The 72,089-nt window shown below is 35.1% G+C and overlaps 1 protein-coding gene across 2 annotated transcripts; it reads right to left on the reverse strand.

Moving 5' to 3' along the window:
- Nucleotides 1-35,421: 35,421 nt before the first annotated feature.
- On the reverse strand, nucleotides 35,422-37,804 carry LOC131069127 (probable pectinesterase 8). 2 transcript variants are annotated; one of them, XM_058004461.2, is made up of 7 exons: nucleotides 37,762-37,804; nucleotides 37,621-37,662; nucleotides 37,094-37,445; nucleotides 36,741-36,912; nucleotides 36,452-36,658; nucleotides 36,028-36,287; nucleotides 35,422-35,933 (listed from the first exon to the last, which is right to left on the reverse strand). In XM_058004461.2, the coding sequence occupies exons 3-7, from the start codon at nucleotides 37,303-37,305 to the stop codon at nucleotides 35,699-35,701; spliced, it is 1,086 nt and encodes a 361-aa protein (XP_057860444.2). In that variant the 5' UTR covers nucleotides 37,306-37,445; nucleotides 37,621-37,662; nucleotides 37,762-37,804; the 3' UTR covers nucleotides 35,422-35,698. The 2 variants fall into 2 exon arrangements, with proteins under 2 accessions (XP_057860444.2, XP_057860441.2); XM_058004458.2 differs by lacking the exons at nucleotides 37,621-37,662; nucleotides 37,762-37,804 and having other exon boundaries at nucleotides 37,094-37,547.
- Between the last annotated feature and the right edge of the window lie 34,285 nt (nucleotides 37,805-72,089).

Below are 72,089 nucleotides of genomic sequence, written 5' to 3' on the forward strand. Positions count from 1 at the left end.
TTACAATTCCCTAGAGATTTAATTAGAAATGAATTCAGTTTGGATGAGCAAGAACTAAGGAAAGAGAAGTGGGTTGCATATAAGAGGGCTCTTGATTTCATTCATCAATTTGATACCAGTTATGACCCTCTCTCTAGTTTCAATCGCTTTGAGGAGAGAATCAAATTCTTGGTTCTTTATTTTGAAAACCTCATGCAAACCTTGAAAGAAAAAAGGGAGGCTATAATGCAAAATGATCCTGACAAGGTTAAATTGGTCCTAGCTAAGACTTCCTTTGCTAAGGCTATCCCACTTGGTGATTATGTGATGCATAGGAAATCAAAGTACAGTGTGATGATGCCAGTGATAGGTGAGCCTTCCACTTCAAAATGGAAAAGAGTAATTGAGGATGTCATTAGCATCCAAGAATCCCCTAAAAGGAAAAGGGTAGGAAAGGAAGTACAAACCAATGAGCCTTTGTATTCTCCATCTCAGACCCCTATCCACACAGGAAATGAGCAGGTAGTGGCTGAACAATTGTTGTAGTTAGGGAGTCTTGGGGAGATTGCCTACACATATGAAGAAAGCCAAGAGGGGATGCCAGAAATGCCACCTAGTGCTGAAATGAACTTGACTGATGGTGAGCTAAGGGGAAAAGAATTAGACCTTACTGTTAAGAAATCCAGTGAGGAGTTCCTGATTGACAGTAATTTTGTTACAAAAGGGGCTTTCATGCAATTTGTCTAGAAGCAAAATATGGAACAATTCAAAGCCATATGTGAGCAAAGGAAGAGTGAATAGCCTCACAGGGATGTCACTCAGGTGGAAGAAGAGGTTAAGAAAGAAATGATTGAAGAGTTTAAGGCTATTACTCATGAGAAGGGAAGAGAGATGGTGGCTAAGGCTGGTGTTGTAATCCTCCTTGAATGGGATATAGTTGATGCTCTGGTTCTTGAAGTAGGGAGAAAGGAAACCAAACCCATGGAAGGAGAAACCTTCCGCAAGGATAATGTTACTCTAGTCATGTGGTCACTAAAGAAAGATGAGAATAAACAGAGGAAAGGAGTATCAGATTCCAGCCTCTTAGGAGGCATGGTTGTAAAAATATTCCAAGATACAAGAGTGGTGGAAGCTGCAAGCATAGTCTTGGAGACTGCAAAGTTTTGTGTGGTAGTAGCAAAAAAGGAGGCAAAAGAAAAGGCTAATCTCCAATTAAAATTGGAAACCATCTTAAAGGCTTACAACAAGGCCAAAGAAGGATTAGCCAACAAAGACAATATTATTGCTAGACTTCAGAGTCAGTTGGCAAGTCAGCACCATCCAGGTGAATCCTCTACTCTCCTGATAGCCTCCTCTCCAACAAGACCTCCACCTACCAGTCCCATTATAGAATATCCCCCTTCTCCTATGCCTTCTAGTTTTGAGTCAACTAAAACTATCCAACATGAGTTGGAAAAGTTGAAACAAGCTCAAGTCTTGTTTGCAAGCAAGTATGAAGAAAAGGTAAAAGCCACAATTTTGAAGTTTGCTGATTTTGTCAAGGCCTCTATTGTACATATTTCTATGAAAAGGATCCTGAATATCCTAATTGAATTAAGAGAGGATGAAACCACCTTGAAACCAATCCTTAATAAGTGGATGCCTAGAGGTAAGGAGTTAGAGCTTGTGTGCTCATCCCATGTAGATGTGGAGGAAAATGACAATCTTAGGTCCACTAGTGAGTTTATAAAAGAAATGAATATACTCTCAGAGGAAAGGGCGGGTGTAAGAAGAAAAGCTCAACTGTATAGAAAAGAATATTCAGATCAGAATATGAATTGTTTACAGGTGGTTTTGTCGGTCCAATTTAGTTAAAAGAGGAGAAGGTATGGCTAGAAGAGCTGGACAACAAATTGTCCCAAAGGGTTAGTGAAATCATTAACATTGATGACACATCCTTGTTTGTCCAGACAATTGAAGAAATTGAAAAAGTGAAATCACATTATGGTTTCATAGAAACAGAAATTGGGTAGTTAGGGGTCACTTGGAAAGGGCTAGAAGGAATGAAATAGAAGATTATCAGCTTTGCTTGGCCAAGTGATGATGTGTTCCAGGAGTGGAAGGATAAATATATCGGACAACATGAAGATACTCTAGAACAAATAGAAAAGGTTGCAACAGAACAACAAACGGAAGATGTCGTTGATGTTGAAAAAGACTTGTAACTATTTCTTGGAGAGTATTGCGGTTTGTAACAAAATTTTTAAGAATGTCCAAAACTTGTATGCATCCATAATGTTATAAATGGATACTAGGACTAGTGTAAAAAGGGTCACAAGAATTTTGTAAGGAACCTGTGGCAAAATATATTTAGGACCTTTTCTGGTTTTAAAGAGATTACTCCAAGTTATGTAATATTTTTTAGTAATGAATATGAATATACAGATCAAAGTTTCAGGCCTAAATTTCCTTTGTCTTTTGGTATGCATTCTTTAGTTTGGTGGTTTAATTTGGATAATCTAGAGTTGTTCGAATGAACATGGATTGTAAGGAAATCTTGTAGATGTTATTTCAGGCTTTTCTCTTCAGGAGAGAGATTAAATGTGCATGAAATATTTCTGTCAGCAAGTCTATTGTTTGTTTCTATGAATCTGATGAAGTGTTTTAGTTGAATGGGAGAGGATCTATATATATGTTAGGCATGTATGGGATTCATAAAAGCCAAAATGATGAGATGTATATGAGTATTCCATTTTTGAGAATTATTGTTTGATTTAGGTGACACTGTAGCCCGGATAAGGCACTGGTATTAGATTGAGGGTTTTCTTTCTATCTTTCTTGAAGATCAATACTAAAATGAATACAAGTTTTCCTTTTAGTGTCATTGAGGTGATGAAGTCCATAGGTTTTTTAGCACTAGTTTACTGTGGATTTCAATTTTAAAGTGTGAAAGTATTCACAAAATGTATACCCACCTGAACTTTGGACAAGTTCAAAGTGTAGAAGGTCTCCAAACCTTGTTATATGTTACTCTTGAGTTCCATGTCCCTGATCTTTCATATGCAGACAAAGTTGACTTATTTCTTATAGGAAGGATAGAAGGGAAATCAAAATTTGAGACTAACAAAAGTGGTGACTTTGCTAGGGAGAGTCATAGTGTGTCTATGTTGTAGATTGGTGCCTAAATTGGTTCAGAATTTGTTGGAATATCTATGTTGTGAAAAATCGCCTGATCTCTGATTTGTGTTATCTATCTCTTTGAAAATCTTTGTGATTCTTATTTTAAAAATTGGCAAGTTTTTTGTCTAAAGCTTGTTTTCTTATTTCCCACAGTCTTTGTGGTTGGCGACTCTGACAAGTATAGCCAGTCCTTTTAAATAAGTGAAATTCTCTTAAGAAAATGAGCATAATGTAGAGAGGAAGGAACACCAAGTCTTTCATGAAGAAGCATCCTCGTGAGACATTGCAAGAGGGGTTACCTGAATAGTCCTAGAGAGTCCAGAAAAGATCAGTTGTACATGAGCCATCTATTGCTGCTTCAGTATAGAAGAGCATCAATACAGGTAATTCATCTGAGAGACCCGTCTATGCAAATTCAAATTCTTCTTCCCACAAATCTGAGCATGATATTTTAGGTTTCCATTCTGGTTTGTTTGGGAATATTGAAGATGTCCAAGTTTCAAATCAGGGGATCTCCCATGCTAGTTTTTCTAGGAAAGATAGAATTAGTTCAAACATTAAGAGAGATTCTGTACCTAGGACAATTGATGGAAACATCAGTTTAATTGATATTGACCAAGTCAATATATCAGACTCTGAAGAAATCTCCCCTGAGGATGATAAGGTATCCCAAGAAATTGAAGTCCTGAATAGAAGAGTCCATCATTTAATTTCCTTAAGAACACAAAAGGAAGCAGATAAAGAGAGAGGGGTGAAAGAAAAATTGATGGAGAGAGACAGGCTTCTAAGACAAATTGCTGACCTTGAGCTATTTACCCAAGAAAAGGCCAAGAGTGAGGATGAAGGTCTAGTGAATAAAGAAATCCTAGTTCCTAAGACCAAACCTGCATACAAGTCAGTAGTGCAACCAAATAGGGAAGTCCTTAGTGACCCACAACTTGTTAGAGATAATGTTGACAAAGGAAAGGATAAATGCATGGAAGGTGGGTTTGGATCTAAGACTACAATGGAGATCTCTCACATGCTATCAGCACATGAAAGAGAAATGGAAAGGATGAGGAAAGAGAAACAAGATTTGCAAATGGAGTTAGAGAAAGTTGAATTAGAAGCAGCCAACCAAGAAGTTAAGAGAAAGATTAGCTATATGAAGGCTCCTCCTATCATGTTTCCCTCAGTAGACCTAAACAAACTTGCTCCTCACCAAGCTTCACTCCCCCCAGTTAAAATTTAGCCAACCTTGCCTATTAGAACTGCTATAGCAAATCAAGCCCCTGTTACTAACCAAGGTAACTGGATCTCTCTGACTCAAAGCCCCAATGTAAGAATGAATATGGGAGACAACCTTGCTGCTAACCAATTCTAGAGAAGACTTATAAATCTAGAACTTTATAGGTAGCTCTTTTTTTTATGGAATCCTGGGGTACCCTAACCATGTTCCTACCGAATTGAGGGATAGACTTCACAAATTTGCTAGGAATAATGCAATCAGTGTGGAAGAACACTTGAAATATTTTGGTGATTTAATAAATGACTATGAAATTGTAGATGAAGATGTCATCATGAAGTTGTCTATACAGTCCTTAGTAGCTAATGCAAGGGACTGGTATAGAGGTCTTCCTATGAATAGCATTGGGTCTTGGGAAGATTTTAAAAATTGCTTTTAGGAACAATATGGTGACAAGACTAATGTGAGTTTCATGCTCAATGAGTTCAACAATATCAGAAAGTCTGACAATCAAATTGTCACAGTTTTTAATGCCAGATTTCAGAAAGCAATGCATAGGCTATATCAGGTAATGAGATTAGATGATAATATGTGCCTGAACACTTATTACAATGCCTTTGATTCTAAAATGGCCTATATTTTGAGGGACAAAAATCCGCATAGTTTGAGAGATGCATTTAGAATTGCCATTAATGTGGAGAGTAATAGGAAAGCATCTGGGAAAATAGGGAGAAGAACTGATGGTAGGCTATGGCAAGAATCAAAACAACAACCTAATAAAGTTGCTAAAGAAGAAGACAGAATAGAGAACACTCCTTGGTGCATGGAGAATACTCCTTGGTGCATGGCTTGTGATGGACCACATTCTCCTCATCAGTGTATTGTAGCTCAAGCCCTTGAAGAATCCATGAGACAAGAGGCTGAGCCTGACATAAATATGTTTGAAACTATTATAGAAAGTGATGATGAGTCATTACAAAGTGAACTTAGTGAATGTGATGTGCTAAATAGTAAAAGGTCTTACCAAGGACAGTTGTCACTTGATTGGCATCCCACTTTGAATGTGGTAACAATTGAAGATGAAGAAGTTCATCTTAGAAGACCCAGTGATGAAGAAGTAAGAAATCTCACTAAGGCTGCCATAGCCAAAGCCAAGCACAACTACAATTTGAGAAGTACTAAGAAGGATGAGAACCAAGGTGAACCTGGTTCAATATTTATAAAAGAGATATCTCAAAAGAAAGCAGCAAGTACAAGTACCTTGCCCCAAGATAGTCAAAAAGGGAATGGCAAATTAAAAGATACAACTAAAACTATGGATGATAAAGCTACTAGTGATATACAAGGAACTGCCACAATGAAGAAGGCAAGTCATCCTAAGACAGAGAAAGCTAAAGCTACTACTGATTTGATTAATAATTCCACATTTGATATGACTTGGGCTCTCACCCAGATGAAGGTTATTGTCCCATTGATAAAATTATTGAAAATAAAGGAACATAGGGAAGTTGCTCTATCTTTGTTTTCTAAAATATCTGACAGTAACACAACTTCACCTACCGGTTCAACTAAGGATGAAAAGGATCGAGAGCTGAAAACCCCAGAGGTATATGTTGGAACAACTATTACACAAGAACCCTCACAGGTTGATCCTTTCTATGTTATTTTGTTAGTAAATAACCGATTAATTAAAAACTGTATGATAGATTCTGGTGCAGCTGCAAATGTAATGCCTTATGGTGTCATGAAAGAATTAGGATTGTCAGTGAGTACGGTGTATGGGAAATGTTATGCTATCCAAATAATAGAGAAGTGCCAATGATAGGTACAATGAAAGATGTTGAATTAAAAATAGCAGCCTTCCTTGAAGCAACATACAAGATGGATGTCATTGTAACTGACACTAAACCTCACTATGGCATGTTGTTGTCTAGACAGTGGGTTGTAGCTATGGGTGGAAATGTTCAATTGGATCTGTCATATGCTATTATCCCTATTAATGGAAGCCATGTTAAATTGTATGCTGAATTGTATGATTGATGTGGATCTGGACAATTTTAGAATACAACCAATCTTGCCTCAATTGAAGAATACTGATTCTATTGTGACTGAATTGGAATCCCAAAAGCATAATTTGTGGCACATGTATTTTGATGGTACTTGTTCAAAAGAAGGATCTAGAGAAGGAGTTATCTTTGTATCCCCATCAGGTATAACTTTCAAGTATTCCTTCTTGTTAGCCTTTCAGTGTACAAATAATATTGCTGAATATGAAGCCTTGCTATTGGGGCTTGAAGTTGCAAAAAGGAATGGGATTCAATTATTAAAAGTGTTAGGAGACTCAGAATTGGTTGTTTCTCAAGTTAGAGCCAAGTATGCATCTAAGAATGATAGACTGAAAAGATACAAGCATGCAGTATGGGATGTGATTGAGAATTTTAGTGCATTCTCTATAAATTGGATAGAAAGATCTAAGAATATTATGGCAGATTTCTTAGCAAATGTTGCATTAAAGAATGATGATGCAACACTAACCGGTATATCCACAGTTGAGGTAAAAGCTAGGCTTGCCATTCCTGACAATGTATATAATTGGCAAGTGTTTGCTAATGACGAAGATATTCTTAGGTTTATACAATGCATTGATGACTATGATGGACAAAAAATTGATTGCAATGCCTTGGTGGAAGTGGTTCAAAACAGAGAAATTGTGTTTAGAAATGACTTAGTTCAGTTAGAAACTAATGAAATACCTAAAGGGTTGGTAAAACTGGAAGGTATGTTTAGATACAGTGACAGTCATCTACACCAGCAATCAACCACTAAGTTAGAGGAACTAGAGGAAGTAAACTTGGGGACAGAATCATCCCCTAAGTTGGTGTATATTTGAAAAAATTTGCCTCCTCATGTTAGAATAAATCTTATTAATTTATTAAAGAAATATAAGCATGTCTTTGCTTGGTCTTATGAAGATCTGAAGGCGTGTAGATAGGATCTGTTTCAGCATGAAGTCCCTCTACTTCCAGATGCTAAGACTTTTAGATAAAAACAAAGACCTATTAACCCCCTATTGGAATCTAAAATGCATCAAGAATTGACCAAGTTAAGGGAAGGGGGAATTATTAAGCCTATAAGGCATTCATCATGGGTCTCAAATTTGGTCCCAGTTAGAAAGAAGAATGGGGACATTAGACTCTGTGTTGATTTTAGGAACCTAAATATTGCTTCCTTGAAAGATAATTACTCTTCTCCTAATATGGAGGTGATGTTGTAAAGGGTAACTAGTTGTGACCTATTGTCTATGATGGATGGGTTTTCAGGGTATAACCAGGTGTTAGTAAAAGAATATGAACAATTCAAAACTACTTTCACCATCCCTTGGGGAACATACATATATGTCAGAATGCCTTTTGGTTTGAAGAATATCAAAGCTACTTTTCAGAGGGCAATGGATGTAGCTTTCAAGTAATTCATCAATATTATCATGGTAGTATATCAAGATGATTTGACATGCTTCTCCAAAAGGGTGGATGACCATTGTGGACACTTAGAACAGGTTTTCAATAAAGCTCTGGAATTTGGAGTATCCTTGAATCCTTAAAAATGTCATTTTGTTGTTACTGAAGGGAAGCTACTAGGGCATATTGTCTCTAAAGAAGGGGTAAGAATAGACCCTAAAAGAATTGAGGCTATAAACAATGTGCCTGAGCCAAAAAATGTTAAAGGTATCCAATCTTTCTTGGGCAAAGTAAATTTTGTTAGAAGATTTATTGCAAATTTTGCAGAGATAGTCAAGCCCATTGTTAAACTGCTTAAGAAGGATACAAAGTTCTACTGGAATGAAGAAGCTTCAAAGGCTTTTGATGAAATCAAAAGGGCTATTCAGGAGGCACCAGTGTTGAAGTCCCCTGACTACAGTAAGCCTTTCTCTCTATTCTCTTTTGCTTCATATCATACAGTGGTTGCAGTTCTTTTACAAAAGGATAGTGAAGGATATGAACATCCCATAGCTTTTTATAGCAAATCTTTGCAAGCTGCAGAATTAAAATATGAAATCATGGAGAAGAAAGCATATGCTTTGGTTAAGGATGTTAAAGCATTTAGGCCCTATCTTGTAAATGCACAAGTAACTGCTTATGTCCCACATGCGGCTGTCAAAGACATTTTGTCTCAATCCGAAGTCACTGGTAAAAGATGCAAATGGATAACTAGGATTCAAGAGTTTGATCTGGAGATCAAAATTACTAAATTGGTGAGAGGCTTAGGTCTTGCTAAGATAATGGTTGAATCAAACCTTCTTGATGTTGAAGTGAATAATGTTGAAGTTGAGAACATCCTAGTCACCAGTATTGAGACACAGCCCTGGTACTCAGAAATAGTACATTTTTTAAGAGATGCAACATTTTCAAAAGGAATGACCCATAACCAGAGAAGAACTCTGAAGTTGAAGTCTGAGAAATATGTCCTCATTCAGGGTGATCTATTTTGGTGGAATAGAGATGGGGAATTGCTAATGTGTTTGGATAAATCCCAGGCTAAGAGAGTGTTAACTAAAATGCATGATGGAGTGTGTGGAGGTCATTACTTTGCCAAGACAACTGCTGGTAAGATAGTTCGGGTTGGATATTATTGGCCTACTTTGTTTAAAGATGCTCATGAACATGTCCAGAGATGTGACCCATGCCAAAAATTTTCATCAAAATTGAAGTATGAGGGAGCTTTACCCCTCAACCCAGTCACAGTGGAAGCCCCTTTTGTCCAATGGGGCATTGATTTTATTGGAGAAATCGTTGATAAATCAGGAAGAGGTCATAGGTGGATTATAGTAGCAACTGATTATTTTACCAAATGGATTGAAGCTATACCCACTAGAAGAGCCACAAGGAAGTTTGTTATTGACTTCCTGATGGATAATGTCATAACCAGATCAAAGTCCCTGTAAAACTAGTGATGGACAATTCCATGAGCTTCAGGTCAGAAGAGTTTGTTGAATTTTGCACCAGCCATGGAACAATTATGTCCTACTCTTCACCTTACCATCCTTAGGGTAATGGGCAAGTTGAATCAATTAATAAGAGCCTCTTGAGAATTATTAAGAAAATATTGGAGGAAAATAAAAGATCTTGGGACCAGAAGTTGAAATTAGCCCTTTGGGCAGATAGGGTTACTGTTAAGAGAGCAATTGGTGTCTCACCTTTTGAGTTGGTCTATGGTATGCAATCTAGGGTGCGAGTTAATAATCTTCTTCCAGTGTATAAGTTCCTACAAGCTAGGGTGCGAGTTAATAATCTTCTTCCAGTGTATAAGTTCCTACAAGCTGAAGACATGGAGTTGTCTGAACCTATGGAAGACCGGATGATTCAGATGGTGGAGATAGAAGAAATTAGAACTTTGGCTCACAAGAGGAATTTGAAGATCCAATTGCAGTCAAAATATCTATTTGACAAAAGGACCTCATTGAGAAAGTTTAAGATTGGTGATGTGGTTCTTCAATGGAATGCGAAAGGACAAGATAAGGGAAAACACAAAAAAATTGAGTCACTATGGATAGGCCCCTCTGTGGTTTGTGATCTTAATGGAAAGGATTCATATTTTTTGCAGAATATGAATGATGAGGTATAGGAATTTCTAGTGCATGGACAATTCCTGAAGCATTACTTCTCTTAATGTCAATGCACAGTAGGTTTTAGTCTGTACATATTTAGGTTTGCTTTGTTGTTATTTTCTAGGCTTGTGTTTGGTCTGTTCTCCAGAGAGTTTATGAATTCTTGTGTTGGCCTTGCAATCAACCATCCCAAGTCAGAGCCACTATTATCATTGTTTAAAATTGGATATTCTTATTCCATAATTGGCTAGAAGTCTGCAAAAAATGTGTCTAGTATGGTCTTGTTGCCTCTCATTTTCTTGGGTCAGAAGAGGGTTTAAGGTTTTCAAGTTTTAACTTGTCCTATGTTTAAAAAAACCCTTATGTTCTATTTCTGAGTTACTTTTACCATTTAAAGAAGGGTCGGTTTATCGTGAAAAATGTCCCTCCATTAGTTATTTTCCTAGATGGTTCCTTAATATTTTAAATATGTGCACCTTTACCTTTAGCATGTTTTAATGTTTGTCGGGGCCCTTAATTAGTATGCAACTCATTGTTAATCTTATGGTTGTCATTGTTTCGCTAGGCAAAGATGCTAGCAGGTTAATGTTCACGAAATAGCGAAAAGGCTAGGCAGGCCCAACCAGAGGATCGACCGTCAGAGTAAAGAACTACATCTTTCTTTAAATCCAACGGCTAGCATTTATTCGCTAGCCCAGGATGCATATGAAATAAGTTCTGCGAAACAGCGAAAACACGTGGTGAGTCCTAGAGGCGGGCAACTTCTTTGGTTAAAGGATGATTGGTTTAGAAAAGATCAACGGCTCATGTTGATTCGCTGCCAAAAGATGTACGTGTTCTACCTTTCACGAAATAGCGAAAGGGTGGTGGGCCCGGGCGAGGTGGTCGTAGCAAGGGTAACCGACGAGCGAGTTCCTGAGATCCAATGGATATCGCTGCTTCACGAAGATAAGTAACCTGAGTTTTAAGCTCTGTGAAATGGCGAAAGGAGCTAGTGGGCCTGAAGGACGAGCATGTTATAAAGTTAAAGACCAATTAAGTATGATTTAATCGGATGGTTGTCATGGATTCGTGGCCTAAAGTAAAGCAGAGATTAGTGATCGCGAAATGGTGAAAGACAAGAGGCGGGTCCAGTAGCGTTTAGCTGGCAGTCTAGTGGTAAGTTCGGGTGGCGGACACGAAGGCATGACATGGCAGGACAGATGGTTTGTTCCGTGGAAGTGTAAGAGTGACCTGTTAAGTGTGTGTGGCTCTAAAGGGTAATTAAGGGCCCGCCTTGGTTCAACCGACAGTTATGTGGGAAATAGTAAACTAAAGCATGTGGCGGTTTCAGAATGGAACCCAATGGAACTTCATGAGCGAATGACCAATTGCCATGTGGCGTTTGTTAACCGATGGTGATATAAAGCAAGTGGTCTCTAAGTTAAAGGGCCCACACTTGAGGTTTTGAGCATGTTAAAAGGTATGCATCTCGATAGTGATCTAATGGCTCACGTTGTTTCGTAGCCCTAAGATGCCTGCAGCTTAGTCTCTGCAAAATGGCAAAAACCACTAGCCATCAAGCTAATGCGTGGTTAGTTAGTAAGACTAGCGGTTGTTGTTGGAGATAAACACTGGGCAGGTGAATCATGATCTAATGACCGGCATTCCTTCATGAAAGAAAATTGCACAAGGTTTAAGGTCCGTGAAGTAGCGAAAAGAAGGTAGGCCCGTCACTAACACAGATAGACCAGATGGAGTAAAAGCAGTGCAAGTTTCCATGATCCAACGGTTTTTGTTGTTTCACAAAAGAAAGGTGCAAAGATTTTAAGGCCCGCAAAATAGCGAAACAATGAAATAAAGGAACTACTCAGAGAATGTATGATCTGTTGGAGCCCGTTTTTGAATTTGGTTAGTGAATTAATTTCTAAGGTGATGGCCAAAGCATGCGGGATTAATTTCTAAAATTCAATGCCAACTTTCCATATTAGAGTCCGCATCAACTTGAATGTTGGCATCATTTCAATGAGTCTATTGCAGAGCAGTTTTTTTCAAGCGAATATCAGGTTTTTGTGTTTTTTCTTGCTAATTCTGGTCTGAATGCGGTGATTGTTGTGTGAATTGTTTCATTAGAAGTCTGTGCATGTCTTAATTGATATAGTTGCATTATCAAAGATGGCACCAAGAAGGGAGTTGACAGGAAAAGTGAATTACCAGGAAAGGAACATTTGTGATGATTTTTTGGAACAGTTAACTATATCGACCAATGTTGGGGCTAAAGCTAAAGAATTAGTACCAAAGAACCCTCGTCTAAGAATTGGGGATGGCTTATATGATAAAGGTAATTGGTTAAGGGATCCAGAAATAGGGATTCCAGGTTTAGGATTGTTCAAAGTAGATTTTGGCTAGAGACATTCCCTTGCCCCTTTAAATAGCATATGGGAATTGGATGTGGGGAAGCTTGTGGTCCTTGGTGTATTCATCGATGTAGATTTGTTGACCCTGTTTGCACAAAATGATGACCCTATACCTAGATGTATCAGGAATGTGAAGGGATCAGCCCTGATTGAAATAAATGATGATGAATTCAGAAATGTATTTAAGCTCAATGAAACTTCAAATCTATTGGAACCTATTGATTTTGAGTCATTAGCCAGGTCTATAATGCTCAAAGGGATCATCTTAGGAGTGGCCCATTGAAAAAGTTATTTGTTAAGATAGGAGGGTTAATAGTTTTAGGCCCCAATACAATGTAACCTTAATCCTTGAATCTATTTACTCTAAGAGCTAAGGGTATGTATTGGGCACTGTGTCAGATTTTCGGAGAAGATGCTGAGAAAAACATGCCAACCCATTACATGTTGATGATTGCACAAATTCTAAACCCCTCCCTGGCAATAACATTTGATTATGCGCCATACCTTACTGATGCAATTAATGCAAGGCTAGTAGGGATAAAAAAGGGTAAGGTGGACAGGCCGTTTGGATGGTATTCCCTTTTAATGCATATGTTTTTGTTCAAGGGTGCTGAATATTTTGCAAAGCAAATGGATTTGGTTAAGGTAAAAGATAAGGAAGAGATGCATGTTCAACTTTGGAGCACTATTTTATCCTGGGACAGAGAGGATGCTAGCTATTTGAAGTTTGATAGATGCTTTGCATCTAAGTTTAGATTTCTTTTGTGCATAGAAAACCCTAGGATTCCTAAGGCTTTCTTGGAATTCCTCAAGCCAAAAGAATTTGCTAAGGGTATTAAAATTGTTCACAATTGGGGAGATATGTATTTGTACCCTATTTCTACCATTTTCAGTGTATGGTTTCAGAGGTACTCCCTATCTATTTCCCTATCAGGTCCCATTGAAGATAGGGATTGTAGAAGTCTTGAGGCAGATTGGAGGTGTACAAGAGGCAGAGTTGACAAATAGGGGTAAAGGGACCATTTTCCCAACCATTACTGTTACCCATCATTTTGTAATCACTAAAGGTGGCTGGAAATATTTTGAAGAATTCTTTAAGCCATATAGATTGTCAACTGTAGTTTCAAGTTGTGCAGACCTTGAGGATTTTTTCTACGACATGTTTAGAAAGAGGGCAGTGTGTAAAGGTAGGCCTCACTAATTATAGTTCCCTGGAGATTTAATTAGAAATGAATTCAGTTTGGATGAGCAAGAACTAAGGAAAGAGAAGTGGGTTGCATATAAGAGGGCTCTTGATTTCATTCATCAATTTGATACCAGTTATGACCCTCTCTCTAGTTTCAATCGCTTTGAGGAGAGAATCAAATTCTTGGTTCTTTATTTTGAAAACCCCATGCAAACCTTGAAAGAAAAAAGGGAGGCTATAATGCAAAATGATCATGACAAGGTTAAATTGGTCCTAGCTAAGCCTGCCTTTGCTAAGGCTATCCCACCTAGTGATTATGTGATGCATAGGAAATCAAAGTACACTGTGATGATGTCAGTGATAGGTGAGCCTTCCACTTCAAAAGGGAAAAGAGAAATTGAGGATGTCATTGACATCCAAGACTCTCGTAAAAGGCAAAGGGTAGGAAAGGAAGTGCAAACCAATGAGCCTTTGTATTCTCTATCTCTGTCGCCTATCCACATAGGAGATGAGCATACGGTGGCTGAACAATTGTTGCAGTTAGGGAGTCTCAGGGAGATTGCCTACACATGTGAAGAAACCCAAGAGGGGATGCCAGAAGAGCCACCTAGTGCTGAAATGAACTTGACTGATGGTGAGCTAAAGGGCAAAGAATTAGACCTTACTGTTAAGCAAGCCAGTGAGGAGTTCTTGGCTGACAGTAATTTTGTTTCAAATGGGGCTTTCATGCAATTTATGTGGAAGCAAAATATGGAACAATTCAAAGCAATATGTGAGCAAAGGAAGAGTGAACAGCCTCACAGGGATGTCACTCAGGTGGAAGAAGAGGTAAAGCAAGAAATGATTGAAGAGTTTAAGGCTATTACTCCTGACAAGGGAAGAGAGATGGTGGCTAAGGCTGATGTTGTAATCCTCCCTGAATGGTATATAGTTGATGCTCTAGTTCTTGAAGCAGTAAGAAAAGAAACCAAACCAACGGAAGGAGTAACCTTCAGCAAGGATAATGCTGCTCTAGTCATGTGGTCACTGAATAAAGATGAGAATAAAAAGGAGGAAAGGAGTATTAGATTCCAGCCTCTTAGGAGGCATGATTGTAAAAAGAGTCCAAGATACAGGAGTGGTGGAAGCTGCAAGCACAGTCTTGGAGACTGCAAAGTTCGGTGTGGCAGTAGCAGATAAGGAGGCAAAAGAAAAGGCTAATCTCCAATTAAAATTGGAAACCATCTTAAAGGCTTACAATGAGGCCAAAGAAGGATTAGCCAACAGAGACAATATTATTGCTAGACTTCAGTGTCAGTTGGCAAGTCAGTACCATCCAGGTGAATCCTCTACTCTCATGATAGCCTCCTCTCCAGCTACTAGTCCCATTATAGAATATCCCCCTTCTCCTATGCCTTCTGGTTTCTAGTCAGCTGAAACTATCCAACATGAGTTGGAAACGTTTAAACAAGCTCAAGTCTTGTTTGCAAGCAAGTATGAAGAAAAGGTAAAAGCCACAATTTTGAAGTTTGTTGATTCGGTCAAGGCCTCTATTGTACACATTTCTATGATAAGGATCCTGAATATCCTCATTAAATTAAGAGAGGATGAAACCACCTTGGAACAAGAATTTAATAAGTGGATGCCTAGAGGCAAGGAGTTAGAGCTTATGTGCTTAGCCCATGCAGATGTAGAGGAAAATGACAATCTTAGGTCCACTAGTGAGTTTATAAAAGAAATGAATATACTCTCAGAGGAAAGGGCAGTGTAAGAAGAAAAGCCCAACTATATAGAAAAGAATATTCAGATCACAAATATGAATTGTTTCCAGGTGGTTTTGTTGGTCCGATTCAGTTAAAAGAGGAGAAGGTATGGCTAGAAGAGCTAGACAACAAATTGTCCCAAAGCGTTAATGAAATCATTAACACTAATGACACATCCTTGTTTGTCCAAACAATTGAAGAAATTGAAAAAGTGAAATCACATTATGGTTTCATAGAAATAGAAATTGGGTAGTTAAGGGTCACTTGGAAAGGGCTAGAAGGAATGAAATAGAAGATTATCAGCTTTGCTTGGCCAAGTGATGACATGTTCTAGGAGTGGAAGGATAAATATATCGGACAACAAGAAGATACTCCAGAATAGATAGAAAAGGTTTTCAGCAGAACAACAAACAGAAGAGGTCGTTGATATTAAAAAAGACTTATAACTTTTTCTTGGAGAGTATTGTGGTTTGTAACAAACTTTTTAGGAATGTCTGAAACTTGTATGCATCCATAATGTTATAAATGGATACCAGGACTAGTGTAAAAAGGATCAGAAGAATTTTGTAAGGAATCTCTAGCAAAATATATTTAGGACCTTTTCTGGTTTTAAAGAGATTGCTCCGAGTTATGTAATATTTTTCCGGAATGAATATGAATATATAGATCAAAGTTCCAGGCCTAAAATTCCTTTTTCTTCTGGTATGCATTCTTTAGTTTGTTGGTTTCATTTGGATAATCTAGGGTTGTTCGAATGAACATGGATTGTAAGGCAATCTTGTAGATGTTATTTCAAGATTTTTTCTTCAGGAGAGAGATTAAATGTGCATGAAATATTTTTTTCAGCAAGTCTATTGTTTGTTGCTATGAATTTGATGAATTGTTTTAGTTGAATGGGAGAGGATCTATATATATGTTAGGCATGTATGGGATTCATAAAAGCCAAAATGATGAGATGTATATGGGTATTCTATTTTTTAGAATTATTGTTTGATTTAGGTGACTCTGTAGCCCGAATAAGGCACTGGTATTAGATTGAGGGTTTTCTTTCTATCTTTCTTGAAGATCAATACTAAAATGAATACAAGTTTTCCTTTTAGTGTTTCAGTTTCATTGAGGTGATGAAGTCGATAGGTTTTTTAGCATTGGTTTACTATGGATTTCAATTTTAAAGTGTGAAAGTATTCACAAAAGGTATACCCTCCTGAACTTTGGACAAGTTCAAAGTGTAGAAGGTCTCCAAACCTTGTTATATGTTACTCTTGAGTTCCATGTCCCTGATCTTTCATATGCAAACAGAGTTGACTTATTTCTTACAGGAAGGATAGAAGGGAAATCAGAATTTGAGACTAACAGGGAGGTATAGGGACAAGGTGTTATGTGATGTCCTACCCATGGATGCATGTCATCTTCTCTTAGGAAGACCATGGAAATTTGATAGACAAGCTATCCATGATGGAGCCAAGAATGCATATTCATTCAAGAAGGATTGAGTCACTTTCAAGATTTAGTCTATCCTTGAGGAAGGTGAAAAAAAGGCAGCAGGTCCTAATGTTCTTTTGGTGAGCAAAAAGCAATTCTTGAAGACACTTCAGGAAGGTGAAGGCATAGGGTTTGCACTTGTGATGAAGCCCAAAGAAGAGGACAAGAAAGAATAGCAAGATTTACCAATAGAGGTGCAAGAATTGTTGAAGAAATTCAGGGGTATAGTAAGTGAAGGACAACCAACCACCTTACCTCCTAAAAGGACCATAAGCCATCAAATAGATTTCATTCCCAAAGCATCCTTGCCTAATAAGGCAGCCTATAAAATGACTCCTCAACAAAATGTTGAAATTTCCAAGCAAATCTAAGAGCTCTTAGACCAAGGGCTAATTAGGAAGAGTATTAGCCCTTGTGCTATCCCTACTGTGTTGGCACCAAAAAAAGGTGGTACTTGGAGGTTATGTACTGATTCTAGAACCATAAATAGGATCACCATCAAATATAGGTTCCCTATTCCTAGAATAGAAGACCTAATGGATTGTTTAGGGGAAGCCAAGTACTTTACCAAGATTGACCTTAAGAGTGTCTATCATCAAATAAGAATCAAGGAGGGTGATGAATGGAAGACTACATTTAAGACTACTAGAGGTCTTTATGAGTGGCTTGTAATGCCATTTGTCTTATCCAATGCTCCAAGCACCTTCATAAGACTCATGAATGAGGTGATGAAGGCCTTCATAGGTAAATCTATGGTAGTATATCTTGATGATATTCTCATTTTCAGTAAGGATGGAGCAGCACATATGAGTCATTTGCAAGATGTATTACAAAGATTATATGATGAAAAGCTAATCATGAATTTGGAGAAATATGAGTTTTTTAAGTAGTAATTGGTTTACCTTGGGTTTTTGTTATCTCAAGGAAACCTCAAGATGGACCCAAGCAAAGTTGAAGCCATTGTAAATTGGCCCACTCCTTGATCAACAACAGAGGTGAGAAGCTTCCATGGATTAGCCCAATACTATAGGAAGTTTATTAGGCAGTTCAGTGCAATATGTGTCCCAATGCTAGAAACCATTACAGGTGGTATGAAGGTCAAGTTTCAATGGAATGAAGCAGCAAACAAAGGTTTTGAAACCTTGAAGGAGAAAATAGCTACCCAACCGGTACTAGTATTACCTAGTTTTGAGAAACTATTTATTGTAGAGTGTGATGCAAGCAATGTTGCAGTAGGTGTTATCCTAAGTCAAGAGGGAAGACCGGTATCCTTCCATAGTGAGAAACTAAGTGATGCCAAGAGGAAATAGTCCTCTTGTGATCTTGAGTTGTATGCTTTGGTGCAAGCATTGAGAAAATGGAGACACTATCTCCTACCTAAAGAATTTGTGGTGTACACAGATAACCAAGCATTGAGTTTTCTAAATTCCCAAGACAAACTTAGTCACAAACACATGAAGTGGGTGGAGTATATGCAAGCCTATACTTTCACCATTAAGCACAAGAAAGGGCAGCAAAACCGGGTAGCTGATGCACTCAGTAGGAGTCTCTTGACAGTCCAAGAAATTCAGTTGAGAAGCATAGGTGTGGAAAATTTTAAGGATTTGTATGCAGAGGATGAAGACTTCTTAAGTGCCTACCAAGTATGCAAGGAGTATCAAAATCATTTCCATAGTGAATACTCAAATTTCACTTTGCAAAATGGGCTATTATTCAAAGGTGGACAACTTTGTGTGCCTAGAGGCTCAATGAGGGAAAATCTAATACAAGAGAAACACAATGGCAGCCTTAGTGGTCATTTTGGAGTCAATAAGACTCAAGAATTGGTTCAGAGATTCTATTATTGGCAAAGGATGAATCAAGATGTGAAGAGGTATGTGGAGACTTGCATAGTTTGTCAAAAAGCTAAGGGTACTTCAACAAATGCTAGTTTGTATCAACCTCTTCCCATTCCAAGTAGACCTTGGGAATGCATTAGTATGGATTTTGTGGTAGGTTTGCCAAATACTAAGCAAGGATATGACAGTATTTATGTCATTGTGGACAAATTTAGCAAAATGGCACACTTTTTGCCTTGTAAGACCACTCATGATGCATGCCACATAGCTCAGTTGTTCTTTAAGGAAATAGTATGGATACATGGTTTACCATTGAGTATAGTTTCAAATAGGGACTCCAAATTTATGAGTCATTTTTGGAAAACATTATGGCAAAAGCTTGGCATAAACCTCTCTTTTGGATCAGCCTACCATCCTCAAACAGATGGGCAGACTGAGGTGGTAAATAAAAGTTTAGGAAACTTATTGAGGTGCCTTACCAAGGAGTATGGGCAGACATGGGATCAAGTACTTGCTCAATCTAAATATGTATACAATGACACCATAAATAGGACTACCGGTAAGAGCCCTTTTGAAAGAGTCTATGGAGTGCACCCAAGAGGAATTTTTGAGTTGAGAGATTTAGGAAGTGCAACAATCAGAAGTGGATATGCAGAGGACTTTTCTCAGTCCATGAAGGAGGTCCATGAATCAGTTAGGCAAGCTTTGAAGGAGAACACAAGCAAAATCAAACAAAAAGTTGATGAAAAGAGGAGAAATATACAATTTCAAGTGGGGGATCTTGTTATGGTGCACTTGAACAAAGAAAGTCTACAGAAAGGTGTGCCAAAAAAGTTGCAGATGAGGAGGATAGGTCCATGTGCCATTTTAGCTAAGTATGGTGAAAATGCATATAAGGTGGATCTTCCTAGTGACATAGGCTTGTCACCAGTTTTTATTATAGAAGACTTGGTAGCATACAAGGGGCTAGTCCAAGGTGTGAAATTCAGCCCTACAGAGGTTTTAGATGATATAGATAACCTTTAGTTACCGGCCAATCCTAACCCTAAGGCCGAGAAGGTGTTAAGTTCAAGAATTGCTAAGAAGACTAGGCATCAAGCCTATTGGGAGCACCTCATTAAGTGGCAAGGAATGGATGAAGTTGAGGCTACATGGGTGATGGATTCAGATTTCTAGAAGCTTGAAATTGATCCAACATTGATTCCTCAAGAGGTGACATGATCTCTTTTTGTTAGGGAGAATGGTGCAGGAGCACCTAGGTCCTAATTTCCTTGTTTTTGCAAATTTTGGCTTGTACTGACCTTAGCCAAGTCAGTGGTGAATAAGGACTCCAGGAGGGTCCAAGAGTGATTATTTTGGCAATGTGGGTCTAGGTTGAGTTCATTTTATCTAGGTTTGCATTTTTGTGTAGTTAGTGTGTTTTGAGTAGTTTTGACCTTTTTGGTTGGTCAAAAGTGTCAAAAATTGACAAAAGCCTTAGAGGGGGTTAAGTAAGCCTTAGAAATGTTTAAGATGTCATATGTGATGATTGGGTATAGGTCTCTTAGGTTGGAGAGATCTAAAGTGTCAAAAACACAAAGTTGCAAAAGTTGCAAAAAATTGTCATGACAACTTTTGAAAGTTGTCATGACAATTTTTGTCCTGAAGTTGGCTAGCAGTGGATTTAGGGATTGCTCAATACCATGGAAGGATTCCACACGTGGAAAAACTATATAAACCTCCTCCTACATGTTTTTCAAGGTTGGTGTACTTGGATTTTGAAAGCAATAATCAAAATACAAGATTTTGGACTGCACTTTTACATTGTTTTTGTCAATTTTGCATTCTTGTGAAAGTTTAATGGATTGAATCCATGAATGGGGATTCATGGATTGAGATTCAATAGTGTGTTGTAGATTATTCTTTTCATTTTCAAGCATTGTAATTATTTTTTACTACTGTTGAAGTGATTTGATTCACAAATAGCCAGTTTTGGCTTGTAAATAGTCTTTTCTTTGTAAATATGGTTGCCCCATGAATCCCAAACGTGCTGCCATCAGAGCTAGTTGGGGTATGGTTGGCAACCTTCTGTATAGTGTAAATATTTAGGTTCAAGTCTTGGACAAGTGTTTGATCATGACTGACACCTCTTCCTAGGCGAGTCCAGGAGCAACCCGGTTAGAGGAGAAGAGGTGAAGAAGTGTTGAATAATGCAGAGGTGAAAGCAAAAGCACCATTTCTAAATTTGAAGGAGTTCATGGGGTTGGGAAATAATTCTATGAATAAGGAGGAGCCTTGAAGAGTCCATGTCATAGAAAAACCCCGAATTGCCTACTCACTGCTGGTGTAAGCCCTTGAAAACCCTGCAAACCCTCAATTTTAGGGTTCATACCTTGTACGATTAGACTAGAGCCTAAAACCACAAAAATCTATTGGACATGGGTATATCATTGAGGGAAAGAAAAACTTGGTTGGGGGTTCTTTGAGTCATTTTCCTCCAAGCCCTAAAAAAATGGTCTAGGAGGCCTAATTAGGCCCAATTCCTTGTAGCCCTATTCCATGCAAGATTGTGAAACCGGTAGGAAATCTAAAGATTGCAAACTACCAAAGGAATCCTTATGCATCAAAAACATGTTGAAATACCCTAATACACCTCTGCAACATCTCATATTAATTGGGGGTCAATATGACAAGTTGAGGCTAAGAGGCTAAAATTGAGCACTAAGAGGCACAGTGAATTGATAGGGTTCCTAACCAAAACACCTAAAGAAAACACCCTAGAAGGGACAAGAACCAAGCCCTAGAAGAGAGTGAGAGGGACTTGGAGGCCTAGAGAGCAACTAGGTTTGGTGAGTTGGTGGAATTGAGCAACATCAACTAAGGAAGTGTTGAGCGGGCTAGGTAAACCCCATCATATATATATATAATAGAAAAGATATAAAAATAAAAAATAAATATCAGAATATACAAAACAAAATATATGTACATATGAGTATAAAAAAGATAAATGAAAAGATGAATAAATATAATATAATAAAGCAATATAAACCGATCAATAAAGATTTTATGTTCTCTATTTTATTTTACATTCTCTCAAAATATTTTATTTTATTTTTTGTGGCATAAGATTTTAATGAGAGGATATATTTTTAAGCATAATTGAAGTTTAATATTATACATTAGCCTAAAATTATACATTGGATGTTGATTTGAAGGCCTTAGTAACCTTCGATAAACTAGAAACTAATGATAAGAAGGTGACTACTCTAAGGGGATATAATTCAATTAATTTAAAACATTTAAATTAATTTTTATTTAATTATATATTTATAAAATCAATTTTTAAATATTTAGATTATTTTTTGTTAATTTATATATTTATTAAATTATTTTAAAAAATAAACTTTAAAAACCACCTTAATAAATTAAATATAAACGATTTTAGGGGATGTTATGACATCTATATGAATTGTTAACTCCCAAAATAAAACTCTTAAAATGTATTAAAAAAAATATTTTAACTATGTGAATTCTATTTTAAATTAACACTTTGAATTATATTCAACAGGACTGTAAATACATGTCCATGTACCTAGTTAGTTGGACTTTTTTTTTAATATTGAAATTATGCTGAAAAAATTACAAGTTAGTTGGACTTTTAATTCACTAGTTTTTTGCAAGATAAACATCTTTTTTTTATATTTATAATCAATGTACAAATAATTATTGAAATGAACTCAATTATTTTATTTTTATATTCAATATAAAGGAAGAAACATTACATAAAAAAGATCATAGTATTAAATTTATTTCTATTGTTTAACAAAAAATTGAAATAACGTAGCTCATAGACAAAAAAAACGTAGCTCATAGACATTGCGATCCTTATTGGGTGCTATCACTTGAAGCCAATCCTTGACATTATGTTTTTTCAAATGCTTCTTTGTCAAGCATTTCAAATATCTTTTAGAAAAGGTCATCTTAGAAGTGACACTGAGTTTGTTCTTTAACTTTAGAGAAGAAATTAGAATCGACCTGCTATTTTTTATGGTGAAAAATAAATCTTATATCCACACAAATTAATAACTACTTAAGCTATTTCAAAACATAATGATTATACTAAGTATCCTGCCATGGCATGATGGTAGAAACAAATAATAAAATGAAATAGAAAGAATTTTTTATATCCACAAGAGGCAAACTGAAACAAAGTGGAATTTGCAAAATTATCATTAATATATATGTTTCGCAAATTTATAATTTTTATATGTCGGAATCCCTCAAAAAGTTTAAAGCCAAAATGAGTGAGGTTACGAGGAAATAGCCAAAAAAACAAAATTACTAAGGGGTCAAGGCTAGGGCATAGGCAATGGACACATTCATGATTTACCCTAAGAATTTTGACCTCCCTCTATGTAGAATTCTTTAGATATTATAAGTTGTGAGAATTCTTCACTGCCATCTATAGTCTAGAATGTCATCTAGGAGAAACCATTTCTAGAGAAAGTCCCTACCAATCCGCGCCCATATCCTATGACGCGTCAACTTCTCCGCATTCAAGTTCAAAAGAAAAGGTTGCCTGGCCACTGTTTGGTCAGGGAGGAGAAGCTTGGTTAATTCATTCGCCCAAGGGATCCCCACCCCTACTTCTGCAAAGATGACAACAGTAACATCGTCTCTAAGGAAGTCTTCTTTAAACACCTTCCTTAACAACAACATATCCACCTTGTCTCCTTTGAGGTCCAGAAGAAACACCAAGAACCAAGATGTAGCATTCGTGTTAACACTATATCTATTTTCATTTCGCAAAAACTCTCTGCCTAGCACCATCCTCACAACCTCATTAGTGAACATCCCAACCTCCTTAAAGACTTATTGGAGGGTTGGGTCTCTAATGGAGCCCAAAAAGACCCTCTGGTCCTCCGCAGACATGCTTCTCAAGTGGATAGGAGTGTCCATCTTGAGAAATTAGAATACCAAATTATATAGCCTGAGCCTATAGACCTAAACCAAAGGTAGAATTTAACTATCGTGAGCTCCGACGATTTGTCTACCAAAGGCTAATTGAAGATGAAAGAAGCATAGATCGTCTATAAATAGTTGAAGCTCTTGATTGTAATGATTCCTTCTCTAACCATATTAATTCCTTTAAATTATTTTAAATCTTTCGTATATCTTTACAAATATTTCTCATAATTGCACTAGTGTGCGAAATTGGAAACAACTCTAAACTAGTATCAAATACCATATTGGAAGTCATGCTGAAGTCGTGGGGGCAGAGTGGATTGCAATTAGTGACAAGACATATATTAAATGACCAACATTATCAACAGTGACATTTGATATGTGTCTATTGAATCCAATTCCATTCCGAGCACTTTTTGGAGATCTATGTTCTCTTCTGAAATTTGGGCCGAAATAAATCTTCAATCATTGATCTATGATCATCAAGAATGGTTTAAAATCATTGATGGATTTTAGGTACGTGTGATGTGTCAATGAGGTTGCGCTTATTGATACATCATGCAGAGTCCAGACTCAATGTGATGTGATGTGATGTGCCTTGTCTATTAATGGCAATGAATTCATGAAATTGGCAATAAAATATATATTTTTCCATAAATAATGAAATATTAGCCAATACACTTAAATAATTTTTCCTTTGGAGTAAATTTTTTTGCCCATACACTTATATATTTGTTCATTTAAACGAAAAACATTCGCCTCCTACAATATATATTTTCCCCACAGAACAAGATATTATTCGCAAGAATTTTATGGAATTTTCCATACCCTAGAAAAAAATCGTTAATACAAATTAAATTTTTTTCCTACTTTGAAATTTTTTTTGCCATCAATATGAAAATTTCCCCCCCAAAATAATGCCTGATTCGCCAGGGTTTTACACTTTTGTCTGGGGGGTGCTTTCTTAAAGTTATCCCTGATCCCAATTTCTTCTTTCATTTTCAAACCTTAGCAAAATATTCCACTTCTTTATTCTTTGTAAGGTTGCACCAATGTTAGGGCAATTTCTGACCACATCTTCTTCATAGAATACATCATGATGATAGGATCTTCTCTTTATTCTTAGGCTCTTCTCTTCATTCTTATAACTCTCAGATAGTGCATATACCCTTCTGGATCAAAGTTCCTCAATTTCCCACTCTACAAATAATACACATCCTTCATAAACTCTTGAACTCTTTCCAAAGTATCAGACCCAATTGTGAAATCATAAAACTTGGTATGCCTTGGCATATGTGTTTCCTTTTTCTCCGATTTCTTATATTGTTGCTCCATCCACATCAACTGCCACATGAACTCCAAAAAGAAAAGTCTAGGGGGGACAACTCTTGGTAGCCAATGTGGTGCTTGGGGGAACCCATATACTTTGATCATACTTATATTCTATAAAATAAAACTAGTCACCAAAATTATGGATGAATGCACCATCAATCAACTCCTTAAGGATTTGCTTCAAGTCCTTTGCTCTCAAAAGTTGCACAATTGTTGGTGCCAATCTCTGGTATGACAACCCACAATATCCTAGAAATTTCATTAGAAAGTGGTCATGAAATACCACATAATTTGAGTACTTGGACCTTCGGTCCCAAATCCAAGTCCATCTTTTCATAGGCCATGGTTCTCCTTGTTGATCAAACATGGTGATCCGCATGCTTGGACTCCATATTGCTCTTTTTTTATAAATAATGAGGTGGCACAAGAGTGAGTAGTGTATGAAATTCATGTCCATTTGATCCCTCTGTATTCTGATCATTCCCTCATACAATTGATGATGAATGTATGTAGCAAAGTAATATTCATCATTAACATTGTGGTGTTGTATCCGCATTCCCATCATCATCACGTTGATAGGAATTCTCTCCTTATCTGTATCCCTTCTCAAAATCTAGCATAGAGCATAGTAAGTTTTTTACAAAATAATGTTCAAACTTATCAGCTCAAAAGGCTCCTATTCTTAGGATGAAATATCATTCTTCCCACCCTTGAACATCTTTTTCCTGTCTTGGAATCTCATCAATTCTTAAGGCCCTTCTCTTTGCCTTATACTCTTCTTCAAGCTTGACTAGGTTTGTTTGTTTCAAGACATCCCTGTTTAGATCAAATAAAGCAACTATGGAATCCCTACTCAAGTCTATCATGATTAGGCCATTCATGGTTCTGAGTGTATATGTTTTAGGATGGTACCTCTTGGCCAAAAATATAATCAATTCTAGTTCAATGAAAACATCTGGCACCACAAGCTTTCCTACATCTAATGTCATGGATTTGATACTTGTATATCCTTATCTCTATTTCCACAAAACAACCAGAATATATCCCAAACTTTTTTTCCTCTGTCTACATCTTTAAACCTTGATCATTATTCGGTAAATGTTTTTCTCAGACTTTCCTCCATTCCTAACCAAGGTAAAATGTCACAAATGTCTTGGTGCAACCCCTTGACCTCTCTCTAGGATTTCTTTTCAACCTTTGGCTTTTCACGTTGCTAAGTAGTGGGTTCTAATATTTGTGGGGTGGGGTTGTAGCTTGTGCAGATAGAGTAGTTTTCCTCTTCTTAGTCTTAGGGCTTTCTCCTTGTGTAGGAGTTTTTTCAGCTACAGGTTGCTTCTTAGGGGCCATTTGTATCGTAGCTAACTAAGGTCTTCTTAATTTAACACATTTGAATTACCCTACTTGCATTTTACAAATTCAGAAAAATGAAAATTTACTTGAAAACAAACCAAGTTGGTAATGGTGACTTGTTGTTTTTTTTGGCGCTTGAAACCCTAGCTCATTGCTACAAATTGTTCCTCTTCACTTGAGAGCTTTGTTCATCAAGTTCTTGAATGCAGAATAATACAATGCATTGTAAATTCTAAATGTATTCCTTTCATTTTCATTGTGTCTCATGTGAATGCCTTGAGGTGGTAGACACATCAAATTCAAACTTTAGCGTTGATTTTTTATCGAATGACTGCAATTGATTTGACCCATGTTGACTTGATGATGTGGTAGACACTTGTCTCTTCCATATATTTAATCTTCTTCTGCAAATATCTCATAGGCCCGCATCAACCTTTAAGCTTTTTCATACCTCTCGCAGGCCAATGGAGAATCTATTTTTACTGTCACCTAGCATTCCTGCTAGCATGCAGTGCTCATTCCTGTTCATTTATTTTTTCGTGGGGAGGTGGGGTTCACCTTTCCTTTCTTCCATTACCCTACTACCCTATGGCCCTTTTTTTGACCACAGTTAAGCTCTGTGGGGGGCTGTGGGGTAAGTCTTTCATATTTGGCATTACATCCTGCCAACCTGTAGATTCCTTCCTCACTTTATTTTATCTCTGCAGAAGCGCAGGGTCATAATCTTCACCGCTAGCTACTCGATGTAAACCTTTCCCTGCCACCCCATAGTCTTCTCCTAACATTTAATGTTGGAGCATGGGCATATGGGGTTTTCTTTACCTTTGAATCTCCTTAGCTGTTTATCTCATAGTTGTTACATGGATGATGTCATATAGCCTGCGAGACCGTGAGATCTTGGGCATTACTTGCTTTTTATTGATCCCACCACCCCACATTCAAAAAATTGACAAAAGTTAAACAGTATGGGACCGCGGGGAGACCTAACTGAAGTGAGGACTTTTACGAAGTGGGCATTTCCTAGAGGAATAAAGGATTGTGGAGTCATAAAAAAAAATTAAGGCCTTAAAAGATAGAAGACCATATATAAGGGGTCATTTTCCACACGATTGAAAGGATTTTGAATACAACTTAAAACTTTAGGTGACCTAGAAACCCAGTCAACAAAGCATTAGAACAAAAAGTGGAAGACAACCAATTAGGGCTTAGGGGCTCCCATACATAGCTATTTTTTTTTTTTTTTGCAACCCTAATAGCTCTTAGAGGAAATCTTGAACACATTCTCAAGAAAATTTTGACTTACCGAACAAGAGGTAAAGAAGTCCTCTTGAATTTTGGGAGACATGTCTCCAAGAAAACAATTATCTTAATGTTGCATTGAAATGTCTTGATCGATAAAGTAGTCTCTAGGAGAAGAATAGGCCTCTAATTCATGTTCCTCTTTAACCAAAGTATTCTCATGGAGGAGGTTATGTTTGGGAGGAGATTAATCATTCTTCAATGCTTCATCTCCAAGAGGGAGTTCATTGAAGGAAATGATAACATGGTATCCTCTTCTTGTACACAAACTTCCTTATGCATAAGAGAGACTTTAGGAGAGGGATAAATATAATTCATTAGGGCCTTATTTCTATAAGGGAAGGCATAGGAATGAATAGAATGCAAAGACTCATAAAGAGGATTGTCAACCATAAAAACTTCTTGTATGACAAATTATTCTTCATGCATAGGATTGATTTTAAATTTAATGGAAGGGAAAGTCACTTCTTCATGAATACGATTGATTTTGGATTGGATAGAAGGGAAAGCTTCATAAATGGGATTGTCAATCACTTCTTCATGAATAGGATTGATTTTAGATTGAATGAGAGGGAGATCTTCATAAAAGGGATTGTCAATCACCTCTTCATGAATTGGTTTGATGTTGGATTGGATAAAAGGGAAAGCTTCATAAATGGGATTGTCAATCATCACAATTTCCTTATGAGGAATGATTTTTGAGAGATGTAGAGGTCAATTTAATGGAGATGAAGTCATCAAGGACTTCGTCTAACATAACAAAGTCATCACTACTAAATGGTTGTTATTTAGATTGAATAGAAGATAAAGGTTCATAAAATGGTTTGTCATTCACAATATTCTTATGAGTTTTTGGAGATTTAGAGGATATTTTTGAGGTAGGAGTGAAGTCATCAAGAGTTTCATCCAACATCTCAAGATCATCTCTACTAAATCACATACGTATTATGTTGATTAACCTTTGGCAAAAGGATGGTTTAGAAGATGAGGGCTTAGGATAGAGGAAATCATCAAGAGCCTTATCAAGTTCATCAATAGTAAATTTATCATCGAAGGTATAGATATCATAATCAAATGGGTTATCAAGGGCATGAAAATACTCCGACATTGTTGAAAATAAATGCTAACTATTGCAATGAATTAAAATGATCTAATGTAACATTATAATTTTAAACATGCACATAATGTATAAACAAGATTATTTTGTATTTTTCTTATTATTTGAAGGGAAAATGAACATGCAAATGAAACTATGAGTGCATAAGCTATATGATTATAAATATGAATCAATGCAATGCATACAACTTAGATATTAAAAATGAAAATCAAAAGTAAGCATAGGATATATCGGGTTCAAAATGTAATGGATGAAAAATTAGGATAGAGGAAATCATCAAGAGCCTCATCAAGTTCATCACTAGTAATTTTCTCATCGAAGGTATAGTCATCATAATCAAATGGGTTATCAAGGGCATGAAAATAATTTGACATTGTTGGAAAGAAATGCTAACTATTGCAATTAATTAAAATGATCTAATGTAACATTGTAATTTTAAATGTGCACACAATGCATAAAAAAGATTATTTTGTATTTTTATTATTATTTGAAGGGAAAATGAACATGCAAATGAGACTATGAAATGAATGTAACTATGAGTGCATAAGCTATATGATTACAAATATGAATCAATGCAATGCATACAACTTAGATCTTAAAAATCAAAACCAGAAGTAAGCATAAGATACATCGGGTTCAAAATGTAATGGATGAAAAATTAGGGTTTCCAAGTTAAGCCTTGTAAATTGGGAGATGACCTAACTTTCCAAACAAAACATGAAAGGAAGGGAGAACTCAATTGATCCAATGCAAGAGAGTTAAATGCAGATCAAGTTCTTTTTCCTTTGTCAATTGATTTGAATGTATTTGAATGCTAGATCTAGGGTGAATGATGAAAAACTATTGTGTTGGTCATTTTCTTTATAGAAGTGTGACACAATTATGAACTTTCATCTAGTAGCTTTGAAATCTATTTATGTGGCCTTGAGACAAAACATATAGCTGAGTCTTTTATACTAAATAGAGTGAATGGTTCCACCATTATTTGCCATTTGAAAACACTCTTCAATACCATTTTTAAATGTCACTTTTAGGTGGTCCAAGTTGAAAAACTATTGTGCTGGTCATTTTCTTTATAAAAGTGTGATACAATTATAATGTTCATCTAGTAGCTTTTAAATCTATTTATGTGGCCTTGATACAAAATAAATAGTTGAATCTTTTAATAAATAGAATGAATGGTTCCACCTTTATTTGTCGTTTGAAAACACTCTTCAATACACCATTTTCTCCTTATTGTATCAGCTCAAGTAAATAATTCATGTATACACAATGAAATTACGACACCTAATGCCAAGTATTATGTAAACCTTTTTTTTTACCATATATGGATTAACCCAAGGTGAAACTATATTTAATAGAAAATGATTTTGTTAGTTTTCTTATGTTTTTTAAAAATTTATTCCAAGTAGATTATTGTATTCAAATATGAGGATGATTATAAATATAAAAAGTATATGGCGCGATAGAGGAGAGAATATTCTCCAAGAGGTATTTTTTTAAAAATAGATAAAAGTTGAGGTCCCATCAAAACTAAGAAATTTTGAGTAAATTTAGTTTTTAAAAACATTTAACAACAAATTATTTATAGGGAAAAATAAATAAATTTGTTATTTAATATTTTCCAACAATTAAAATAATTCTCTTATATTTATAAAAAAATGATATCCAACTAATATTTTTTTTTTAATAATGAACATAAACTACATTAAGATTTCTACATCGCATTAGTTTATATCATTTTTAAATTTCACTTTTAGGTGGTCCAAGTTGAAAAACTATTATGTTGGTCATTTTCTTTATAAAAGTGTGACACAATTATAACTTTCATGTAGTAGCTTTTAAATCCATTTATGTGACCTTGAGACAAAAGATATAAGATGTAGTTGAGTCTTTTACTAAATAGAGCAAATAGTTTCACAATAATTTGCCATTTGAAAACATTCTTCAATAAACCATTTTCTCCTTATGAAATGAGCACAAATAAATAATTGACATATACAAAATGAAATTGAAACACCTAATACCAAGTATTATGTAAACCTTTTGTTTCTACCACAAGATGCACTAACCCAAGGTGAAACAATATAACATAAAATTGCATGCCAATATCTTTGAACATTTTACCTTTACCAAAATAAATTAAACTCATCAATCTTATTGAAGTCCTTAAACATACCCTTGAGGTAGAAATATAGATTCAAGGTCAACATGATTCTTATTTAATTTATGGTGAGATCAATGATTTTTATTTTTTTTGGTTGGTAAACGGTAGAGCCAAAGGATTATATTAATATATATAAACATTTTCATATTCTGTTTGATCGAAAATTAAAAAAATTAGGCCTACAACCCCAATTGTTCAAATTCTTCCATTAGAGAAGAATTGCAAAGTTTTAAACTGGAAAAAGGGGATGGCATTCAGCCTTCAAGGTCTAGAACTAAATCCATTAGGAAAAAAAATTATAGAATCCAGACATATCTATAAACATAAAAATAGAGACAAAGATCGTATCTGCATTGCATAGAATTCAAGCAACCCTAAACTGGATCCTCAACCCGAGCATGACCCCTGCCTCTCGGACAACCATGACCCTTGTTCTGTATTGGGAGATTTCCATGACCATGTCCCCTTACATTCACAACTCTTCGACTATCAACAACCTTCCCTTTCCATTCCAATTTTGGAGGAATAAGGTCGTTCAACTAGGCAAAGTCAAGGAATTCATCTTCTTTGTCTGCATTGTTCAGTTCATCCCCCAAAAATCTCCATTCTAAAAACCTAGCTACCATTGTTGTGTACACCTTGTGATGCCCAAGAGAAGGGCCTTTTAAGTCCAATAAAAGGGGTAATAGTTAATGGTCTCACCTAGGACTGAAAATAATATCAGGTTGCCTAGGCGAGGCATTCCTATGCCAATAATGGCATGATTTAGGACAACATCCAATCCCACTATAACATTTTGATAAAGCAGATGCAAGGTTAGAGCCTACACCTTCTCCTTGGAATATTGGCAGTCTAACAGAGAGGCAACAAATCTTGAAGATATGTTGGAATTATCCCTAGGATACTCTACCTTGCTTAGAAAACCAAAGCCTAGGATTAGCTTAACTCCCAAGATGATTGAAAACTCAGAATTTCGGAGCAACCTTTTTAGCCTTAGGTCTGAAATCTCACGAAAAGAAACTTGATGGTAGTTGCAGGAAAGAGAGATGGGCATATCCTCCCCAAAACAAAAAATAGGCTTAGAGTGATTTTTAATAATGAAGCCAAACGAAGCTTCCTCCATCCTTTGTCTAACCAGGGAAAAAAAACTTCTTTGCAATTTTGAGCAGAAAGCCTTCAAGCATCAAGATGGACATGCGATAATGCGAGGACAAGACTTATTGCTTTCTTTTAAAATTCTTTGGAAATTCCCACACAATTCTAGGTTCATTAATGCAAAGTGTCTAGAGTTGTTAGGCCTAGAGAAGAGATGGTGAAAGGAATGGCTTCCAACATCATAGTATTAATTAATTGGACTTTAGAGTATTGCCAACACATCACCACAAGCCTCCGCTAGAGACTACGATATACTTTCCCACCAGCCTGAAGATTTGATAGATTTGTTGACCTTATCAACCTTTCTATGTGTGATGCAAAGAATGAGAAAGTTATTACTCATTTGCTACTCCCCAATCAAGAAATGGTTGTTTATGATGTGGCATGATTTAAAGATTGAAGGCATCCAAATCAGCTGCCATAGTGGAGGCTGCAGTTATCTAGTCCTATTCAACATATAGTAGGATGAAGGGCCAACAAAATAAAAAATGTGATTACTTAGCAAACTTGCTTGGCGGGAGAAAAGAAGAGCGTTGACAATTAAACACCTCTCTTCATTTGAATTCAAAGGTTGCCCAACTAAGAAAAACCACGGATCCTGAACAACTATTTTAGAAATTCAAATTGCCTAAGATCAACCACCCTCTTCCTGATTCCTTGAGGAATTAAAGTTGAGTTTAGGCACCCACCAACTTAAATAATTGCCAGCCGATGCTGACTTGGATAGAGCATCTGCATTCATGTTTACCTCTTTGTTTATGTGATTGTAGGTGTAGTTATTGAAATAAGGTAGCAGCATTAGAATACTTTCTAGAAGAGCTTGCAACTTCCAATTAAAAAAATGAGTCGTTTTAATTGCATTTATAATGATGGTAGAGTCCCCCTCAATTGCTAAATTTCTGATGCCATGATTATTACACTCTGATAGGCCAAAGAGAAGAGCTTTAAATTCTGCTACATTGTTTGTATCCGGAGGGATAGGTTTAGCCATCTTTCCCATCACTATTCCACTATGATTTCTGACTACACATCCAATTCCAGAAGCTCTCGGATATCCTTTAGAAGCCCCATCAAAGTTCAATTTGAACCAATCGTACTAGGGAGGAGACCAAGCTACATTTCCTTTGTCGCCTAACTTCTTTCCTAAGAAGAGGGGAATTTTGATTCCATTCCATGAGAACTTCATTCTATTATCCCATAATGTAAAGTTCTTGTCCAAGTTAGTAGAAAGGGCAAGTCTGCTATTAATGTTCTCTACAATGGCTTCTTCCAAAGAAGATAAAACTGAGTCAACACTCCTTGCTTTGCCATAAAAATTTCTCCTGTTCCGCTCCTCCCATACCTCCCATACTAGAGAAGAGGGAGAAATTTCCCATAGAGAGCTTAAAATGCCATCTTTTGGTCTAATTGGCTAGCTTGAGAAGAGGGAGACAATGTCATTTGGTAGAGATGTTATCCAACCTAGTTTAGCACATAACCACCTCCAACATTTTACAGAAAAGGGACAAGTAAGGAGGAGATGGTCTACAGATTCCTCTCGTGCTTTATAGAGAACACACCTTGAGGGGCCTTGAAATCCCATCTTCCTGAATCTCTCTATCGTGAGGATCTTTTTCTTGACTACCAGCCAAGCAAAAATGCCAGCCTTAGGAATAATTCTATTATTTCATAAAAGCTTTTGAGACACTTCAGAGTCCACTTGGTTAGTGAGAACATTATATCCTATTTTAACAGAGTACTGGCCAGATTTAGTAGGGGACCAAATCAAAGTGTCAATTCCATTTCTGAATACCAAATGCCTTTCCTTGAGGAGGCCAGAAAGTTGTTTTAATTCATTTAAGGGAAGGGGGAGGCCTTCTAATTTTTTCCAACCCCAACCTAGGAAGGAGTTATCCCTTGAAAATTCTACATAATCCTTGATATGAGGCCCCCAATGAAGTCTTAGCCATTCCCTTGTTGTTGGAATCGTTAATAAACTATCTATGCTCAAAAATCCACTCCAAGAATCCTCCCAAAAGAGACAAGATGAACCATCTTAGACATCCCAAGAAACATAATCTGCTATAAGATGCCTGCATTTGAGAATAAAATTCTAGGTCTGAGACCCTTTCGGATGACTAGAAGCTCTCAGAAAGTTAATAGGGTCTCCTGCAACAACATATTTGGTAAGCATCATTCTTACCCATCTTGCACTTGGATCAATAAGCATCTTCTAGGCTAGTTTTGCTCCTAAGGCCTTATTCTGAATCTGAAGGTTATGTACTCCCAAGCCCCCTGAAGACTTGGCTTTACAAATTTTGTCCCAAGTTATCAAAGCAATTTTGTGCCTTTCATCCGAGTTCTGCCAAAAGAAATTTCTCATCTTCTAAATGATGAAAGAATTCATGCCCACTGATAGGGCTAGAAGGGACATAAGGTAGATGAGGAGAGCAGAGATGATGGCTTGAAGCATGATCAATCTACCTACCCAAGAGATCCATTTTCCTTTCCATGAATTAGCTTTCTTATCCAGTTTTAGCTTAAGGGGGTCCCACAGTTTGGAACTCCTCAAACCCTTATCTATTGGGATCCCAAGGTATATACAGGGGAGAGATCCCTTTTTTCAGTTGAAGATTTTTAAGATCTTGTTTTCTACAGTTGCTGGAGTAGAGAAAAAATACATTTCTGATTTTTCCTTATTGACCACCTGACCTAAAGCTCTCCCATATGACTCCAGTAGTTCCTGAAACTGGGCAACTTCCTTGGATCTTGTTGCGCCAAGTAGGAGGTTGTCATCAACAAATTGCTGATGTGTAGCAACAAAGTTGGTGGTTATCTTGATACCTTCCTAATTTCTGTTGGCATGCTTTGAATTTATTGCTCTTCCAAGTGCTTCAGCCATGATAATAAAGAGAAAAGGAGAAATTGGGTCCCCTTGGCAAATACCCTTAGAGGATGAGAAAAATCCCTCATGTTTTCCATTAAAAAGGATATAGAATCTTGGTGTGGATATGCATTCATAGATCCAATTAATCCATTGTCTATTGAACCCAAAAGCCTCCATAATTTTACAAATAATTCTTGATTGGATTGAAACTCATCTTAAAAATAATTTGATTCATTCATTGAATAATAAACTTAAATTAGAATTATGATCTTTCAACTATAATATCAAATTTACCTTTTTAAAATAATTATCAAAATTATTAATTTTTAATTATTGTTAATTAATCTATTAATATACTATCCCCTTCTCATACCAAATAATTAACAAATAAATAATTAAATAGTGAAGCTCATCTTACCTCTTATATATACCTTCAATTTCTCAAACCAAATGCTTAAAAAATAAAATAATATGACGTAACATCAAATTCCCATTGTTTCCCCTTAAAAAAAAAAACATGCTAGAGCGGATATCACCCCAACCAAAGAGCCAAAATTAATTCTCACATAGGCTACAACATAACACATAATAACACAATTTTATTTATATAGCTTCGAGAATACAGTTTGTTAGGACTGGAAAAGAAAGGTACATATGAGATTTTCCAAATTCTACAACTCTGTAATTTATTTTCCCTTGAAACCAGTCATTGCTTTGATAAGAGGATGAAATCCTCATGTTTTAGTAACTTACAATAGTAGAATGCGAGTGTATTGATTCAAGTAAACATTTCTCTGTTAGAAAGAAATATTTCTTTGATAAATATGGTAAGAAAGCCCTGATAAAATAATTTAATTCATGCTGATAGGGACATGTTCTTCTTTACTGTGATGGTCTTTATGGTGTCTATGGTTTTATATTTGGGAGAAGGCGGAGAATTGTCCTTATCTTTAAGCCATTGATCTCCATCTATATAGCAGATGCTTAAAAATGGAGCTGCTTGTGATTGATCAAGTTCTTTTGAGTAGGGTACTCTCAAGCTCTGGTTTGCACCAGGGCCTCTGCATCTATATTGTCCATAGAATACAGTCCTGCGTGTCACCAAAAATGAAGACAAACTATTACAACATTGAGGAAGAAACAGAGTAATGATAAGAAGATAAAAAGTATGTAATGGGGTCTTACTTATCTCTCTTGGGGTCATCCCAGTTATTCCATCCTTCTGGAGCAATGATGTCAGACATGTAAGTGTTAGAAAAAACCACCTGAGAGTAGGGACCCCATGCTCTACCTAGCCAAATTCTTCCACTTCCTCCAATGCTGCAACTCACAAAGGAGAAACCTGTGTTTTCTTCAGCTGACTGTCTTCCCTGTGCTGTGATGGCCCCAGTTACGGTTGTAGCTCCACTTGCCACTGGGTTTGCAATAGAATCTAATTGGCAATCCTGTAAAGAATCTAAGTTAACAAAGTTAACAAACATAAAGAATCTAAGTCATAAGTAGCATACACAATTTTTTCAAAACATTCTTCACTCTGAACAGAAAATTACAGAGACTATCTGATTTGTAACCATGGTGGTATGTTCTAAAGTCAAGTTCACGGGATCACCTCAAAGAGGGATCTTGCATTGCCAAATATAAAATCTATTGAGCCTTGTATAAAGCATTCCTTGAAGTAGTGTCTCCCTTGATCATCATGAAGGGTATCCTGAGCACCAAAGAATCCACATCCATAGAAAGCTGCTTGATCACCTGCTATTCTCAAAGCAACTGCTTGTCCCCCAACGTCACCTGGATTTGCTGGACGAGCAGTGTTCTATTTGGAAGAAATTCATTGTTAATACAAGGGGCAAAAATGCATTACAGAAACAATGAAACTTACAGATTTGATCTCTAACCTTGAAACTTATATTCCTGGCTATAAACTTTTGCGCAAAAACTGTGACTGATGCACTGAAGAATGTCCCATGAGAAGAGTTGGCTGTATCATTCCATTGGATTGAGGTGTTGAGGTAACCTTGTCCTTGGAATGTGATTCTGGCTTTTGATTCTGCAACTGAAACCTTTTCTCTGTTTAAACAGTTTGATATGTGGGTCAAGCTACACATTTTCTTGATAAGTTGATCGCAAACTTACATTACAGATTTAAGAGTTTAAACATGTCACAGAATCACCATCTTTGTTGATTAAATATGTGCTATAGATCTGAATAAATTAGGCCTTACTGATCCAAGCAAGGAAATCAACTTACTTGTAGACACCTCGATTGATGACAATTATAGTCCTGTTGGGACTCTGTTCTGGAACTGCATCTACAGCCTTCTGCACACTTGTATAATTCCCACACCCATCCTGATCCACTATCACAACTTGGTTATAAGCCTCATCCAAATCATAATAGGGTGGAGGTTTTTCATCACATTTGTTCTTATGTTCCATCTTCCTGTGGTGTTTTCTTACCATACTCCTTGCAAAATCGAAAGGAGGAGAACCTATGATGGATTCCAAAGCTTCTATCACTTTATTGCTTATATAGCTAATTTGACTGGCTTGAACTGTGCCACCCACATTTGATGGAGGCACCAAACTTGTTGAGATCAAAGCTATAACAATAGCAGAAGCCACAATCAGTAGATTTCTCCTGAAGCTATCCATCATTTCACATACAGACAATATTTTAGTCCATACAGTTGTCTTGTTATAATTCTTATAAATACAACAGAGAGATTAATATAAGGTTTCAGAACAGTCCTCATCATGAATCAGTTTGTTACTTACAAATTGCTTCATCATTCTAGTGGATAACAGTAGGATAATGATCTGCACATCCAAGCAAACACATTAGTCAATGCCTTTCAACTCACTTTAATGCAACCTGAGGTCACAAATTTATTCTATTGCTTTCAGTATATCAAATACAGTGATGTAAGCCATTAGACTGGTTTACTCGAATTTCTGAGGACTCATGATTTTCTGCAATTATTCATAGGCCAGAGTTTTATATCAGGTAACCAAAAAATTATTTTTCTACCACTGAAGCAGCCTTACATGGAAAGCTATTATCTTTTCTTTTCCAATGACCCACAAAGAGCTAATGCCTTGGGAATTGAAAAAGACAGTATGAAAGTATCCATAATTATGGGTATTATTTTATAGGGAGGTTTAAATTTCCACTCCAGCAGTTAGACTTTTTACTCCTTTTCCATTGATTATAAAGGCAATAATCTGTTAGCTATGTCTTTCTCTTGTTGAGTACAGTTAACTACCATTAATTAACTGACGTGTAATACAGATTCAAGGTTTTTGGGGCAACCAAATTCAAAGAATTCACAATTATGCAATGAAGCTGCTTTGAATTTTGATCTCATGTCAAATGCTGCCATTGCTTGTCAGGCTGGGTGAATGTTATCATTATTTCTATTTGTATAAGGGGACATGACTTTTAGTGCACGGATGATTGTCATAATGCTGCTTCTATTCATTTCTTTTGTGTCTCTTTTCATCCTACTTCTCAATTGATCAAAGATGAGAAAACCCTGAGTTATGACATCTATCATAGAGTAGTTCACAAGAAATGTTCTAGATGTGGTCCTGTGAATATTAGATAGAATTCACTGTATTTATTGTTGTTGTTTTTGGTTTTGATTGTGTGCAATTTTTTGTATCATCATTTTAGATCACACTCTTGTGATCCATCATTTTTCTACTTCTTCAGTATTCTATCATCCCGATGATCAAAACCAGAAACAATAACAATAGCTATTATAAATTGTGGAAAACTGATACATTCAATGTTCGTTTGTTGAGTTTTTTATTTCTAGTTTAATTATATGTGTTCTATGTAGTTCATAAACTGTCAATTCTATACTGTTGAGTTTGATTTTAATTTTGTGTAGCTGGTTGATGGCTGTTGTTTAACTGTTCATTTCTTATTGTCATGTTGTTAATCTTCATTGTTGTATCTTAATTGTTAGTGGGGATCCAATAATATATCTGAAATAGCTTTTACAAATAGATTATCAAACATTCTGAATCTACTTACAAAAAAAGAACATTCTGAATGTATATTTGACTATATTTATTAAGTGAAATTATCAATTAGTTAATGAATAAAATCAAATGTGCATTCTCAATATTGAATAAACATCGTCCTTTCAAAAACCACAATTGTCAATCCAACTTCCAAAATACACATTTGACCTCTTTATTATCTAATTGAAAGTAAAAATTTCATGTGATCAAATGTACATTCTAAGAACTGCATAAACTTTTTTGAGACTCATCTTCTTTATCTTTATGACTGATTTATAATGAATCTCACTTTATTTAATCAAAACATCACCCAAAAACCCACTTTACCAAATATCAAAAACAATAATTAATCAAAAAAACATTTGACAAAATAACAAAAACAATAATTAATCAAAAAATCATTTTACAAAAATAACAAAAACAATAATTAATCAAAAACCCACTTTATTAAATAAATAAATAAATAAATTAGCCTAATTTGTTTTAAAAAAATTGCTACTTTTGAGAATTGGTTTGTCACAATTTTCCCCAGCAAGGAAAACATGTTTGGAAGTGATTCCATTGAACAAAGAGAAAAAGTGAAAGGCATGTGATTTCTTTCCTCCAAAAGACATAAATTTCACATTCCATGGCTCTTGCATGAAATCGAATTTGGGCAAATATCTATATTGCATGAAATCAAATATTGACAAAGATTGTCAAAGTGAAGCTAAGGAAAGGTGTTAGTATCCAAATGTAATCGTTTTGTAATACATAAACAGGTTAATATTTAGATATATCATCTAGTGTTAATAGAATTTATATATATGGTTTTTCAAATATTTAAAATTATATATAAAAAATATAAATATGTAGAGATTATATTTAAGGATAAGATCTCTTTTATGTAGTATATGTTAGTGAGGGTTTATTTTTAAATAGAAGAACTTTACAATTTAATTATGTAATATGTGTTTATTTTAGTTGATGTTAGAGAAAGTTGTTTATATATATTTCTGATATTGGAATAGAGAAAAAATATAAATAAATGCCTCTTGTTATAACTTGTTTTGTTTAATGACTGACATCCACATCTATGTATGATTTCTAAGTATATGTAGGTATGCTCGGGCAACATGTAGAGTAGAGTATCGAGTAGAAGAGTTGACGTGCTTTGGGTGAGACATGAAGATATGCCAACACATAATTAGTAGACTAAGCTCTTAGCCTATGATCATATAATTGCTAACATTTTGGCTCTATTTTGAGGATCCTTTCAAACTCCATGCATTGCTCAATAAGCATGACTTGAAGATTATGCTCACAAAAATCAACCATTAGTGGACAAAGAAGTTAAGTGAATTCATGTAATAAGACGTTACGGGAGGAGTCCAAATTAGCTAATGGCATATGATAAAAAACTCTTTAGTGGCCTTTATTAGAACTTTTTCTTTGTTCAATGACCAACATCTTTTTAAGAAGTTCATTGAAGAATTTTACTTTAAATCTCTAGGAATATTTGTCAAACTTGAAAATTTTGAACATGATGTTGAATGAAAGACTTAATGACAAGAGAAGGCTATCTCTCCTACTTTTTTGTTTTGCAAGGCTTAAAAAGGTGGTTCTACAATATATGAATAATGAATTATAGGATAGACACATGACAACTTAGTGAAATAAAAAATAACAAAATTGTGATGTACACTTTGGTTACTATTTCTTTAATATCCAAACCAATACCTTGAGGGTTTATTTGTAATGACCTTGCCTACATGCCCCCTTTTATGAATCAAAGGCTCTATAGTTCATACACTAATAATAGAGATGTACTTCATCCTCTCCTTTGTTATGAGATCTTTGATCTCACTTTTAAATCACAACCATCAATTGATCTTACTCTTCCAATTCAATCCAATCATAATAGTGTGATAGAAAATACAGTCTAGTCATATTTTAGATCAAGCTCGCATCACATGCTCGCATAGTGGCTAGTTGAATCATGTATCACCTACACACAAAGTGGCTAGCTTCTTCTTGTCACATATAGATAATGTGACTAGCTCATACACACATCAAAGGCATGCATTGTGACTAGCCTAGGCATACATCACAAATACATTGTGGGTATGTGCAGGATCATGGTGTGCCAAAACAGGCCCTTAAGTGGCAATGAAATTTCAAAAAATCTATGCAACTTGACATGAAAATTTGAATAAGTTATGAACATTATTTTTATAATATGTAAGAAGAGAATCTATAGAAAAATGAATGTAGTTTCTAAGCTACTAGTTGTTTTTTGGAAAAAAAAAATTCTATTTGATGAAAATTTCAAATTACAATGCAGTGGTACTAAAATTTCAGGAAAAAGATAAGAAGTAGGTGTATGTCTGACCAACCTAATCACAATCAAATCATAATATTTTTTTATAAGATTTATAATATAAGTATAAGATTCATGTCCGGATGTGACACATATTTTTTTATAAATTTTTATAAAGTAAATAATTATCTATGAATTTTTTACTACAACTTTTCAGAAATTCGGAAACTCCTACGTCTGACCACCCTTACTTGGTCAAAACCTTGTGAAATTCATTTTTTAAAATTTTTTTCCATATATTAGACGAAGCATAGGATGTGACACATGTTTTGGATTCAAAAAATGTTTATATCGTTTGAAAGTTATGAGTATTTTTCAATCAATCTATCAATCAGGACTTTTGTCATAATTCAATTAGAAAATAAATAATAATTATTTATTAAAGTCGAAATAAGACAAGCCTTATATTGTTGGAAAGTAGAGAACGTCCTTAAAAAACCCTTTTTGTTTTATCAATTCTGGCTATAAAAAAAGTTGTCAGCCACTAGTGTAAAGTCTGGAAAATCAAGGAACACTAAAAAAACACGTTTTTTCAGTTCACTTTCTAGGCTTGTCACTTCCAAGCCAAATCCCAAAGCAAACCCGAGCCAAAATTTAAAATTTAAAATTTGTGCAATAGAAATCAGATATCCGATTTTAATAATTAAATTCAATAACTAAATTTGCACATAATTAATCTATTGTTTATTAATATATTAATATACAATATATTAATATATAATATATTCATTTATAAATATATTAGTATATGATATTAGGGAGAGGGAGAGGGGGGAGTGGGGGAGAGAGAGAGAGATTAGGGGAGAGAGAGAAAGGGGAGAGAGAGAGAGAGGGGGAAGGGAGAGAGATAGAGAGATAGAGAGAGAGAGGGAGAGGGGAGAGAGAGAGAGAGAGGGGGAGCGGAGAGAGAGAGAGAGAGAGAGAGAGAGAGAGAGAGAGAGAGATGGGGAGGGGAAAGGGAGAGAGAGATAGAGAGAGATAGAGAGATTAGGGGAGAGAGAGAGAGAGAGAGAGAGAGAGAGAGATTAGGGGAGAGGGAGGGAGAGAGATAGGGAGGGGGAAGGGAGAGAGAGAGATAGAGAGAGGGAGGGGGAAGGGGTCATATTGTGTCCTATGACCCCTTAGGACACCATATGACCCCTTCGGTGTCAAATTTTTGTAAGCAGTATTGGCACTGCTTTTTATATTGTAATAATGGTTCATCTTGCCACCTTATGACACACTATGACCCATTAGGACACCATATGGTGTCGTTAGGGGTCATCTAGTGTCCTAAGGGGTCATGGAATACCATATGACCCCTAAGGACAACATATGACCCCTTATGACACCATGTTGGGTCATTATGGGTCCTATGGTGTCCTAAGGGGTCATATTGTGTCCTATGACCCCTTAGGACACCAAATTATATCGTTATGGGTCATATTGTGTCCTATGACCCCTTAGGACACCATATGACCCCTTAAAATACCAAATTGTGTCATTATGGGCCATATTGTGTCCTAAGGGGTCATATTGTGTCATATGACCCCTTAAGACACCATATGATCCCTTAGGACATAATATGACCCTTTACAACACTATACAGTGTCGTTATGGGTCATATTGTTTCCTACGGAGTCATATTGGGTCCTATGTCCCCTTAAGACAACATATGACCCCTTACGACACCAAAATATGTCATTATTGGTCATATTGTGTCCTAAGGGGTCATATTGTGTCATATGACCCCTTAAGGCACCATATGACCCCTTAGGACACAATATGACTCCTTATGACACTATATTGGGTCGTTATGGGTCCTAAGGGGTCATATTACTCCTCTCCCCTAATCTCTCTCTCTCCCTCTCCCCTAGTCTCTCTCTCTCCCTCTCCTAAGGCTAAAAATGGACCTGGGGCATATCTCATTATGATCTCTCTCTATGCCATCAAAACATAATAAGAGAGATATACACTACTCTGACCGATGGCATCTCTGATTGTATGTAGTTTAGAGAAGAGGTCTCAGGTGATGTTTCTTGGGATGAGGTTGAATTCTGTGTCCCAAAGGAAATTATCAGATAAGATATATTTTCTTTCATTCGAGACAACACAAAGGTGAGAGCATAGCATGTGACATGGTGCACAAAAGTAGTAGTGGCTCACATCAGATACCTTTGATTCCTTATTATACATAATTGTTATCCTAATAACGACCAAATTATATTGTACTTTTCTTAGCTATTTATCTAATAGGTGGGTAGGTCAAGGTATTTGAATTAGATACAATAGCTAAGAAAAGTACAATATAATTTGGTCGTTATTAGGATAACAACTATGTATAATAAGGAATCAAAGGTATCTAATGTGAGCCACTCTCCATAAACTATCATGCATGTGCATCCAAATATCTTCTATATATATACCAGTAAGCACATACACCAAGATAATATGTCAGGCAAAAACAAAATGTTTATAGAATAAAGCATTGCTCAAATCAACATGTTACTGAATAAATCCCTGACCAAAAATAGAGTAACCAAGTCGGCCTTCACTAGTCTTCTACACTCTTCCTTCATAGGATTCAATTACCATAGCACATTCTTAAATTATTGCAGAAAAAAAATGGTCTATTGGACCCATAGATACAGACTGATAGACACAAATTCCAAGATATAACAACTTCCATCTTCAGAATATAGATCCCATTGATTTTGGAGTATAGGATTCATAAATCATAATGCAATACAACCATTTGGATAACAATACAACATATACAACTAATACTAAAATTCAATACAAACCATGAGAAGAAAAACAAAAGATTCTGGAGAAGACCTAATCTTCTGAAAAGTACTCCTATAAACCATACATGCCTTAATGCTTCATATCACATATATTAATATCGTCCACTATTTCCCAACATGCCACATCCGGTCCTAACTATATCATTGAGTTTCACATCAATGACAACATTTACACAAATCAAACAACACTTTTCTTTCATGATTGTCCATCCTTGGGCTCATACACCCATCCTTTGATCAAGATTGTGAGGGTGATTATCTAATCATAGGTGATTATTATAGCAGCACTTCTATTATCTTTATATTAGAGTGTGTTTATCATTTTTCAGCTGCCCCATAATTGTCTTTATATGTTTGTGATCTCCTAAAGGTCCCAAGTTACTCTATAGGTACTTGGATACAAGGGATAAAATTTATCATATACTTCCTCTATTTGTTTCATCATTTTTCTTCTTTTTTGTACCTTCACTTTCAACATTCTCTAATGATCTAAAAATTTGGGGGCATTTAGGAGTTTTTCCATGACCCAAAATTTTTATTTTATCTTTGTTTTCATATGATATTCTTCATATGATTTGAAAAATTTGGTGATATGATGATTAAATCATATGTAACCATATATATTCTCTAATTTTACTGCTACAAATTCTACTAACGTTGAAAAATAAGATCCCCCTATCTCATTATGTTTTTTAAAAGACAATTTTTTTTAAGAATCACCATTATGACCTCTCTCCCCTAGTCCTTATGATCTCAACCATAATGAGAGAGATGTCTATTAGAGTATGTCTATAAGGAATAGGAGAGAGATGCCATTATATCTCATTATAAGGACTAATGGTGATCTCTCTCCCTAGAGAGAAGCCATCAAGATAGACCTGGGGCATATCTCATTATCTTTTTAAGAATCGACAACCGAGACCGCACACCGCATCCCAAACATTTCTTGGAATCAAGCCAAACAATGTTGTACAATTTTTTTTGTGAAGTACATCCAACTTTGCAAATATCACAAAGGGCCTTTGAATCTTTGAAGCCATTTTTGTGTTCCTCTTAAGATTCGTAATACTTGTTGTTGCAAGTACCATGTGGAGTTTTCAATGTACCATGAACTTTTATCCCATATTTGTTCTACGCTGCATACTAATGAGATGTTACAGGAGTGTGGTGCAATGCTATTTATGAGATCATCAAGAGACTTGCAAGATCTATTTTTATGCCCTAGAGATGATGGCTGCTATTTCTATAGAAATGATTGTTTGAATGAGAAGTTCTCACAATGTGGTGAGTTGTCAAAGTTTGTTTCATGTTTTCATGAGGGCAATGAACATGAGTTTGTAAAGAATTATGTTGAGAAAAAAATATATGAGATAGTGAAATATACTTTGAAGAGCGGAGGTGAAGGTTCTAGATGCGAATTAGTCTCAAGAGAAGTGAGTCTTGCTGATTTTATTTTGGATTTTAAGGAAAAAAAATTCTACAAGTATGCAAGGCACACCCATAGGTCTCAGTGGTTGGATCAGCAATTCAGGATGTGTAAGAACTCTTTCTCAATTGGCACTATTGTATCGGTGGTAGATTTTGCAGAGAAGTATACATTGCAACCACAGAATGAGGTATAGTCTCAGTACTACAATTCAATCCAGATTGCTATTTTTGTTCATATTACATATAGACATGCTCCTGATAGTATAGAAGAGGACATGAAGATAATTAGGGAGTATCATTTATATATGAGTGATGATAGACCACACTACTCTGAGTATGTGCAACATTCTTTCGAGATTTTTTTTGAGTTCTTGCATGAGAAATATATTACAATTGATTGACATCTCATATGGTCAGATAACTGTACGGGTCGATTCAAGAATGCCCGTATGTTTTATTGGTTGATTAGAATGCATGTAGAGAGGTGTATGCCTCATATTTGGTGTTTTTTTGAGGCAGGGCATGTGAAGGGGGAGCATGATGGTGCAGGTGCATGTTTGAAGAGAGCTCTAGTTAAGGAGAAATTGAGGATTTCAAGTGCAAATTTCTCTGATGCATGTTATTATTGATTGGTGTAGTTCAACATTGTCACATGGAGGTACTCTTGATTTAGCTATGACCAGATTCTTTTGGTTTGTTGAGGAGGGCATAGTGGGAGACAGATTGGATTGTCAAACAATTAAAGATTCTTCAAAGATGCATTCATTTCTCAGCTCAGATACAAGTACATGGACCATTTGGACACGAGCGTTGGCTTGTTTTTTTCAGAGTTGTGTTTAGTGTGATTGGGATCAGTGTGAGTCAAGTGAGTGGGTTGATACGTGGGTTCCACAATATCTAACTCCTTTATCTCAAACAATATCCTTGTCAAATGATGACATGGAAATTTCACTTGAGTATGACCGTCTATCAGATCTTGTACAGCCAGGACATGTTTTTGCAGTTGTTGCTCTGCAAGGGAATGAAGAGAGATCAAAATATTGGTTGGCATGATGTGTACAGGGAAGATAGAAGCTAACACAACCAGTGATAGATGATGATACAAGTTAGCATATAATTGTCACTGATAATAACAAATTATATCTACTAAACACAAAATAAAATAAACACATTACTTGAGGCATCTCTTCTTCTTCTTCATCATCATCTTCAGGTATAGTGGGTGTAGTCAACAAGGATTTGAAGCCAATAATTTTTTGTACATATACACAAAAAGTATGTGAAACTATCAATCTATGTCTAGACATGTATAATAATTATAAGTTATTTAAACTATTCATTCAATCATATTTGCATTCAATCACCTTTCCCTTGTCTCCAGCTACACTACCAGATCCCAAATCGCACAGCCCCACACTCGAGCTACTTGTGACCTACAATAGTAAAATAAGCTATACATGCAAGTTACTACATAATCTAATTAATGCCAATATAAATGATGATCATGTATGTACAATAAAATACAAACGACTAGGTGCAATAATATATATAATCATAAAGCTATCAAGGACAAATGAAATGGCTGTCAAGGTGCCCTCCTGGATCTATGTCAACTCCTCCTCTGTCATTAACTATTAAATAGACCATGTAAATAAACATTCATAGTTAATATTATCTAGATTATAAATATTCATTTAAAATATAGAATGAACTGTGAAAATACAAATCTTACCACTACATCATCAACGTATCATGAAGGTGCCTCCTCGCCTCTAGCATGTGAGGACTCTCTAGGGTATCCTCCAATCCCTGTCATAAAATCTGGTGCATCGTGCATTTCATGCACCTCATAATCTGTAGTGTGTGCAGGAGGATCAACAGGCTATCCAACTAGACCCAAGCATAGGTTCCCACACATGACACAACTACGGGGCACACAAATGTGTGGAACCGAGGAGGACATGTCAGCACCACCGGATGCACCACTACCATCAAAAGAAGGCTGAGCTAATGCCCTAGCCTGAGAAACCAAAAGGCTACTCAAAGAGTGAATAGATGATATGGTCCATGATGCCGCCTCACAGATGATATTTGGATGCTGCACTGGAGGTGGGGGATCAATAGGAGGAGGGGGGACATATGGGCCCTGGACTACTCTGACTGCCCCATGTCTATCTTGGGGCATACCTAAACCCACACCTTGGAAAGGTTGGATGTCAAAGTAGTTCACATATTTTCCTAAAACAAACTCAGCATACAATTTTTTGATGAAGTACAAGGGGATATCAAGATTGTTGTTGGGTGGTTTATCGAAAACCATCCACCAACAATCCCAATTTTTTTTCACAATATCACCATTTGTGCACCATTTAATAGAAAGTTTCATGTTTTGGGGGTATATGGGTTTACCAATGCGGGGATTCACAAACAATGCAACGTTATCGGTTTTGGATATCTCGAGATCCTTGATCTCCTTATAGGACAAGCCATCCGCATATTTTTCCCTCATAGAATCTCGCCACAAAAGAGCGACATTGTGCTCTTCAGTGACGATTTCTATACTCTTTATGATGGATGTGAGGGGATCAAACATTGGGTGAGGGTGAGGGATCATACGATAGACATCTGCAATCCCGCTCAATTGGTTTAAAATTTGTGCAATTAAATCCTAAATTGAGGGGGGGGTTGGCAAAGGAGGGTTTGGTTGTTGCAGTTGTGGTTGATCAATGTTTTCACTATTATCCCCCATTTTTAACCTAATTGAATGTAAACAATTGAATTTAGTTAACAAATTTGAACAATTTTGTATTTGATATTAAAAAAACCTAGTTTTCATGAAAAAAACATATTTTGAATGAAAAAACAAATAAACATTAAAAAAAATGCAAAAATTTGAATGAAAATGATAAAAAACAATAAAAATCCTACCTTTTATTGGATTTTTTTTGCAAATTTTGGTGAGAAAATCAGATATCGGGTCCAACCGGATATTGGATTTACTTGAATTCGTGCAGCCTGTGGCTAAAAAATAACCCATGGGCTGTCGCAGTCCTCTTTTATTTTCTTAGAGAAATCGGATATCCAATTTTTATAATTAAATTATTTTAAAATAACAATATATTATATAATATATTATTATATTATATGTTATGTGTTATATAATATATAATATAATATAATAATATATTATATATTATGTGTTATATAATATATAATATAATATAATAATATATATATATATAATATATTATATAATACGTATTATATAATATATAATATATAATATATTATTATATATTATATAATATAATTTATTTTTTAATTTAAAATTACCTATAAAAATCGGATATCTGTTATCGGATATCCAATTTGCCCAAGTGTTTACCATGCCAAGGTGTACTGATACCCAAGCCAAGCAAAAAGTCAACACGGATTTTGGCATTTTTAGGTGAGTGGAAAAGGCTAGTTTTTTCACATTGCCACTTTTTGGCCCCCCATGATCCTACACTAACCCTTGTGTCTAACTCATTATCATATAATAGGTACACACAATGACTAGATTACACATATGTCACATATGTAGTGTGAATAATATACGTGTACATGTCACATATCACAATGCAATAACTTATGCATCCATCAATCATATATAAACAATATGGCAATCTCCTTCACCCCATGCATACCTAATATGAATAGTTATTGCATGTACCTAATATATACACAATGTGGCTATCTCATGCATACAACACACATATACCATATGAATAATTTTAAAACCTCATATGTACATAATGACTAACTAGCAAAAACGGAGCAGTTGTGACCTTATTGTAAGCACATTTTACCTCTCTTAGTTCACTAAAGCATAAACCCTTAATACCTCCCATCTAGAAAATAAGAATGTTAGTGCATCCCATATTGCATTATCTATTCAATATTTTTCCAATCTACTACTATCTATAATGACAAAAAAGCATTTATTACTCCATGTTGTCATCACTAGCAAGGGCATAAGTATAACAATGTATACAACAATATTGGGAATTAAGGTGTCTCAACCTTAACCATTACTAGAATTGTATTTATTTATTGAACTCCTAAAGTATAATTTCTTGCTCATCATAATTTTCCCTAGTGTGATATGGTATAGTGAGTTGTCTTCATGTTGGTAGGTGACATGGAAGATGAAAGGGATGTATTATGTCCCTACATGGGAAAGTAGGAATCCCACTTTGGTCGTGATATTTTTCCATGTGTCAGTGTCTTAGAAACCTATGCAATTTATTATTGTAGGACAAACTCTTATGACAAGTTATGATAGATTATTATGATAGGTTATGAAAAATTCTTATGATAGGTTGTACAAGTGTTAGAAGACATGTTGCATAGAAAAAATGGGTTCCTAAGTTTGGGGGCATGCAAGAGGGGTTAGAAAATGATGTAAAAGTGTCATTTGCATGGCTATAAGTGGTTGAAAAATGTGCCACATGTTTTTGGTCTCCCACCTCTTTTGGCTTTTTTTAGAAGCCACTTCAAACTTGTAAACCTGTATATATTGTGTGTCTTTTATGTGGGTTTAAAGAGACAAATGAGGAAACTATTTTTTTGTAGGATTATCTATCATATTTCCTCCAAAAGAGTAAGATGTAGACTCCATGTAAAGGCATAGAGTTTCCAGGTGTATTATAACAAGCTGTAGATTAATACATTGGTTTGATTCTATAAAGCTTTGGAGATCTTGGTTCTATAAAGCTTTGATGCTAATAATAAGTAAGATGAGAGGGGGGGGGGGATGAATCATACAAACTTAATCTTCAATATATTCAACAGATTCAACCTCGGTAGCTTATACTTCAGAATACATAACCAAAACTGTAAAACATTCAAACTTATGAACAGATAACATCACAACACATATAACACCAGATTTAACATGGAAACCCAAATAGGGAAAAACCACTATGGGATTTCAGACCCACTAAGAAATATACCCTTCTAGAGTATGCCCGGTTAAAAGAAAATCCTGTTAAAGATTACAAACACATTGCTAGATGTGACCCGGTTAAGGGATTTGCCTCATACTTGTTAGAGTCTTGCACTTTGTTAGAAGTGACCTTGTCAAAGGATTTCAAACACTCATTTAGAATGTTAGCTTGCTAGAGGGTTTACAAATAAGACTGTTAGGTCCACTCAGTTAAGAGATTTCTTGTCACTTACAAAATAAACAACAGTAATAAAATATATCTGCAACTTCACATCTAAAATGCTAAAGCAGATTCTTATTTGCTCAAAACAATCTTGTCATAAGACTTATCTAGTCCCTTGTTGGGCTTGCTAGGCTTCTTAATCTGTTCTTCAATCAGATCTTCAAGCTTCTGAGCTCGGTAAACAATCCTATAGCATCACTGTGCATACATTTTCCCACATGTAGTGTTTATCAACAATTACTTATTTATAAACAATTTCTAACTGCTTAATCTCCTTGATCACATTTCCCATGATCAATCTTAGCCATCAGATCTTCAAACTTGACTAGGTTCAATGTATTCTTCGATCTGAAAATGTTTTACCTCACCTTGGAACTTGCATTCCTTCCTTGGAACTTGTCCTAGGTTATTGCGGTTCAATCTGTGTTGTAGATCTTCATCTTGATTTTCATTGCCGTAGATTCTTAACAAACTTCTTGCGCGACATACCAATCATTTATTCATCTCCATCTCATCAGCATCCTTCATTAAATAATGCTTTTATCCATCCAATGCGATCTATTATAACTTGGTTTTTACTCGGTTAATATTGAACTTCTCTTGGTAGACATTCTTCCTTCTTTAACCGATATCGATAACCTTAGGGTTTACCGACTAGGTACCTTAGGGTTTACCGACTAGGTTCCTTGCTCAGTGACATAATACAGTATTAAACTTATAATCAACAACATGTGTAGGATATAAAAACAATCAAAACAACATGATCTCATCATTGTCTAACTCTGTAATAGTTGCCCATTGAATAACTTATTTCTCCTCTTTATTATCACATTCTTTCTATGTCACTTACCGACCTCCTAATACTCATCAACACATACTTCTCAAGATATGGCAACATCATACTGAATCAGAAAATCAATTTCTTGACATCAATGACAAAACAATATTATTAAGACAGTAATCATCCTTCTTCAGTTATATCAATAATCTCCAACAACCTTATCAATATCCCTATTGAAATGCCAACAATCTCCTTTCTATTGTAATGCCAACAATGTCCCCCTTTGGCATTGATGGCAAAACCAACAATTAAATGGTAATACCAACTTGATTTGTTCCAATTGATTCAGATTCAGATTGCTGTTAGATTTCTCCTGTTATCCTTGAGTTGTTTAAATCTTCACTTGAAATCTTCTCCCCCTGTCATTGGTTTTCTATTATCTTCTCCATTTAGTCTACCTTCTCCATTTAGTCTTCTCCATTTAGTCATCTCCCCCTTTGACAACAATGCCAAAAGGAAAAACTAATTCATGATTCCTACCATTGTGAAGTAATTTCCTTGCTATGTTACACATGTATCATCTCAGTCTCGGTCAGAGCAACTTGTCTCCAATCACTAATTCTTGCACACCTTTACAAAACCTCCTAAAGTGCATAAATCAACATCAATCCACAAATAATATTTTATATAGTCATTGAATTGATGCTTTCACTGAACTCTGTCAGTGAGTAGAAGATAGGGGTAGGACCCCTAACTTGCTTCTGAGATACTCAAAAGTGTCCCTTGGCAATGGCTTTGTGAAGATGTCTACTATTTGCTCCTTTGAACTGATATATTCCAGCACAACTTTCTTCTCTTGAACTTCTTCTCTGAGATAATGTTACTTTATAGAGACATACTTTGTCTTAGAGTGCATTACCAGATTCTTTGAAATGTTAATGGCACTAGTATTATCACAGAATATAGTTACTGGCACGGTAACTTTCTCATTTATACCTTCCAACAGTTGCCTGATCCATGCTATATTGGTATAATTCAATGTTGTAGTGACATATTCAACTTCGACTGTTGATTATGAAATGCATCCTTGTTTCTTGCTAAGCCAACTTACTAGTCTATCTCCCAAGAAGAAATCTCCACCACTTGTGTTTTTCCTGTCATCAATGTTTCCTGCCCAATCAACATCATTATAAACTTTTAAATCAAAATCATTCCTCTTTTCGTATACTAAGCCATAATCTTCAGTGCCTCTTAGGTATCTGAAAATTCTCTTGATTGCTGTCATATGGGTTTCTTTGGGATCTACAGAAAACCTTGCAACTATTCCTACTACATGTGCTATATCCAGCCTACTATGAATAACATATTGCAGCTTTCCAATCATAGATCGGTAAAGTGTCTCATCAATAGATGCAGATTCATCATTCTTTGATAGTTTACAGTTAGTAGTCATAAGAGTACTTACAGGTTTAGAATCCTCCATTCCATATTTCTTCAAGATTTCCTTTATGTACTTGGATTGAGTAATGAAAATCTCATCTTTCATTTGCAGTATTTGTAAACCTATAAAATACTTTATCTCACCGATTAATGACATCTCAAATTCTTTGCACATTTCATTTCCAAAGTTCTTGCATAGAGAATCATTTCCACAAAAAATAATATCATCAACAAATATGGCTGAGATCAGTATTCCATTGTCCTCATCATTCTTCATGTACATATTGTTGTTTTCACTTGTCCTTATAAAACCAATCTTGATTAAGTAAGAGTGCAGTTGCTCATACCATGCTCTAGGTGCTTGTTTCAGACCATATAAAGCTTTGTTTAATTTACATACCTGATCTTTACTCTTGTCTTCAACAAATCCTTTAGACTGTTCAATATAAACTTCTTCTTCTAGTATACCATTCAAAAATGCAGATTTAACATCCATTTGATATACCTTGAAATTTTTGAAAGCAACATATGCCAACAATGTTCTTACTCCCTCAAGTCTAGCCACAGGTGCAAAAGTCTTTTCATAATCTATTCCTTCTTCTTGAGCATAACCTGTGCAAACTAGTCTTGCTTTGTTCCGAATGACCTCACCTTTTTCATTTAGCTTGTTTTTGAAAATCCACTTTGTACCGATTACATTTTTGTCCTTTGATCTTGGGACCAATGTCCATGTTTCATTCTTTTTGATTTGATCAATCTTTTCTGTCATAGCATTTACCCAATCTTCATTGTTAAATGCCTCTTTTACTATTCTCAGTTCAAATTCAGATATCAAACATGTGTTTTGTCTCAGTTTGTTCCTTTTCATCACTCGATCATCCTTATCTCCTATAATCTGACTTGATGCATGATTTCTTCTGACATATTTGGCTAATATAGGCTCGGTAGGCTCTATATGATCTTCTTCATCACTCAGTAACTAGATACTATCTTCATTTTCTTCAGCAACTTTCTCAGTAGGACTTCTGGGTTGAACATAAACAAATTCTTCATAATTTTCTGGTTCTTTGGAATTTCCTTCATCATTTCTTTTTGCAAATTCATCAATTTTCACATTTGCACTTTCTACTATTTTGTTAGATAATTTGATCAGACATTTAAATGCTTTACTTCTAGAAGAATAACCAAGAAATGTTCCTTCCTCGCTTTTTTGACCAAACTTTCCATTTCTGTCATTTTTGTGAACATAACATCTACTTCCAAAGATTTTAAAATAACTTACATTAGGTTTCTTATCATACCAGATTTCTTATGGTGTCTTCATAGTTCCTTTCTTCAGTTGTACTCAATTCAAGGTGTAAACTGCAGTGCTGATTGCTTCTCTCCAAAATGTTTGAGGTACCCTCTTTTCTATCATCAGGGTTCTGGCACAATCTACAATTGACCTATTTCTTCTCTCAGTTATCCCATTTTGTTGAGGTGTTCTCAGTGCAGACACTTGCCTTTTTATACCATGATCATTGCAGAATAAGTTAAATTCATTAGAAGTGAATTCTCCTCCTCTATCAGATCTAAGACATTCCAGCTGTCTTCCTATTTCATTTTCAACTCTCGCCTTGTACCATTTAAACATTTGAAAAGCTTCTGATTTTTCTTTTAAAAACATAACTGACATCATCCTTGAGTAATCATCCACAAATAATATGAAGTATTTATCACCATAATAACTTTGAACTTTCATGGGACCACAAAGATCAGTGTGTACTAGATCTAAAATTCCTTTAGAAGTTTAGGACTTACTTGTAAAGCTTGATCTTGTCATCTTACCCATCTGGCATCCTCGACACATAGGATTCTCAGGTTTTTCCAGGCTCGGTAGACCTCTTACTCAGTGCTTCTTACTTATTTTGATCAGATTATCAAAATTTACATGAGAAAACCTTTTATGCCATAACCAGGTATCTTCTATTTTTGCATATAGACATTTATTCCAAGTTGATTCAAGATGAAATGTATTACCTTTTCTTTGTGTCCTGGTAGCAGCCAACTTTCCATGTTTGTCATGAACTTTGACACATCCCTTCTGGAATTCTATTCAGTATCCTGTATTGTTTAGCTGTGCTACACTCAACAAATTGTATTTCAAACCTTCAACCCAGTATACATCATCACATTTAGCATTGTCAAGAAGTGTTATAGATCCTTTACCTTTCACCGGACATGGTGGTGCATCATTACCAAATCTTACATATCCTCCATCATAGTCTTCTAATTTAACAAACTTGTGTTTATCACCTGTCATGTGATGTGAGCATCCACTATCTATGATCCAAGAATCATTATTATTTATGTGAGATATTAGGGATTTTTCTTCATACCTTTCTTCATCTGATCCATCTTTAATAGCCACATAAACAAATTCCTCTGTATCAGTTTCATCAGATTTATCATCATTGGATTCCTCAACAGCTACTAGGCATGTCTTTCTATCTCTCCTTCTGAAGTCTTGGTGTCCTCTGTATTGGTTGTCTTTCTGTCTATTATCTCTGTTAGGCCCAATATGGAAAACTAATGTACTGAGAGGGGAGGGGTGAATCAGTACTTCAAAACTTTTCTTTAACAATATCTTTACTGTTATGCATAAACCAAAAACTGCTGTAACATAACATGAAGCTAAAACAAATAAATAACAATCATACATGATTCACTCCATAACACATATATTTTGGTTACGCAAAAACTCTTGGTTAGAGAGAAAAACTGCACTGGGGATGACACCCACAACTTCACTACTGCAATAATAAAGAATGCTCGGTTAGAGCTACATGTTTAGCTATTTCTGATAGCTTACCTTGTTAGGAGTATCAAGATCATTAGATCTACCTTGCTAAAGGATTTTACAACACTTATTCTAAATGTTGCACCTGGTTAAAGGCTTTATAATTTATAGACTTTGTTAGAGTCTTTTACCCTGTTAAAGGTTTCTCTTACAACTTCAAAATATTATAATAAAATCTTTACAAATATCTCCAACTTTACATAGGGAATGTTATAGCATATTCTATGTGCTCAAAATGAGATTACCTTTCTTATAGCATACCTCGATAACCCATAAAATAACTCGGTAAACCCTTCTGTTTACTCTGTTCCTTGACTGTTCTCTGAAATCCTTCTCGGTGACCTATGTGTCTCTGACAGTCTCAATACTTAGTGCTTTCCCATGATTTTTCTTTTCACATATGTTTGTCTTCACACTCATATACACATACCTCTTTATCTATCTGATCCCAATCCATGCTATATAAATAGATCTCTTATGTCAGTGATCTAGTTCATTGCTTCAATCTTACAAACATGATTTATTGAATGAATAACTATACAAAATATTTCATTGGATAGATGACCTCAAAATCATACACAATCTAGAAGTGCAATTTCCAATGTGATAATGGTTCTTTGTTCCTCGATCTTGTAACATGTTTCCACACATGTGTCTAGGTTCAATGAATCTGGTAAAATGTTTCACTCGGTGTATCATTATTGCTGCTCGGTAGTCATAGAATATTACTTAGTAGACAACTCGGTGTATACTAGGCTCTGTGACTACTTTCTTCTGTAACCGACTGCTCTGTGCTTACCGACTGAATATTTCGGTAGTAGAAACGGACTAGAGTATATAGAATGACTTTGGATATAAAACTAATGGCAACTATAATAAGTAGTAACAATCTCAGAATTCTCTCTTTTCACTAGATTCTTTGTCAGGGCAGTTAGAAGCCATATGTCCTATTTTATCACAATTAAAACATTTCAAAGGTAGCTTTCCTTTATACTTACCTTTGCCTCTCGGTAACCTTTTGGCTAATAGTGCTTCAAACTCTTCTTACTTTCTGATTTCCTCATACAATTTGTGTACTTCTTCCATGTTTTTACGAAATCTCTCACTTGCTCCACTGTGATTTCCTTCAGAATACTTATTCATTCTATCATTATAGTCATCAGATTCACCAATATGAAAAGAACTGAATGTAGATTCAACTTTATTTACCAAAGACCCACTGTTATCAAAATTACTTAACTCAAATGCATGTAGCTTACCGGTAGTGGTATCCAAAGAGACTAGCATGTTTGGTACAAACCTTAATTCATTGATTGCAGAGACTCGAATGGCATAAGCAGGTAGAAGGGTTCTCAACAACTTACTTGTTACATCCTTTTCTTCAATAGTTCCTCCTACTCCTTTAATTTGATTGACAATTTCCTTTAACCTTGTATTGTATTGGGTTATGTTCTCACCTTCATTCATTCTCATAGATTCAAGTTGTCCTCTTAGACTATCTACTTTTTCTCTTTGAACATGTTCATTGCCGCCATACACAGATATGAGCTTGGTCCACATTGATTTTGCATCATTACAGCCTTCTAGATCATTAAACTCTGAGTCGGTCAATGCTGATGTTATTTCAATCATAGCTTGAATATGTTCTTGCTTTTCTTTTATCTCTTCCAAGGTCATCGGGTTGGTGCTAGGTGCTATGTAATCATTCTCCAAATAATATGTTGCATATTCTCCAATTCCTGATAAGTGCAGCTTCATCCTTTTCTGCCATGTGGAGAAACTTGACTTGTTCAACTTTGGTGCATCCCTTTTATACATCTTTGGATCTTTGCCTCAAGTACCTTTAAACTTTTCTTCTGGAGTCCACAACTCTGATACCAATTGTAAAGCTTTGATGCTAATAGTAAATAAGATGAGAGGGGAGGGGGGTGAATCATACAAACTTAATCTTCAATATATTCAACAGATTCAACCTCGGTAGCTTATACTTCAGAATACATAACCAAAACTATAAAACATTCAAACTTATGAACAGATAACATCACAACACATATAACACTAGATTTAACGTGGAAACCCAAATAGGGAAAAACCACTGTGGGATTTCGGACCCACTAAGAAATATACCCTTCTAGAGTATGCTCGGATAAAAGAAAATCCTGTTAAAGATTACAAACACATTGCTAGATGTGACCCAGTTAAGGAATTTCCCTCAGACTTGTTAGAGTCTTGCACTTTGTTAGAAGTGACCTTGTCAAAGGATTTCAAACACTCATTTAGAATGTTACCTTGCTAGAGGGTTTACAAATAAGACTGTTAGGTCCACTTGGTTAAGAGATTTCCTGTCACTTAAAAAATAAACAATAGTAATAAAATATATTTGCAACTTCACATCTGAAATGCTAAAGCAGATTCTTATTTTCTCAAAACAATCTTGTCATAAGACTTATCTAGTCCCTTGTTGGGCTTGCTGGGCTTCTCAATCTATTCTTCAATCAGATCTTCAAGCTTCTGAGCTCGGTAAACAATCCTATAGCATCACTGTGCATACATTTGTCCGCATGTAGTGTTTATCAACAATTACTTATTTATAAACAATTTCTAACCGCTTAATCTCCTTGATCACATTTCCGATGATCAATCTTAGCCATCAAATCTTCAAACTTGACTATCAGATCTTCAAACTTGACTAGGTTCCATGTATTCTTTGATCTGAAAATGTTTTACCTCGCCTTGGAACTTGCATTCCTTCCTTGGAACTTGTGCTAGGTTATTGCGGTTCAATCTGTGCTGTAGATCTTCCTCTTGATTTTCATTGCCATAGATTCTTAACAAACTTCTTCCGCAGCATACCAATCATTTATTCATCTCCAACTCATCAGCATCCTTCATTAAATAATGCTTTTATCCATCCAATGCAATCTATTATAACTCGGTTGTTACTCGGTTAATACTGAACTTCACTCGGTAGACATTCTTCCTTCTTTAACCGATATCGATAACCTTAGGGTTTACCGACTAGGTACCTTAGGGTTTACCGACTAAGTTCCTTGCTCGGTGACATAATACAGTATTAAACTTATAATCAACAACATGTGTAGGATATAAAAACAATCAAAACAACATGATCTCATCATTGTCTAACTCGGTAATAGTTTCCCATTGAATAACTTATTTCTCCTCTTTATTATCACATTCTTTTTGTGTCACTTACCGACCTCCTAATACTCATCAACACATACTTCTCAAGATATGGCAACATCATATTGAATCAGAAAATTAATTTCTTGACGTCAATGACAAAACAATATTATTAAGACAAGAATCATCCTTCTTCAGTTATATCAATAATCTCCAACAACCTTCTCAATATCCTTATTGAAATGCCAACAATCTCCTTTCTATTGTAATGCCAATAGGTTCTACTTCTTGTTGATATTGCAGGTGATGTATTTGATTTTGTTAGAGCCATGGATGATCTTCATTTAGGAGATGGTTGTCATTATACCATGTGTAGCTCAATGCCTTGATTTAGTGGGAGCTATTGGTAATGACATGCATACATTGATGGCGATGGATTATCTTCCTTAATGTTTGTGGATGTCTTGGAGGAGCTCTTAAATCTTGTTGTATAATAGTTCTTTCACATTCATAGTTTCATTGATAATATATGTTTATCTTCATTTGTTTGGAGATGTTGACATCTTGTTTAGAAATGCATTCATTGATGGCAATGGACTATCTTCCTTAGTGTTTGTGGATGTCTTGGAGGAGCTCTTAAATCTTGTTGTATAATAGTTCTTTCACATTCATAGTTTCATTGATAATATATGTTTATCTTCATTTGTTTGGAGATGTTGACATCTTGTTTAGAAATGCATTCATTGATGGCAATGGACTATCTTCCTTAGTGTTTGTGGATGTCTTGGAGGAGCTCTTAAATCTTGTTGTAGAATAGTTCTTTCGCATTCATATTTTCATTGTTAATATATAATTATCTTCATTTGTTTAGAGATGTTGTAGAAATTTCTCCTTTTTTGAGGTAATTTTACCATATTTTTTATTTGAACATCATTTTCATGTCATTTGAATTAGTGGAAGGATACTAAAAAGACTTCATTTTAAGTTTTTGGTGGTTTTGCATATATTTTCATATTTTCAATGTTGATAAACTATTTTGACAATAAAATATCTTTCACAATTTAACATAAATTTTCACTTGAACTCCAATTCTAGGTTTTAGTTGTTCTATTGGAAATATATCAAAGAGACCTACATATTAGATGTTTAATACTTTTTATTCCCTAATTATTTCAAATTTGTAAAAGAATTAAACAGAATTTTTTTATGTATGTCAAAATGGTATTTGTCAAATTCACTAGGAATAATTAAAAGTGTAAAAGAGAAAAGTTGTAGATTTCTTTAATATTTTGAAATATTTTAATATCACTCAAAATAGAGGTAAAACAAAAGCTATACAAAAATTATGAGAGGTTATTTTTAGTGTCCAAATTTTCATTTTTTTATTCTTTTAAAATCATGACATATCGCCACAAAATTGCCAAAAAATTATGAGAGGAAAGTTGTATATTTATTAAATGTCTTTGTAACAATCTAAACAACAATGAAAATAGAGGTAAGGGTAAATGTTATGGTACAATTATAACTATTCCTCAATAGGAGGCATTTTGGAGGTGGAATATCCTTATGTTGTCTATTATAGAATCTTATGGGAGCATCAACTCAAATTTATTCTTAGTTATGGCATGAATGTTACACTTATAAATCACATATCTCTCATTTTATAAATTATAGTCCCTTGGGAACACATAATGGCAATTATTTGCACTAGTCATCCTTGCTAGTACAAATTATATTTCTTGGATTATTTTAATGAGATGCATGAAGGGGTGTGTTTGTCAATTGGCTAATTCAACTTATATTGACTTAGTATTTATATTGATGTAGAGATGAGGTGAATGTAATACAAGAGTGTCTACAAGAATTTGTCACGGGTTAGGTAACATAGTTGTGTTTAGTTTCGCATATAAGTGGTCCACTTGTAATTCATTCAATTTTTTCATAAGTGAATGTACTATTTTCTTGTTTGATCACTATTGTTCTTCCTTGCTTTTTACTATTTTTATGTTTTGTGTTCTTATTTGTTGGTTGTCCATTCAACCTAAATTCACTAGTTGCCCAACAAATATATCCCATCAATAGTCGATAGATTATTATCCATATAAGCTTCATCAGGCCAATTAGATTGGAGCAATTGAACATCTTCCAAAATTCACTATCAAGATATAGTTTGTCCACATTGTCTAAAACCTCACAAATATAAAATTATAAGATTGTTCAGGGAGAAATAAATTCATGACTTCATAATTGAAAAAGTAATTAAAAAATTATTTTTATGTGATTTCTTTTATAGTGGCGGCATGGCTAGATTAAATCTAGTTGATCTAATTCAATAAGGTGTGTTCTAGTATAGGATCAACATGGGCTCTTAGAATTGTTGAAATGGGTTTGCATGATAATTAACTTGTAATGAAATTAATGAACACACACTGAATATTGAGAGGGAGGGGTAAATCAACATAAACTAAAATTCGTCCATTCATTAACTCTTAAAACATTAAATTCATATCTGCAGAAATAAAAAATAGAACAAAGCATTCACTATACAATGACACCAAGATTTTCTATGGAAAACCCAATGAGGGAAAAAACATGGTGAGGATCAACTTGCAATATATAACACAAGAGTTACACTGTATGTTTTAGGCACATTGCCAAAGAAGCTCACTGCCACCTAGACTTGCAGGTTAAGGCACATTTCCTTAGGGCAAGATACAAAGACTTGCAGATTTAGGATCACTTCTCCAAGGAAAGATACAATATCACAAAATTATATTGAACTGTATTAGATGATTTTTTGTAGAAGAAGCATCTCAAACGTTGATATTGCAGTCCTCTTTGAAGTTCAAATCTAAATCTATCACATTGACTTTGTACACTTCATAAAATTTACATCAAAACTTATATTTCTAAAGAAGATATATGCACATAACTTTTTATCAATGACAACTACAACATTCACAAATAATTTGTTCCTTTTATATGTCCTTCACAATATCTAAAAACATATACTATGTTGGTCTAATGGGACCTAACAATGAAACATGTGACAAGGCATAAGTTGATTTCATACACAATATACCACCAACAAATAGGTTGTGGATAAACCCAAATCATAGTCGGCCTCAACAAGATGAAAACACAATGCCTCTAAGGCATGCTTTAACCCAAATAGAATAGGTCAAAAGCAACTACAATCAATTGAACATACTAACTCAACCTCACATATCATATCTACAAATCAAAAGTTTATCCCAACATTATCTAACATCAAAAAACATAATGCATACCACCAAATAAGACATGGGACCCATAGAAAACCATTCTCCATTCATCTCCCAAAGTAATTGGTCCTCGAAAGTTGATGCACAAGAAGTAAATCACTGATTTGTCAAATGCTGTGTAGATCCAATAGATTATGTAACACCAATGAGTAAAAAACCATTCATCAATTGACCAATAGACTTGAAATTCATGTCATATGTCCAAAAATTTATCCTTACCATGTCCCTGTTGGAATCCAAGAACACTGAGGGGGGGTGAATCAGTGTTCTGTTGGTTATAATATTTTTAGCCTTATTAAAAAATCCACTTATTAATCGGTATGAATAAAAGAAAGTAACAACAAGTAATATTAATGCAACCATATGAATCAACACCATAACACAAAGATTTATATGTGAAAAACCTCAAAGAGGAAAAACCACGGTGGGATTGGTGACCCACAATATCTATCCACTTGCCAACTGAATAAATATTACAAGAGGGGCCTACACATGCAAGAAGGAACACTACCTAGAGCAAACTGCTCATCACAAAAGGAGCCTCACTGGCTATAGATCCAAAGTACTGGATTACAAACAAAAAACTGAACTCGGAATGTGCATCTGCTATGCTAGATGAGTTCTGGTTTAAGCACCATCTGTACTAGTTTATACTATAACCTCCCTTACCGTTAACTTAGATCACTTACCAAACCTCTAGACAAATAATCAAGACCGATTACAGATCTTTACATTCACACTCTATCAATCAAGATCTTGCTCGTATAACATCAAGATGAACTCACAATACTGGTTCCCACTTTTTCATACATCCTGATTTTGCTGAAATTATACATTTTTTAGAAAATATAATGATTTAAGCTTTAAGAGGTCCCATTTGAAGTAATTAATTGAAGAGAGTTAGATCAAAGGCTCTTAGATCAAAATTTCTTGGATAGAACCTCTCTACTTCTAAATCATACTTACAATGGAGTCTCCTTTGCATTTATCAAATGCTGATAAAAAAACAATTTTGCATTAGCTTTTGGGGGGTCAAATGAATTTATTTCGAAGTTTTGTTTTTTTAAGTATTTAGCCCTTATTATAAGCTTTCTAAATAGCATAATTTTTAATATATTTAATTTCATTAATATATTTTTATTTTATTTCTTATGAATGTAGGGTTTACACCGAACATGAACTTCTTTGTTCAATGCAAAAAAATAGTAAACACCACCCAAAAAAATTTGAAAAATATTTATGCACTAGGTATTGAAGTCCTCTTTCCAACAAAAGAAATAAAAATTGATTTTCGTTACATATACAACAAGTTATGTAATATCAAATGGACATATGTCAAAATTACAGTTAAATCGACTTCAAATCTTAATAAAATATGGAATATTGAAGATAATGTTACAAAACCAATTGAAAACACTATATATGGATGTTAAAAAACTAAATTCAAAAGAATCACATTCATATCTATTATAGAAATACAGGTTATGCTATACAGAGTGATTATCACTCTTTAAAAATGTTTTTGAAAGAAACTAGTTTTCGAGGGAGATAGAAAAATGGAAGCAAATTTATTCCAAAAATTATCAAAAAATTATTTTTAGAATCTACATACAAAATTACACAAATCACTAGTTCACATCATCTTCAAATTCCTTATGGTTTAGAAGTAATAGGTGTCTAAATCTGAAGTTTTATTTTTTTATTTTTTATTTATTTATTTATTTTTTCTGAAAATGAATATTGCATTGTCAAAGTTGGCAAAAAAGTGTAACCCACTATTGTGGGTTCACCCATCACATAACCTATCGCATCTCTTATCTGTCACGTCTCCAAAATGACCTAACCCAGACTGACTTATATACCCATTTACATGAATAAACACAAATGCCTTATGTCGGCTTTCAATCATATTAGAAAAGATAAGACACATGTTGGCCCAAACAAAATATAAACATGAAACAATATGACGGTTTCCGCTTCCATGCTTGTCGAATCAATCTCCTATGTTGGCCTTAGAATACCGGTTCCAAGTTTACCAGTTACATGCCTATCGGTTCCCTGAATGCTGATGAAGTGAATGTCAGTTACCATGATTGCCGGATCTACCATAAAGTGTGTTGCCATCAATGACAACACCTAGAACCCAGATGAGTGTCAATTTCCAACAATCCCCAAATATACACTATCATATCTATCAATGTGGGAGAATTTGGATCATTCTTTTGATTGACCTAAAATTATTCCTATGTCAAACTAGGACTGAAAGATCAAACACATATAACTTTTGTTGTAGGCAATGAAATTAGCTAAAATATTGATTGTATGCACAAAATCCAACACCAATCCTAACTCCATGTCCACACAACTAAAGAATGAAATGTGGTAGGATGCATAGAAAAACAATGACCCATAGTCATAAAGAAACTCACTATCTCAATGCTTAGATAATTTCTCCAAACTTCAAGTCATGAGACTAAACCAAGACTAATATCAAGACATCTTCCAAGCATGTAAACTCCAACCAAAGTGTCTCCATCATGAACATAAGTTATACTATGATAATTTATACATACCATGAACTCCAAACTGATATGTTGTCAATTAATAAAGCTTGGGATTGACTTCTACATCAATGACCAATAACATCTCGAATATACTACCATCTGATATACCAATATCCATAACACATTCTCCATATATCCAAACTAAGTGACAACACATATTTTCAGGCATCAATGTTGGCATCAATCACAAAATACATTTCCAATCATTCTCTCAATATTTCTCCAATGGTAGTATGGTATAGAGGAGTCAATCTCAATCAATCAAGACACGTAGAATATGAAGAAAACAAAAGTAAGGTCAATTTTGGAGAATCATAGAGTTTTTAAAGTCTTTGAAATTGGTTACAAGTGATTACAAATCTTGTATTTTTAAAACTTCATGATAATTTTATAAACTAGAGATTCACCCACCCTTTATCTTACCTTATATTGGTGTACATGTCATCTTACATTTGTAGTGAATCATAATTCTTCCATGAATCAATCAATTTTCTTTTCATTTCTATGAAGGGGCCCAAATCAATTTTAGAATTATCAAAGAGATTTGAATAGCTTTTTGCTTCATTAAAAAATTAGATGGAGAAGAATTCCTATATAACAAACAACAACAACGAAGAAGTTTTTGACTTCCCATAATTAAGATTTCAATATAGATTTGATCACCTAGCCAAACCCTAGAAAATAATCTTTAAGCTGCCTTCTACTATCCACCTTTTTCATCATAATCTAATAGATACCTTTTAAATTTTTCAAAGAGCCTCTTTCTCTACTTCATTTTTAGATTTATTAGCTGATAGGCTAGACGGGAAACTCCCCACCAGATTTTGAAATTCTCAAGCCTAAGAATTTATTTGGTTGTTGATAAAGATATTGGTAGTGAAAAAAGAGTTTTCAAGATATGAACTAATACTATTAAGATGTTTATAATAAATATAAGCAATTAACAACAATAAATGCACTCAACACCGCCCCCCAATTCACTGTTAGGATTAAGGTTCCATCTACCTTGTAAATCCAATGACATGGTTCCAACATCCTTGGAAAGTATCCTAAGGCAAATAATTAACATCAATAAATGCACTTAACACCGCCCCCCAATTCACTGTTAGGATTAAGGTGCCATCTACCTTGTAAATCCAATGACATGGTTCCAACATCCTTGGAAAGTATCCTAAGGCACTTGGGATGTATTTGGAAAATAATTTGTAATATTTGATTCTTGCCATTGTTTGTAATACATTCGTAAAGGGGTGACGTTTACGCTAGCACCAATATAAGTGGGTTGTGAACACAAATATTTAATATTATTTTCCCCACTTATGGATTTATAGAATAAGAAATTTAATGACAAGAAAAGTGGAAAAATAGTGACCTATGGGTTTCTCCATGTGGGAGTATGGAAGATGCTTCATGTGTCTCTTGGTTTGTGATCATTAATTAAATTTAATGTAATGTTTATCTTGCAAGTATAGGTGTCCATGTTGGAGGGAAGGTATAGGAAGCCAAACCAATGTCTTTTAGAGTTTTATGTAGCCAATCCAAGGGTTTTGTTCACAAGTAATGAAGAGTCTTCTTTGGGAACCTTTATTGGTGGTTTTGGAGCTCTTGCCATTATATAAATTCAGCCTTTGGGTGTAGATTTTATGTGTAACAAAATGTGGAATAGTTGAATGTAGTTTTCTTTGCAAGAATAAAGGACAGATGGGAGACATAAGGAGGTTATTCACATCTACATAGGTGCTTCTATGGTGGAGGGAAAGAGGAGAATGAAAATGATTGTATTGTAAGCATTTTTATTGTTGTTAATACAAGATTTTCCTCTCTTCTTGGTGGAGTTTTTTCCCACAAGGGTTTCTCCACACTAATCTTGTGTTATGTGTGGATGTTATGTTTCTGATTTGTGCCTTATTGTTGTTGTCTAATGCTGATGTTAATCATTATTTATTTTTGTTATAAGTTTGTATAAGATAGGTTTACTAAGCATGGTTAATAGGTTGATTTTTGGCATCATAAAGAAGGGTTTAATCATGGGTTTTCCATAATTAAGGAAACTTAATTTTCAGATTTGCATATGAGTTTTATATTTTCATGTTTCTTCTATCCAAGCCTTGAATATCATCCTTTGATTAGTTTATTGGATAGAGATTGATGTTCACAATATTTTGTATTGAATATATTTATTTTCCATTATTTGGTATTAGAGTTGAAGGTTACTGGTTCTAGGTATTACTCTATTTTTGATTTCTTATCTTGGAAAGTTTGTGGGAATAATTTAGAAGGAATTAAAAATTGTTGGAAGGATTTCGAGGCTGCAATGAATGTTTTGTGAGCTCTCTATTTTGGAGATTTGTGAGATTGGAAAACATGGATATTATCGATGTGATCTATGTGGGGCATTTGAAGCTCATGCTTATGGATCTTCATAGAGTTTCATAATATGAATGTATCCTCTTTCTTGGTGTTTTTTTTCCTTTATCTTATGGTCTCATTTAGTGAGAATGTGTTCATGTTGGATGGGTATTAACATCGTGGTCACATGGAGATGCACCATTTGTTTGGACTACAAAATGGAGTGCTTATGTTGGGTTCATGGTTTTAGCCCACGGTTACATGAAAGCACTGGAAGATAATCCACTAAGCTCTTTGTGAGTTGTGGAGCTGATATGTTTCATATGGTTTAAGCTCTTGGACAACTTTTCTCTCTTGTTCATTTGTAGTGATCTCTTGTTTTTAACTGTTGGGTTTTGTAAATCTGTGGTATTTCCATTATTTACATGACATGTATAAGTTTAAATCTATTTCAAATTTATAGAGATGGTTTTGCAAGTTTTACATGTTAACTAAAAACTATGGTATGTATATCTATGGTTTGACTGGATTCAAGGTATTTTGGATGGAGATTGTTATAGGTTTACATGGGTGCTTGGAGGGTTCTTTTTGATATATGGTTACTTCTATGTGGGTTTGTTTGGCAAATCAAATCTAGTATTGATTCTAGACTTTGATTCTTGGAATTCCATAATTTATGCCTCATTATCTTTGTGATGCATGTTATTGATGTTGGGTTGAATCTTTCTGTTGTTTGAGATTAGCACACTAATTATATATTTCTTTTTTCAGATGTTACATATGTTCTGATCATGTAAATATTTTGATGGGATTGTTGTTGGTCACTATTATTACATTGGTATGTTGATTACAGTGAAATGGATTATTTGGAGTACCAAATATAGTTGATCATTTGAATCTTAGCAGTAGATTATGGAGCATGAGAAGCTCTATTTACTTTCAATGGAGTTTTGGTAATGATGTATTCACGATGCCATGCATAACTTAGTATCACTTTCAGTGGGAGCTTTATGTAGTTACATAATGTATTCTATCTTCTTTGTTTCAATATTTTGGTTCTAAGCTATTGTGGTTGCAATGTACTAGTGAGCCTTGGACAATATTTTATAAGAAGATGGACAATCTTTTGCAATGGGTGTTGGTGTCATGTGGAGCTCTTGGATTTTTCCTTCAGATTGCAATGAGATTTTGACATATTTGATTCTATTGACAAAGGATGTGCAGTTGTATCTTCTTGGTTTGGAAATTGTGATTTGACTCTTCCTTTTGGGAGCTCTTGGTTGAGTTGTTTGATCGTGTTGGGGCCATGGAGGATCTATAGTTAGGAGATGGTTGTCATGATTCCTAAAGATCTTGGTTACATGGTTTAGTGGGAGCTTTGGCAGTATTATGGTTTCATCATTTGATGATGGATAATTATGGTGACATCTTGGTTCCATGGAGGACTCTTGAGTTTTTGCTGAGGTGTTGTTGTTTATCTTTGGTTTTGAGTATTAATCATTTGCTTGGAGCTTCATGATATTGTAGGATCACATTTGAAGTTAGCATGCATTGATTGGTTTATGCTTATGGAGACTTGAGAAGCTTGGGTGAGGCTATGATATCTCATACTTTTTGGATCATGTGTTGAGTGTTAAAAATATGTATTCATGTGTTATTTTGGTTGTCATTGATGTCAAACTCATTGTTCTAGATTGGTCCAGAATGTCTGTGGTGGAGAGTTATCTTGCTATGTTGTTGACATTGCAGTTGTTCTATTGGTTGTTCTAGAAGTATTTTGGTCCAAAATTTGTTGTTGGTGTTGAGTGTTGTTGTTGTTGTCTTCATTGGATATAGTTTTGGTATTATGGATATGATGGTTTTGTGTTTTTAAACATCTTTGTGTTCTCTAAGTGTTGTGGCATTGATCATTGTTGGTTGTGAGATTCTATGTTTTACCTATCCTTAGGTTTGGATATGATTTGTGGAAGCAAGTTTGATATGTTATGGGTCTCACCATAGCATGTGGAGATTTGGATTTGAGTTATTTACATCAGAAAGTATGTTGTTGACCATTAACTTCTTATATGGATGCGTAGCATATGGATATGTTGTTGGTAATGTTCAGGTGATCACGGATCGGTGAATTGATCTATAGCATTTGTGTTTTGGTCCCCTCTTTCTCCTAGAGTGGATATGTGTGTGTATTTTTGGTTTGGAAACTATATTTTGTTTCAGGATGACTTGGTTTAAGATTTGATGATCTATTGTGTATATAAGGATGTGTAGAAAAGAGGCAAGGAAAGAAAGTGTGATGAATATAGATGTGAGGATAATTAGTGAGGTTCAGTAAAGAGAAAAAGAAGAGTTGTGTTCAAATGATGTGCTTGTTGTGTTGAGACTGTGGTAGAGATGTGAGGTAGAATGTTGGCAATTGAGATCAGAGTCATGTGTTTTTATGTTGGTCGCTTGATGCAGAGTTCAAAGATAACTTCATGATCAGGAGATCTTTCGTTTCATAACTTTTTTTTTATCTTGCACTGAGTGCAGTTAGCTTCAGGTTTTGCTATTCCTCTTTGTATCTTTCCCCATGATAAGTTATCCTTGGTGTGCAATTTTGAAGTAGTTAGCTCTTTTCTTTGTAATTTGATATACATAGTGGATATATTTTATGGGAAGGTGCTCACCATGGGTTTTCCCTATTTGGGTTTTCCATGTATAAATTTTGGTGTTCATGTGTGGATGTGTGTTGAAGTTTAATTTTTTATATACCTCATTTAATTTTTGTTTTGGATTAATTCACCCCCCCTTAGTCCTTCCTTGGTTTCAATAATTGGCATCAGAGTGAGGTTCCTCTTGAGTAAGCTTAACCACTTGAGGTAGATTCGATATGGCATAGGACGCACATTACAAAGTTCCTATATTTGATGGTACAAATTTTAAATACTAGAATGAGAAAAAGGAATCACATTTGGAGACATTAAAGAATGGAATTTGGGAAATCATTCAGATTGGATAGACACCTCTGTAGGTTGGTGATCAGACAATAGATGAGATAAAGTTGAAGGAAGCTAATGCAAAGGCTAGCGTGATAATCCTCAGTTGTATAAGTGATTCAATATTTGGAAGAGTAAAAGGATTGAAGGAAGTAAAATTTGTATGAGAAAAGTTGTGTTTGGCATATGAAGGAGATCCAAAGACAAAGAAGGCTAGGCTGATGAATTTGAAGTAGAAGTATGAGTACCTGAGAATGCTAGAACATGAGAGCATTGAGAACTATATTCATAGAGTGACTGATCTTGTTGATGGCATTGGAACTGTCAGTGGACATTTGGGAGAATGTAATGTTGTTCATAAGATCTTGCTGACTTTTCCTAATTCCTACAAGACACATAGATGTTCTATACAAGAGAGTAATGATTTGAGTAAGTATACTATTGATCAAATTTTTGGAACCATAAGAGCCTATGATATTTCAAAAATGAAGCAAGAGAAGAGAGAAAAGAGAGAAACAACATTTAATGTTTCAAGACTTGATGATCTGGAATGCAGTGGAGATCTAGATGAAGCTTAAGCAAATTTTGTGAGAATATTGCAGCAAGGCATTGGAAAATACAAAGGTAAGTTACCTCTAAAATATTTTTCTTGTGGTAGAATTGGACAATATGCTTCTAATTGCACTTATAGATAATACTATAAGAGACCAAATGTTGATGAGAAGAAGAATAAGTTTAAGAGACACAATTTTAATAGAAAAGAGAATGAAGGGATTATGTTCTATTGAGGAACATACATCAAAAGGTGAAGTTGATGATGATTCAAATGAAGAATTCCTGTTTCTACCAATTGAAGATAAGGAGAATGTTTTGGAGAAATTGGAAGAAGAGAAATCGGCTAAGACTAAATTGCATGTTAAGATAGAACTGAGTACATGGATTATAGAGTCTGGATGTTCAAATCATATGATCGATGATAAAGATAGGTTTATTAATCTCAAGAATTATGACAGAGGATTAGTGAAGTTTGTTGGAGAAGATGGTGCAACTATTCAAGATATTGGAAATGTTTCTATTGATGGTAAGCATAAGACTGATGATTATGTTTATTATGTTGAAGGGTTAAGACATATTTTGTTAAGTGTTAGTCAAATGTGTAGAAAATGATATGAAGTGTTGTTTAGTAGCATCGGATGTGTGATGAGAAAGGAGAAGACTAGTAAAAGAGTTGCAGGTGTTAGAATAGGTGGAAATGTATATTATATAAAGGATAGAGAGGAGAGTAAGTATTTTCTAACATATAGTAATGAATATTGGTTATGGAACAAGAGAATGTGACATGTCAATTTTGATAATATGATCAACATTTGTAGATCTGAAGTAGTTAGAGATTTACCTCGATTTGTGAAGCCTACTAATACTATGTGCAGAGAATGTCAATTGGGAAAGTAGACAAAGATAAGATTCAAGAATAAGGATTACTCTACTATGAAACCTTTGGAGCTGATTCACATAGACTTATGTGGACCTACAAGGTTAAGAGGTTTAAATGGAGAAGGTATTTCATGTTACTCATTGATGAGTTCTCTAGAATGACTTGGGTTACATTTTTAAAGGACAAATCTAAGGCTTTTGATAGATTTAAATTTTTTCAAATCCATGGTTGAGAATCAATTAGATGCTAAGATTAAGTGCTTAAGATCAGATGGAGGAGGATAATTTGTTAGCAATTTGGAGGAATTTATTATGTGTTGCATTGATGTTTTATCATTAATGTCAACACTAGCTGTTTTGCTATCTATTGGTTTCCGATAGAGTGGTTGGACTATGATATTGATCTGTAGACCATCTCAGGTATTTTTCGATTTGGTCCAGCTTGTGGTATTGGCTTGGATTGGTTACTCAAGTGTTCCTATTGTGTGTCACATTCAATTGGTTCAGGATTTGATGATCTGGATGCTATCATTTGTTCTAGTAAGCCTTTTGGTCACCGGTAAGGGTTTTACCGGTAGTGCTTTGATGAATATATTTTGATGAATCCAATAAGTGTTGTTGGTGT

The sequence above is a fragment of the Cryptomeria japonica genome, chromosome 1 (assembly GCF_030272615.1).
Source record: "Cryptomeria japonica chromosome 1, Sugi_1.0, whole genome shotgun sequence".
NCBI classification, from domain to species: domain Eukaryota; kingdom Viridiplantae; phylum Streptophyta; class Pinopsida; order Cupressales; family Cupressaceae; genus Cryptomeria; species Cryptomeria japonica.

Bases quoted from the DNA above. Each gene is read 5' to 3' on its own strand.
- LOC131069127 (XM_058004458.2), bottom strand. From the start codon at position 37,500: ATGATGGATAGCTTCAGGAGAAATCTACTGATTGTGGCTTCTGCTATT. The intron at 36,913-37,093 runs GTAAGTTGATTT...CTGTTTAAACAG, and splicing joins ATCAATCGAGGTGTCTACAA to AGAAAAGGTTTCAGTTGCAG. The intron at 36,659-36,740 runs GTTAGAGATCAA...TCTTCCAAATAG, and splicing joins CCAGGAATATAAGTTTCAAG to AACACTGCTCGTCCAGCAAA.